General features: G+C 44.8%; 4 protein-coding genes across 4 annotated transcripts in view; 3 read left to right on the top strand and 1 right to left on the bottom strand.

The window, feature by feature from the left end:
- Nucleotides 1-3,942: 3,942 nt before the first annotated feature.
- mtmr6 (myotubularin related protein 6) lies at nt 3,943-18,962 on the bottom strand. The gene is made up of 15 exons (XM_080020176.1): nt 18,807-18,962; nt 14,561-14,692; nt 11,908-12,070; nt 11,665-11,822; nt 11,439-11,567; nt 10,895-11,029; nt 10,573-10,705; nt 9,832-9,941; nt 9,411-9,536; nt 7,870-7,919; nt 7,382-7,475; nt 7,149-7,255; nt 5,813-5,947; nt 4,892-5,018; nt 3,943-4,760 (listed from the first exon to the last, which is right to left on the bottom strand). Exons 1-15 carry the CDS (start codon nt 18,828-18,830, stop codon nt 4,410-4,412), a joined length of 1,974 nt encoding a protein of 657 aa, XP_079876302.1. The 5' UTR covers nt 18,831-18,962; the 3' UTR covers nt 3,943-4,409.
- Nucleotides 18,963-21,681: 2,719 nt separating this feature from the next.
- On the top strand, nt 21,682-39,450 carry nup58 (nucleoporin 58; the record flags this gene model as incomplete). Its single annotated transcript, XM_080020538.1, has 12 exons — nt 21,682-21,761; nt 22,579-22,742; nt 22,916-22,948; nt 24,935-25,189; nt 25,753-25,915; nt 26,462-26,527; nt 26,611-26,785; nt 26,881-26,960; nt 28,058-28,176; nt 28,665-28,747; nt 29,050-29,251; nt 38,444-39,450. 12 exons carry the CDS (start codon nt 21,682-21,684, stop codon nt 38,605-38,607), a joined length of 1,584 nt encoding a protein of 527 aa, XP_079876664.1. The 3' UTR covers nt 38,608-39,450.
- Nucleotides 39,451-41,537: 2,087 nt separating this feature from the next.
- Nucleotides 41,538-47,582, top strand: ropn1l (rhophilin associated tail protein 1-like; the record flags this gene model as incomplete). The annotated part of the gene is made up of 5 exons (XM_080020377.1): nt 41,538-41,668; nt 43,281-43,404; nt 45,082-45,243; nt 46,460-46,635; nt 47,522-47,582. 5 exons carry the CDS (start codon nt 41,538-41,540, stop codon nt 47,580-47,582), a joined length of 654 nt encoding a protein of 217 aa, XP_079876503.1.
- A 10,734-nt stretch (nt 47,583-58,316) lies between these two features.
- ankrd33ba (ankyrin repeat domain 33ba) overlaps nt 58,317-70,000 on the top strand; it is a gene marked incomplete at its 5' end in the record, with an annotated part of 21,490 nt that continues 9,806 nt past the window's right edge. The window contains one exon of the mRNA XM_080020376.1: nt 58,317-58,787. Coding sequence (XP_079876502.1) covers nt 58,317-58,787 — 471 coding nt within the window. The remainder of the gene's footprint in view (nt 58,788-70,000) is intronic.

Below are 70,000 nucleotides of genomic sequence, written 5' to 3'. Positions count from 1 at the left end.
TCGTTGGCTCCCTCCACAGCTCTTTTGGTAATGAACCAGTTCAAGTTCATTGCCTCCAAATGCCTTCCAAATGTTCTGAGAACTTGTTTATACTTAAGTTTAGAGCTATCCCATTCGGAGTTAACGTGACACAAAAGGGTTATAGAGGAAGCCACAGTGCCCGTCTGTCCGTCGGGTTGTGCTTGGTAAATAATAGTGTATTTGTGTGTCATCGCAGACACTGATTCATCTGTGTCCTTTTCGACACCATCGGCCTTTGTGTGTTTGCGTGTGAAACCCCACATGGTCAGGGACGGACTGGGACTAACAAATGACCCGGGACTTTTTTTCTCTTACCCCGACCAGCCCACGGATACTCCACCACCCCCACCCCATCGATGCGCATACAAACACACCAAGCCTTGAGACCACCACCAGTATAACCATAATGGATGGATACTGTAGGCCAGCGGTTCCCAACCTTTTCGGACTCGTGGCCCGCTTGAAAATCGCAAAAGTGTTCGCGACATGCGTCTGGCCAGAAGTAACACAGGAGCCAAACAGTGCGTTCTCAGAGGACGTCTATTTTAAAAATCATACGCATTCTCATACATACAGTGCAGTAGTGGTAAAACAAAAAAAAGAGGTTGGTTAAAAATAACCTTATATCCATGGAACCTTTGCGTAACGTTGGTAACCGTATCGTATCTAGTAAGTGCTGTCTGAAGGGCACAGTGTTTTGAATGTAGCCTACCTATTAATGCCTGGTTATGGTAACATGACTGATGTTGCATGGCAGACACAAAATGCTTGATGTCTGGTTTAAGGGATGACAGTCTCAGTCGAAAGTCTGGCTCAACATTCATTTTATTCCTGTATTTCATCTCCAATGCCACAAGCGCCTAAAAGCCAGTCTCACAGAGATACGTCGCCGGGAAAGGCATCAGAAATTGCACAGCTCTGTTGGACAGATCGGGATGCTGAGATGCAATATGAAGCCAGAAGTTTGTCAGGTGCTTTTCTGTGTGGAAGCCAGTTTCAATGCGCTGTCGCAGGAGAGATCCACAAGACCGTCCTTCTCTTTTGCGCTCAGGCCGGCGAGGGTCTCGACACTGTGGCTGGCGAAGTGGGTTTTCCATCCAGCTGCACCGCACATCTGGGATGGGGAAGTATTCACGCGGCTTGGACCTCAAACCATGCTGGTGCTCTTTGACACGATTGATCACGGTGACTTGCCCACATATCCATTTTTCTTATGGTCGCTTCTATTTTATTCTGGACATTCAACATGGTGAGACTGAGGTTGAGTCCATTTAAGTGGCTGAAAATGACGGCCAAAGTATCCTAATTTAGCCAGCCGCTCAAAATCACTGAAGCCATGTGCGCGTTCAAACTTTGTGTCGAGAAGAAACACCCTCACCTCATCACGCAATTCAAAAAGTCACATCAGTACCTTCCCCCTTGAGAGACACCGGACTTCGGGGTGTAACAGTAGCTGCTCATGGTCACTGCCCATCTCGTCACATAAAACAGAAAATAAACGTGAATGCAGTGGGCGGCTGTTTGATGAAGTTGACTGCTCTGACTGCCTCTTCTAGAACAGTCTTTAGATCTGCAGCATTTTCTTTACAGCCGGTGCTGCTCTGTGTATACTGCAGTGGACAGGTGCTACGAGTGGAGCCACAGCTTTCAACCGGGCGGTGACTCCACTGTGCTGGCCCCAGCATCGCACGGGCCCCATCAGTGCCCCGTTTGAAACTATGGACGCGTTCAGAATGTCAAAAATGGCCTCGGTGGTTGAGCGCGTCGGTAAAGACCCGCAAAACAGGAACTCTTCTTTCATCTCTCCGTTGTTTTCATACCTTACCTAGGCAAGCAGGTTTGTGATAGGGGTAGGGATAGAGGCCTGTGGATACATCCAGTTGGAGGGCATAAAAACGACTCTCTGGTACGCTCGTTATCAGCTGTTCTGACACATTCTCTGCCGCCTCGTCAATCCCGCGTCTGACTTGAGTCATCAGACAATGGGATGCGGTTGATTGGCTTGCACGCCTTTCCCTCCCGACATCGCCCCCGCGACCTCTTTTGTGGCGGGAAGAATTCAATTCTCCCCGATTGTACGTATGGGCCGGTCCGACCACACCCACGTTCTATGTGAGGGAAGTTGTCTCGGAGGAGGGAATAGATCACTGCCCGTTCACGGTCCACAAGAAAATGCTTGTTTTTCTCTACTGATAGCCAGTAATTTATTGGTCAATTATTGATTTATTGGTCAAATTAAAAAGTGACTAAGCCCTAACTCAGGCCAGTGGACAACCCAAGGTCGCAAATACGTTTTAACTAATGTTGGTTCTAACACGGCCACATTACATTTCGTTCAAGGTCTCCTAACTGAAGCTCTTACCCACTTTCAAAAAAAATTAGTAGCAGGACTTAAATAAATAAGTCAGCATTTTTTTGTCGTCTCGTGTCAATTTCATTCCCCACGCATCAAAAAGTGCCAACTGGACGTAGAGGAAATGTTTTTGGTGCTGCTGAGAGGAGCTTTGTGCAGGCCCATTCACCAGAAATCAAATGACAATGCCATCAGACATGACTGAATGTTTTCACTTAATTTCATGCTTTGAAGGTTTGCTTTTGGGGATCCAACCTTTTTTCGTTTTTCCACGTCCCAAAATTCCAAGGGCGGGTTTGAGAACCCATTCTCACACTCGTGGCAATTTTATAATGGATGACCATAGACGATAAATCACAAGTGTTGTTATCAACTTCTTCAAAACCCTTTAGAAGGACTGATGAATGATCTGAATTTGCAAAGTGCTTTTCCAGCCACTCAAAGCACTTTGCAGCTAATAAATCGAAAATCCTGCTGTGCAGATCCAAGAGACAAGGCCAGGCTGGAAGGACGAGGTTCTCCAACGTTAAAAATTTTTAACATAAAAGATTTATGAAGACACAACGTTTCGTCGGCCTTCAGCTCATGCGTCGTTTGTAGTGACGGTTGAAGTTTTCCTTAAAAAAATAAAATAAAAAAATATTGGAATTTAAAAAGTATCCCATTGTGGATCCATCCATCTTCCGGTTGCTTTTTCTTTTGTCGTTTTGAAGGATTTACAGGTTGACTAAGAAAACTAATCTGAAAGAATCTCTTTTCTTGAAAACCCATTGATAAATGACAGGATATCCTTTACTTAAACCGTAAATTGCCTGTATTGGATCACATTTTCCAAGAGCTTTATAAAGTCACTAGAATGAAATAGAATTGCTAATGAATATAATAAAATATAAGAGATTCTGTTTAAAACAATGCTGCTGCAGAAATACAAAATACCCACAAAAGGTACATTTCGTCTGATTTCAGCATAACCATGGCAACAGCCTCAGAAAGGTGTCAGTCTGCATTAGCGTCAGGCATTGATCCGTCAACAGGATTGGCGGATCAATGAGAGTTGACAATCAGATCATCCAATCAATCTGAGATCGGGAATAGGATTAAACAATTAATGAAGTATGAGTGTTGACAGTTAAAAAAATAAAATAAAATCCTTCACACCATTAAGCTCCCGCCCCGAATGCTCCTGCATTTAGGTCGACTCCATTTTTACCAAGGCGTTTAAAAAAAAATGCAGATTTTAATGTTAGTTGCTTTCAAATTTTTCCAAGTTTCACCGCCGCAAAATGCGGTCGCAGGACTCCATAAACACTCTGGATTTAGATGGATTTGCTATGGATTTGGACGTCGACAGATGAGACGAGATGAAACATTTTTCTGGTGCCAAAACCCTTAGTTTCCGGTGGGATTTCAGACGTAAATCTAAGAGATGGGCCCGTCTGGTTTTCATGTCTCCGCGGACGACCGCCATGCAAATATAAAATCGGAAAAGTTTACACTCGTTTTTTAAATTCATTTATTCTCTTATTCGGTTCATTTATTCTCTATAGTGATTTATTTTCTTCTTTAACATTCATAAAAAACAAGCATTTGGACTAAGTGCAGTAAAAGCCATAGTAATGCAGCTTTCCCATAGAGATTTGTACAATACGGACACACACACACACACACACACACACACACACACACACACACACACACACACACACACACACACACACACACACACACACACACACACACACACACACACACACACTCACACACGCCTTCACCCGCTCAGCCTATGTAGAATCAGGCATCACATCCGGACATTACTGGCAACACATACGCACACACTCACACACTATGCACGCGTATACACAATGCGTGCTAGCAAACACGAACACACACACACACACACACACACACACACACACACACACACACACACACACACACAATCATGAGTAAACTGTCGTTCTTCTATGTCCATCCGTTCATCTTCCCTGGTTTCCATGACGACCTCACCTCGTACGCCCCGCCCCAGCCCTCCCCCTCAGCAGGTCATGCGTGCCACGCCAAACTCCAGGCTGACCACGGCCGGCTTGCCCTTGGCCAGGTCGTCGTATGTCCCTTCTAGCTCGCCGTAGCTCTGCTTGCGGCTCTCTGTGCCGCTGCTGCCCTCTACTGTCCGCTCGGTGTCCGTGCACTCTGTGGCCTCCTCCCCCACCTCCTGCCCCTCCTCCTCCCGCCGCTGGGCTTCCTTGCGGCTCAGCGGCGCCCCCAGGATGAGGGAGTCGGGGCGTGGCGGCGGGAGGTTGCCGTGGGAGAGGGGGCGGCGGTCCCTGGGGGGAGGGGGCGGGGCGGCGGAGGTCACCGCGGGGGTCACGCCGAGCTGCTCGAGACGCTGGGGGGGATCGATAGGGGGAGGAGGGGAAAAGTAGAGCGGGCGAGAGACGGAAAGATTCCAGCATTTTATATTTATTTAACATATAACCGGAGCTGAGACCTCCCTCCGGCATCTGCGCGTGAACTCACGTTCTCCAGGGCGTGCAGCGCGCTCTCTGCCTTCCTGCTGCTCTCCCTCAGGTTCAGGATCGCCTTCAGGACGGACTGCCGCGGGTGCATGGACCTGTCGAACTGGTGGTACATGTTCCTCCAGAACCTTCAACACACACACACACACACACACACACACACACACACACACACACACACACACACAGTTTAATGAGGCTGGAATTAGACTGTGCTTGAATGCTAAAATGAACATGCAGGTACACGCTCTAAATAAACCCTGGGTTCTCTAGGTCACATTTATTTTTAAATATATGAGGAAAAAGGGAAAGGAGGTCCAACCCACACTTACACACGTGCATTTACTGAACGGGACGGTGAAGCGACGGCCATTAAAAAACAAGCAAAAAAAAAAACAAAAAACAAAACAAAACGGATCGTCACCGTGACACGCCCACTCCCACTTACTCCGCCCACTTTGTGTTTTGCAGACTTGTGCAGTCGACTTTGTTTTGGGGATTTTTCCATTTTTATTTTATTATTATCAGGATTATTAGTATAAGTAGTTAGGCTTGGGCGATTGTGCAAATTTCCAATCGCCGATCGCTGGGGGGCAGCGATCGGCGATATACAATAATATTGTATATTAGGGGTGCGTGCATGCGTGTAGTAGTAATGCAGTAGTAATAGTAGTAGTAATAGTAGTTGTAGTAGCGGCAGTAGTATTAACCTCCAAACATTAGTAATATTAACTAAAGCTTGTTTTCTATATATTTTTTAATCACAGAAAGGGATATTTTACACAGAAGTCAATAATTATGTGGTCTGGTGAATAATGAATTCCAAATGTAATAAAGAACAACAACAAAACACCATTGTAAAGTCAGTAAAATGCAGAAAAATGACACGTTGCAGTTTCTTTTTCAATTAGCTGCTACTGACTTGAAGTGGTAGGGCAGGGTGGAGGGCTCCAGCACGGGGTGCGACTCGGCGTGGGCCGGGCTGTAGGCGGGGTTGATGTAGTTCTGCTGCTCGCCCAGCAGGAAGGCCCACAGTGAGTGGGTCTTCTCCTTTAGCCTGGAGCGGGGAAGGGAGCGAGAGGGGGGGGGGGGGGGGGGGGAAGAGAGAGAGAGAGAGAGAGAGAGAGAGAGAGAGAGACAGACATTTGGTGACAACCAAATTCATGTGCCATTCCAATGAAAAAACTAAAAGGTGATCCAACACTTTTTGGAATGCTTATAGAAGGTACGTAATGTACAGAACTCATTTATAGATGGAGGTGTCATTATGGAGGTGTCTCCATTAGTAATGTACCTGAGTATGTCTGTGTCTGTGTGTGTGTGTGTGTGTGTGTGTGTGTGTGTGTGTGCGTCAGGTTTGCTGACTAGTGAAAGACCTTTTTTGAGGTGGTGGAAAACACACTCCTAAAACCTGATTACCTCAGACAACAAATCCTCTGGGGGCTGTCAAATGATTTAAATATTTTATCGTGATCAGAGATGCACCGATCCCGATACATATGTGCCAATAAGGATACTGATTCTGATACCAGAGCTCTTTTTCTCTACGTGGAGTAGAAGTAGATATATTTATTTATTTATTTATTTATTTGTTTGTTTTTCCAAACTTTCTTTCTCCTCCAGGTAGATCATAAACCCGTGAATATAAAAATCGGTTGAGAAATGTCAACGTTTAAGTGCTTTTATCTAATAGGGGGAGCCGCAGCTCCCCTGTTGACTTGTGTTTATTGACAGGCCAGTCTTGACCGTTCCAATACGGCGGCGACGTCGGCCACATATCCAATGAGTGAATGACGTCAGTACCGGCACCTGATATCCGAATTTGACCCGTCTCTAATCGCCATTAATCGACACCTTTGAATTGACCCAAATCTGCCGCTGAAGACTTTGCTGTTTCAAAGGCAGCGTTTTGAGTTCCTGTCAGACTAGGATTTGATTATTGAGCACAGAAATGCAAAATAATCTTTTTTCAAAATGTATTTAATCACCTTTTCATCGTAAGCAAGCTGCCTCCTTTGCACTGAGCTGGTTGCTAAGACAAAGTGCTTCCATGACGCGCTTTATTAAAGTATGGTAAATAATAAAGTGAAAAAAACAGAGTTTGATATTAATATATATTAGATAATTAAAAATGAGTGTGGGTGGGAGCGGTGATGGTATTTAACAGTTTGTCATTCTCAAACCCTGAACGCTGCGTGGGCAGGGAAACAGGGTGTGTGTCTCTGTGGACCACAGCACATATTTTGGGATGGACTCACTGCAGGTCCTCTCTCTGCCTCTGGTTGTTGCCCAGGAAGTTCCCGTACTGGCACGAGTGCACGTGCTCGTGGATCTGCAGCAAGAACCACTCGCTGAACTCAAACGCCTGCAGGGGGAACACGTGAGGAGTTTTGGTGGGCCGATGTGAACTGGTGGATGACACACACACAACACACACACACATACACGCACACACACGCAAACGCACACAAGCACATGCACACGCACACACCTTTGGGAACTGCTCAGTGAGCTGCCAGACACACTCCAGGAACTGTGTGAAGACAGGAGACACCTCTTTGGGATCTCCATCCAACTGGTCACACCTGAAGGCCGAAGAAACGGTTACAACACAATCCACGATAAAACGAACCAATCAATAATGTCATCATCAAAATCCGCAATAAATCGCACCAGTTGTTTTTTTTTTTTGCCTACAAGACAATTTTAATAGCAAAGGAGCTCGACCGAAAGCAAAAATTTGCACAACTTTACTGCAAGAGGTTCAATAGCAACAGTAAACATCACCAGTATTTAATTTAGAGAACGTACAACAATGACTATTTTGATACCGTCTGTAGTAGACAGGTATGGAAGTTTGGATTAAATCATATCCAAAAATTAAAATCCCAGGTTGGGGGGTCCCTGAGACACACTATCTAAACAACGGCGCCCCCATCAGGCCACAAGAAAAACAACAACATCCAGTCAACGTCTCACCTGTCGGCAAACTTGTGTCCGAAGGAGATCCAGTCTTTCTCGATCAGTACCTGGAATAGATGAGGGACATCTGTCGGTACATATCAGCTCTTTTTGGGGGCTATGCTGCCTAAAACTAGCGTCAAAAACCCTGATTCTGTTCCCACGTGAATGTTTTTGCGTGTGTGTTTTAATGTGGTTTATTTTTGGGACTGGTAGCATGAAGTGGGGATGTTAAAATGTGTCGACTGATCGTTGACCAATTATATACATATCTATTTGTCATATCTATTTATATACATATATATATAAATATCACATACATAAGACTATTCCCTTCTATTTTGTACCCCGACTTTGTACTATCTTCACTATATTCACTAACTCCATTACGCTTTAGGAATCAGTTAGTTTCAGTTAGTTAGCTAGGTAGGAATTGGATTAGCTATTATGTTTGGTTTAGTAACTATTGTGCATAATCTCCAGGTGCGTTGCAAAGACATTTCACTGCATATATGTATGAACGTATGTATATGTATGTGACTAATAAACCTCTTGAACCTTGATCGACTGGTTCTCCGACAGTCAAAAGTGAAATCCAAAATGTTTTTTTGGGGGTTTTTTTTTTTTTGAGTTTGGCTTTCCCTGGCAGGCGTAGGCCCTATCGTAGAGATTTATTTTGTGACCGCAATGTCAACTGCCTCCTTTCCTGTCCCGTAACGCACGTACATCTCACCCATGTGCCGCGTGGCGAGACGAGGTTTCGTCCGTCATCATCTCGCTATGTCAGACCGCCGGCACGTGTGGGTCAAACCACAAAGTTCTCCAGCGTCTTTAAAGCTCAATATCTAATTCATCATGATTTATAAAGGTTTTAATTGTAGCCCACATTCAGAAACGCCTCCGAAGAAGTGCACTGTTGATTCGGCAAAATGGTTTCATTTTCAGACATCGCGTTAAAACAACTCGTTCGATTATTTCAATAATAACAGGTGACTGCTTTGACAAAATTACAAAATTGTTGAATAAACGTTTGTGTAGGCTATAGGCCTCGCCCGAAATATGGTAAAGCAAGAATTTCGAACATCCATCCGGAAGCCTGGAAAAAGAAAATCCATATTTGATGGCATGGTTCGAATGACGGGGGGGCTTGGGGTGGTCTAAGACTCCTAATTAAGACTTGGACCCCAAAAGAGGGAAAAACAACAGGTGGGGTTGAAACATTTATATATCCTTACCTGTAATCGTAAATAGTAACAATATATTTCCCATATTTATGCCTGGAAGAATCTTGTAATATGATTTCAGGTGGACCCCGGCAAGCTGCAGCGGAGGGCACGATCCGCAGCTCAGACCAACCAAATTTTAAAAGTGTGTTTTTATTGTAGATTTATTCCTTTTACTCCGTTTTCTAATTGAATTAAAAAAAAATAATAATAAAAGCCTTTGCGTAACCCACCCCACACACACACACACACACACACACACACACACACACACAACAACTAATCAGTAAATGCCTCCGACACGAGGACTAGCAAATGTGTTGTTAGCATCCCTACCATGAAGCCCTTGATGGTGCGGTAGTAGGGGTCCATGAGCAAGGCACCCAGGGAGCAGACTTGGGCCGTCCTGTCCCACCCGTCTGAACAGTGCACCAGCACGCTGGCGCCCTCTACTGTCACAGCCTAGGGGAATTAAAAGATTCCGCCGCAGCGAGACGTTTACAATATGAGCTCTTTTCTATAACTACATGGAAATCACATAAAATCCGAAAAGTAACAATCAGTGATAATAACCAGCGTTGGAAAAGCCAGTGGATCGTTGTAAACTGTATCTTACTGCACATGGTACAAGATCGGTCCGTAAACGTACATGGTAAACGCTCAGCATGCAACAACAGCTATAATGGCAATGTGCTGGAACCATTCCTTCTTTTATATGTGGAATTAAACGTATGTTCATGATACTTATGGCTCTGACCCTGGTAAGAAAAATGGCTGCGTCCATGACAGCCTTGATGTGTCGCAGCCACCCGCTGCTCTCCAGCCCCATCAGGTAGTCGCTCATGGAGAGGGAGCGGGTCCCGATCACTGAGGCAACACAGACGGAAACGTTTTATTTGAGAGCAAAATAGCCACGGAAAAATACTTTGGGGCCTTAAAATATCGTGTGAAGAAAATTTATCTTGGTGATTCTTGTGTCATGAAAAGGTTTGTTTGCGTTTATAGAGCACATTTGTTTTCTTGGGAGTGCCAGAGGGGAGGAGTTCATCACATCAGTACTATTTCTCATGTTTTTATGAGAAAAAAAAAAAAAAAAGAAGAACTTTAAAAAGAAATTGCAGATTAGAATTATGTTTAGGAGGCATTAAGATTATAACAGATTATTACTTTTGCCCATATTAAACAACTGGTTCTGGGTGGCCCCATTATTGAAAAAATAATTACATTTATTCCATATTGCAATTTTGTTTCTATTACTTTATCATTATTGCGTATTGTTTTCTATTAGAGCTGCTGTAACACCACAATTTCCCGATAGGGATGAATTAAATATCACTCCATCAAAATCAAAGGATTGGTGTGTCTCTTAATGTGTGTGTGTGTGTGTGCGTGTGTGTGTGTGTGTGTGTGTGTGTGTGTGTGTGTGTGTGTGTGTGCGTGTGCGTGTGCGTGTGTGCGTGTGTGTGAGTGCTGCACGTGTGTGCGCGTGTAATCGAACCTTCCAGCAGCTTCTGCAGACTGGCTCTCATGACGTGGATGTTCTCGATGCCCACGAACTGGAAGCGAATGTTGGAATAGTTGTCCTCATTTTCGTAGCCTTTCCCTGCCGCGCGGTTGGCCAGTGCGTTCAGCTATCGGGGACGACGACGACAACAATGAACAAAGACATCAGCATTTTGTTTCGAACACTCAATAATAATATAATACTGTAAGTATCCGTCCCCGTCGGCTCATGTTTGATTTGATTCGATTCCGCTCCTCATTTTCCAGGCTGCGTTGGCACTGACGTCCTACCAGCGGAAGACGGGTTCAGTCTCTACCTTGGGCCTGGTGTCCATGACGTAGACGAAGCGGCTGTTGTGGTTGGCCTTGCTGATGGCCTGCAGCAGGCTCTCGTCCTCCAGGCAGCGGGCGCTGAAGCCTGAGAGCGGCTGGCTGCACCGGCAAACCGCCGCCTGGGGGGAGAGAGGAAGAATGTGATGGTGTCAAAACGGCCACGCCCTGCTGCGTTTAAACGCGGCCCGCCGCATGTTTAAAACGTATTGGTAAATCCGGTCCGTAAATTAAGTATGAAATCAAAGTGCTTAAATAATCCAGGCAATTTTACTCAATGTTTTTTGAATATATACAGTATATATATAATATACCTGGCCAACCTGATCAGTGGCTCCTAGGTAATTTGACTTTGAGACCACTATGATAAACACGGACACCTTTTCCTACCTTTTCTGCTGGAATGCATATAAACCAAATAAGCGTTGTTGCAGATGGTCATTTTTCTAGTACATAATCGTACACGGTTAAAATCCCACCAAAGTCATCGTGAGTCGTACATATTGCCGGACGTGCAAGCTAACGAAGTACCTTCTTCTCCTGGTAGAAGTATGTGAGCACCGGGAACCGTCCTTTGCTCCTGAACTTGGAGCTCCCCACGATGATGGGTTTGCTGGCCGTGATGGGGACGTACAGGTCCCGCGGATACGTCTCGCACACCTGCAAACGGGATTGTACGGCGTATGGTGAGCAGCAGAGATGAATCGCGTCCAGCCAGTCCTGAGAGCGGACTACGTTTCCAGCTGGAGCGTCCTACCTTGTAGTCTCTGTTGACGTCGGTAAGCTGCCATTGGTCACAGGGGACGCCCATCCTCTCAAACTCCGCCCCCATGTCGATGAGCTGCCAGCCCTCCCCCCTCTGCTGGTCATTCTGTTTGGGGTTGTACGAGAACGCATAGAGCTCCTCGTAGGACACTGGGGCGGGAAGGGACAGGATAATTTTAGATCGTGAAATTTGTTCGTCTTTTAGCCCCCCACCCCCACCCCCACCCCCACTCACCTGGTCGAAGAAGGCGGAGCAGGGAGCTGTAGATATCGTGGCAGTCCCGCTCTCTGGGCACCACAAAGTGGACCACTCTGAAGTTCCGGCACTGGATGACCAGGGGGCAGCCGGTGGTCGTCAGGGACAACTTCTCCACGGAGGCTATGTGGTGATGTAGGATCTACATACAGATGGGGAAGCGGACGTTATGGACTGGCGCGAGCTGCACATTAAGTTTACAGTAATTATGGTTCTTTCTCATTTTAACCAGGACGACGGCACTTCCAGAAGATGGGAAAATTATATGGTGCAAGCAATGAATGACTTAATGAATGACTTCCTGGTGTTCTCATTCAAGAAGCTTGGCGTTATTTTGCTTTATTCCCCGCCCCGCGCATCATGGCTGTGTTAACCATCATGCGATCCTGAGGCGTGTATGATCTTGACGAGATAGAGAGCGAATCATAATATTCAGTGGAAGCAGTTTGAGTTCCGGAGGGACGCCCGCCAGCGAGAAATCACACACAAACACGCGCATTCATCAGCATATGTAATGAGCAGGAAAGTATCCGACTGTCTGACACGCACGCAAAACATTTAAAATGCTGATCTCACCAGCTGTTGAGTCAGATGGCATCTCAGTCGCTGTTCAATATTTCATAAACTGGAGAAACATTCAGACAAACTCTTTCTGGCAGACCAACATACTGATGCATGCACACACACTCCCAGAGGCATTCACGCACGCACGCACGCACACGCACACGCACACGCACACACACACACACACACACACACACACACACACACACACACACACACACACACAGAGACGGATGTCATGCATGCTACACTAGAATACATTCACCAGAGGAGAAAAGGAAGAGCTTCCCTGAGCTCAGCATATGAAGCCGGAAAGAGGTTTCGCTGACTTAGGCTTTTTGAAACCACTCTGCCCATTCTTTGACCTTCCAAGCCAGACAGGTGCTCAAAAGACTGATATTTCTATACGGTTCCTGTTATTGCATCCACGGCTCTTTTGCAGTCGAGTTCTTAAGCTTGCCATAGCAGCGTTGATCCTTTATTGGAGATCCTTTGGCGATGAAGTTGCCCCACTGACTGTGGCTTCCATATGTAGCAATAACCTTGTTCCCATGCTGTTAAAAAAGTAATGTAATGCTCCTTCATGTCCAAACAAACAAAGGGTTGGGATGGATCCTGACCGGATGCTTGAGACCTTGCTGCTTGGCGCCGCCCCCTGTGGCCGCCTGCGCGAACTCTCCGTGTAGATTACGCCTGATCACCGACGACGACGAGAAGGCCTACCGTGAGGCTGACCTATCACTATGGTGCCAGGACAACCGCCTCCTCCTGAACGTCAGCAAAACAAAGGAGCTGAGTGTGGACTTTAGGATATGATTACAACTGAGGACGCACGCTGCTGTTGATAAATGGGACTTCTGTTGACAGGGTGAGCAGCTTCAAGTACCTGAGAGTCAACATCACGGAGGACTTAACATGGACTATACAAACAGACACTCTGGGGAGAAAGGCGAGGCAGCGTCTTTACCACCTCAGGCAGCTGAAGAAATTCAGGTCTCGGTGAGGATCCTCAAGTCCTTCTACTGTGGAGCGGTGGAGAGCATCCTGACAGGCAACATCACTGCTTGGTTTGGGAACTGTACTGCTCAGGACTGGCGGGCCCTGCAGAGGGTGCTGCGTTCGGCCGAACGTACCACTGGAACTACCCTCCCCTCCCTGCAGGACAGCAGAGCCCGCAGGATCATGAAGGATCCTCACCACCCCAACAATGGACTGTTCCAGCTGCTGCGGTCGGGTAAGTGCCTCCGCAGTCACACGGTGAAAACTGAGAGACTGAGACGGAGTTTCTTCCCGCAAGCCATAAGGACTGTCGATGCTGCCCCCACTGAGACACTCACACAGGCCCCACTGCCTTACTGTACTGTATGTAGCATACTGGGTTATAGCACACTATGCTGTATTGCTGTTCTGGTCGGTGTTACTGTCCCGTACTGTTGTATACTGTACTGCATATCTCCATACTCACTACCTCTCTTTATTCAAATGCCACTTTATGGCACATATCTGTATATACTGTACATAATAAGTCGATTCCTCTTATTTCTATTTTTTATTCCCACTTAGTATATTACCTTTTTACTCTTATTTTATTCTATTTTCTAACTGAATCACGCTTTAGGAAACAGTTTGTTTAGTTTGTTAGTTAATTAGTTAACTATTGTGCCAGTTACTGTGCATAATCTCTGGCTGCGTTGCAATGTCATTTCACTGCACATATATATGCTCGTATGTATACGTATGTGTTGAATAAACATCTTGAATGTTGAATCTACTGACTCACTGTGTACAAGTGCTCACCTAATCTCTGGCCTCAGAAACACACCACTTCAGGAAGTACACACCTGTGTGTAGTTTCTACAGCCCGGGATTCAGGCAGGCAGGCCGGATTCTAACCAAAGGTGCCCTTGGTATCAAAATAAAGCTGAACTGTGAGAGCCTGTCTGACAACCAATCCTAAAGGCCTTTTTTTAGGCTTGTGTATTTTATGGTACTGTACCATGTATTGCATGTGCTTTTAGGTATCAGGTATCTTTGCGTGTTTTAGGCATCTCGTGTTATTTCTACTGACCCAGATCTCCTGTGCCACAGCCACAGAGTTGTTGCCGTTGCTCTCCACGAAGATGAGGTGCGTGGCCGTCAGGTACAGCGTGCCACTGGTGGACTTGCTGCTGAAACGGTCCAACAAGCGAACTTGCTCCACCTGGAAACACATACAAAGTGTTATCATCAGCAGCTAGTAACACATATGTAAAGTGACACAAAAAAAGAGAAATCAGAAAGTATCTATTTCAAATTATTACACAGCTCTGTGGAAAACTCAACTCTGGTCAATAGCGGTAATCAGTGGTCAGTTATTTCTAAATAATGATCGTTGCCAGGGGCAACCACTTCTCCGCCTGGATTCACGTCCCCCGTTTCACGCAGTGATAGCTACATATTGAAGCTCTTAACTAGGCACACTAGTAATAAAAAATAATTTCAAAACAATAGTCATTGTTTTGCTCCAAAAATCTCAATTTATTGTTTTTATTTAGGAAATAGCCATGTCATACGCGTGACAATGTGCACCCAGCCGGTCATTATCGCAAAACAACCCCCCTCAGAGTGATACAAGACCCTGTCAGGGTTATCCTGCGATAATGACCGGCTGGGTGCATGTTATCTATTGCTTATTCTTACTACTGGTACTTGAGTTCATTTTCAGCTAACGGTTCTTGGAGTATACCAATGACTTGGCCTTTATATTTTACTCAAATTTTTCTATAATAAAATATTGTGGTCTGCCATTTTCCATGTTGATGACCATTATGGAGTAAATATCCTTTCCCTCAATGCGTATAGACTGTAAACCCAAGTGGGAAACGTACTTATGTACAAATGTGTTTGAGATTTTGTCAGCCTATATAATTGCTTTACTAATTATTTGCGCTTGCGTATGTGTTCAGCAAAAGGGTTACGCCATCTGTCAATTTGAAAAAGACTGTGTTGCCCCAAACATGCAGGGTGAAAGCCAGAACTCACTCAAAAATGATGATACAACTATTTTATAGTCTTACTTGAGTTAATTTCCCCATCACTACTTTTACTTGTACTCAATTAAATCATCTCTGCAGTCGCAGTACTCTTACTGAAGTCGTCTTTCCATGTCTGAAGTTTTCATCATAATAATTGTGGAAGCAGAAACTCACAGGAAGTTGCATCATGACCTGTGTGGCACTTCTTACCAGTGTACAATCTATTAACAAAGAAAGCTTAGTAGAGCCCCTTTCCCACTTGCACTGAAAGCCGTAAATCTACTGGCAATGTTCCGTATTGCCGTCAAGTGGGAGCGGGAGCCGGTTCATAAGTTCTGGAAAAGCCGTTAGGTAAATTTCCCCACTCTCGACCAGGGATGAATATGAGTACCGTAATCAATCAATCGGCGTGATTGAGAACAAAATGAGCAGTGGTTCAAAAAGCCTGTGCTTGTTTTCCTAAATTAGAACGCATGGCAAATAGCAATTGGTAGGCCATTTCATTAGGTGCGTTTTTAATATTTTGTTCTTTCATGTATCAGGCTACTACTTCAGTGTTCTATGTCGTTTAGGCCGGGCCAGCTATTTAAGATTTAGGGCCACCACCGTATACAAATAAGTTACACCTAATGCTACTCTCTGTCTTAATTCCAAACAATAGCATATGTTTTTTTTAATGTGCTATAAATTCAAATGTTATGTTCTAATGCTCGTTACTGTTCAGAGCCACAATTCCTGCATTGATGCACATTTTTTTCGCGCGGTGAGACTATAACATATAACATTTTCTCATGGTGAATCGTTTGTGACTGAATAAATTATTTGTCTCACACCTGACTGTTTTTATTGACAATTGGAAACCGAAGCGCCGGGGGGAAAAAAATGAAACCAATTAAGATTATCCTTCCGTTGCCGACGGATTGTCCAAACTTTGCATCTACACTGGACATAACGTACTAACCCATCACGTACTGTAACCCGAGCAGTCATCGAATGCGGGAAGACTTCATACGGACCTTCTCCATTAAGGAGGCCAACGTGTGAATGACTACCTACTGCCTTTTCCGGATGTTTTTCATCCAGCTATGTTATGGATTCCATGTTGGAAAAGGGGCTTATTAGATAGTATTACGAGTACATGGACACTCAGAATCTGAAAATCCAAAGGGTCACTGTCTTGTCAAGTTCAGAGTTTGGTCCGTTTCAATAGTTCAGTTTTAACACTAATTAAAAGATATTTCTGCAATTTTTATAACTTTTTTTTTTTTTAATAATTCACCTGGAACTTTAACTAAGCTTGACACAAGCCACAAAGTAATGTTTGATTTGGGAACTCGCTGCTTCCCACCTGCTTGGTGCCACCTGGACCTCGCTGTGAGCTGCCAAATGCTATTACAAGATAAGAGCCTGCCAACAGCTAGTCAGACTTCACATACCACACTGTGTATTCTGTAGAGATGCAAGATGCAACACTATGTAGAATATAATAATATAGAGTATACTTTACATCTATTTGAGCATTTGGAATGTTGAAAGTATTGTATGAAGTATGAAGTATGAAACAGTTCGGATGAGCAATATTTATGTTTCTGTTCAACTGAAACAGCTCCACTGCCGCACGTTCGAAATCAAGTCATCGTTATGTTTTTTCTCCCCCCAAAGAATTCAAAAATGTTTGTAGCAGCGCATTTAAAAAAAATAACTTTGCGATCTTATTGCTGGGATTTTGAGTCAAATAACGTGCATTTTAAGCCTTCCACCTGTATAACTATACTGCTATTACCAACATCCAAAATAGACACGTGACGTTCAGACACACAAATAAACACATACACACACACACGTTCCTTTACTGGTGGCAAAGTGAGGACCTAGTAAACACACCTGCTTAGTCAGGACCCATGTTTCTGTAGCATTTCTAAACCAAAAGAAATTGTCAATTCTGAGACCGGTCTTCACAAGTAGCAGTAGCACGCGCACGCACGCGCACGCACGCACACGCACACACACACACACACACACACACACACACACACACACACACACACACACACACACACACACACACACACACACCTACCTATGCCTCAGTCAGCAGGAGGACGTTTCTGGTTGACTGCCCGTAATAAACAGATCATTTCCAACCTTTGGTGTCAACTTCAAAAACTGAGTTAGGATCTAGTGAAGGATATACTGAATACACACCCATGAAACCAGTAACGTCGTACAAAAAAAGACAACAAATAGGCCCTGTACCTAGTAACCTGTGAGAAACATACCTTTACTTTTTTGCTCTCTCTCTCTCTCTCTCTACCGTTTGTAATAACTCAATGACTAGGAGCAAAGGCAATAAATACCATGTAAATATATTGTAAATAAAGGGAGAAGAGACATGCCTAAACTGACAGAGGAAAAAAAAAAAAAAAAAAGAAGAAAAACCACCCCTACAAGCAGAGACCGCAGATTACCATCCATCTACAAGATCAATCACAATCTCTATCCTCTGGTTGAGTCACTTCCACTCCCTCTATTTGATTTTCCCGTCCGACGTGACGAAACCTCCGTCTCCCGGCAACCCGCTGGTGAGAGCGAGAGACGACAAACAGGAAGCGAGTGGTGCAAAGGAGGGAGAGGGCGGAAGAAGACGAGGGCGGTGGGGAGAGAAATACACCGGGGGAAAGAGAGGCCGAAACAGAGAGTGGTGCGCCGTGTGAGGACAGCGATGGATCGGTGGGTTTTGGCAACCGCGCCAAGACAAATGAGTCGACAACGGGGATGCCGGACTCCTCCTCGTGGTCCAATTATGTGATCTGTGGCGGAGCGACGCAGGACGACAATGGGCGCAGTATTCACCGCCGGGACCACTCAGAAAGCAGGGCGATGGTGACAATAAAAAACACTTAATCAAGCCGACAAAACTTCTAATTACACAGTGATGCGTATGAAGATAAATGCACACGTTGCGTCTGAAATGAAATTGTCCCACAATATTTTAATGAGACACATTTGCATTGATTGGTTGACTTTTTTTTTTTCGAAAGAAAAAAAAAAAAATCTTTTTACAGCGGTGGCGGACCCCGCCACCATCGATGGCAAGTGCACCCAAAGGAGCACAGGCGTAACGCAAATGCGTCGAATAGCTGTTTCTTTAGAAAGTGCGCGCTTAAAAAGAGTGCAAGACATGGACATTTTCAAATGAGCATGAACTAAATAATCTTTCGGATTACCACTTTAATCACTACGTACAAGGCCGATCCGCTGGCCGCTGCCGCCCAGTGCCGCTCGACATCAGAACGTTACCTTCGGCGTACGGATATGCTCCATTTCTTCCGCTCGGGATGACTGTCAACGCATGTAAATATTTAAACGACGCCGTCTGGATATAACGGTATCATTGAGAGGAACGTTCCCTAAAAACACGGCGACGGCGGCGGCATAAGATGTGTTTATGGTCGAGGATCTTCTCTCCATCCGCGTAAAGTCAACCAGGCGACCGAAGCCTTTCCTGCGCGGAACTTTCAAAGTAAAAGCACGTGTACTTCAACGTTTCGAGGGGGCATGTTGTCTTAAAAAAAAAATCAAGTAAAAATAGGTATTTTGGGTCAGTAACTTTTGAAATCCCTTGTCATTTTATTATTATTATTATTATTATTATTATTATTATTGTTGTTGTTGTTGTTGTTGTTATTATTATTTTATTATACATTTTTTAAACGATGACCCAGTTATCCAGCAATTTTCCATCGACAGAACTGTTGCGCCGTGCTGCGTGCCCGGGGAGAGTGAGCGCCACGAGCAGACGAAACGCTGGTCGCGGCTAGTGTTTGACGGAGATGAGAGGGCGTATGGACCGTGGGAGACCACATTCTGTGGGGGGGGGGCGTCATTTTTGGTCGCATGGGCTAAAGGACGCTATTCTAAACGAGGCCGCCGCCGACGAGGAAGAAGGACCCGGTTAATCCAGTTTCTGGACGGCAAAAGTTTGTCTCCGGTGATGCGAAAAGCGGCGGGACAATGGGCGGAAAGCGCTGGAGGTTCTGAGAGGCCGATAGGCCCTGTACCTACTAACCTGTGAGAAACATAGGCACTGAATACGTTAGAGACATCCGTCACAGAGACAGCGGTTGCTTTTGTGCAGAGATCCCGCGACACTGCCGAGAAAGAAAGGCCTGTCAATATCGCGGCTTTGCTTTTTTTTTTGCTTTTTTTTTCACCGGACCAAACTCGATTTTAGATCGATGGCGGCTTGTCAGATCCGAGGCGTGGTCACAGGGCGTGGCGTGTAACACAACAGCACCGGCCTCGGGTGCACATATGTATATGTATATGTTGTTATATGTATAACACATATAACGACATAACATCAATACCTGATCACCTGGTTTCCACTGGCAATAGAAGCCCTTATTTTGTTATTCATATTTTATTATATAATACAAGTGATAACCTGGAGCCGCAACTTAATGACCGGACCATCCGCGCCCAAATCCTCCACCTACTTCCTCACTTCAAGCACCAAACAGTCTCCATGCAGTTCACATGTTGAAAAAACAACTTTCATATCAATCCACGGTTTTCATATCAATCCACGCATCCGACGACGATGTCATGGAGGCGCGAGTGCAGCCGAGCGCCAGGCCCGTTTTGGCCGGTGCAAGTGACCGGGGGGGCCGAGAGCGCGCCGGTGCATAGTGTGCCCGGGAGGCGGCCTGAGAGGACACAACGCCAGCGCCAGAGCAGGTCAACGCCAGCGGCGGCGTAGTCGGTGCGAAAGCACGTCGGGACTCAACCTGCGGACGGAGACAGCGGCGGCGGGGGGGCAAGCGGCAAGGGGGTATGCATTCCGGACGAGCTGACGGGGAGGCGGAGATCCAGCCGGGGCCTGCCGTCGAAGGTGAAAGGTCTGACGGCGGATACGGGGGCAACTCCGCATGCCATCACGGAGGGAGTTTCACGACGTCAACAAAGAATCCTGTGAGAAGACAGAGGCGTGAGCGTGCTGACATCACGTATCATTTGGCAATAAAAACGGTGAACGACGGAAAAACAAGTTTGGGTCGTTGCCCAACGGACCAGATGGGAGCAGGTGCGAAGACGAAACCCCCCCAACACAATTTAAGTCGATTAAGTTTGCAAAAGTTGATGTATGGGGATTACCCACGCGTGTGAAATTGACATGATGCAAGGTAGAAAACCATTACACCAATATGACCACGATATTAAATTCCCTGATAATTGATCATACATTTACACCTTACAGGCAACCCGGTTGTTTGCATTGCGTTTAACTCATAGATGCATTTCAAAGATATTAAGATTCAAGATTCAAGATGTTTATTAGTCACATACATATACATACTTTCATACATGTATGCAGTGAAATGTCTTTGCAACGCACCCGGTGATATACGCACAATAAACTCTAAACCGAACATCATAGCTCACCTAATTCCTACCCAGCAACTAACTGAAACGACCTGGTTCCCAAAACGTAATGCAGTTAGAAAACATAAAACAAAGATCAAATAAAATAAGACTCAAAGGGGGAAAAGTAAAAGCGAAGCACGCATGTATACATATCGGAGATTGGACCGTTACATTACGTTACACAACGGAAATGATCAAATATTGAAGTCCCGTCTCAAAGCGCCGGCCGTGGCAATTTACTTTGAAAACACGTTTTCTGGTCGCGAGAAGCGGAAGTTATATTGTGACGTAGCGGGACGCACGGCTCGAGGGAACCGGGCCGGCCTCGCGGAGCTTCCGGCTCCGGTCGTCGAACCGCACGGACTACAAAAAAAAAAAACAAAACAAAAAAAAAAACGGGCACGACGGGAAATGTAGTCAACGCGAGAAAACAGGTGTCCCAGAATGCACCGCGACCCGGGAAGTCGATCGCGAGCGCGGAACGGTCAAACGCGGGCCATGTGGGGCTCAAACCGGCGACATCTCGCAGCGTTTGCCCGGCGGAGGTAGAACGCGGTGGCTGGTGCCGGGCGCGCGTCTGCCGACGGAGAACGGCGCATAACCGTGTTTTGTTGCGCGTCCTTGAAAGCGGCGAGCGACGGCCGGGGCCCTCGAGCGGGCGTCTTGGGCTGCTACCCGGCCAGCTAGCGCGGCTAGCTAGCGGAGCGAATTTTCCAGTCGTCTCGTCTCCGAATTCTCGACCAGGGAGATGTCCGGGTTTAACTTCGCATCCGGAGCGCTGGGCTCCACCAACACGGGTGGGGGGTTCTCCTTTGGGGCCGCCACCAGGTAACGGATTAGAGTTTTTTTTTTTTTGTAGCGTTGGATCCCGCCAGAGTGCTTGACATGTCGAGGTCTATAATGTGGCGTTACACCTGATTGGCCAACTTAACTCCTACCGTCTCTAACGCGTCTAAACAAACGCAAAGCAATGTATTCATCTGCGGGAGGGAAATTCAGGTGTTGTAAGAGAACGCTGCAGAAAACATGATACATAAATACGCTTCTATCAACAAAGTATCACTCCCAAGAAAGGACAGTGCTATTGGCGATAGCACATTTTTTTTTTAATTATTATTAAAAATGGTATTCTAGATGTCTAGAATCCAATCTCTTAACTATACTTGTGCTGCTGCTTCTTAGAGCAGTTAGATGTGACTGGTGTCCAGTGGTTTGACACTGTTTCATACATACGATGACAAAATGTACTTTGGATAAAAGCGTCTGCTAAATGATGTGATGTAATAATCCAGATTTATATTCCAAGGAGTTAAGGTATAAAATGTATTATAAATGTCATTGTGCACACTGTAATCGAGACTTAGTTTCAATTACTTTTTTGACCCTAGTGTCACTTGTATCTCCCTAACTATAGCATAGACAGGTATGCAAGTTTGGACATAATATCTGGCCTAATGCGTATCAAACTGTCCTTGATATGAAAACGGTTGAGAATCCCTGACCTAGACTATTCATACTGAACGATTTGAATTATGGTGTAATGTTAAACACGTACATGACCAAACTCCTTTTTTGTAATCGTTTGGCAAGATAATTTCCCACAATTGATAATTTATCATAAATTAAGCGCTGTTTATTCTCACAGCGTTCCTGCTGCCAGCACGGGGGGCTTCAGCTTTGGGACGGCTCTGGGCGCAGTTGCTGCCACGCCGGCCCCCACCGTCGCTGCGACCCCTGCACTCAGCCTCGGAGGGACGATGTTCGGACAGAAACCCACTGGAGGCTTCTCCTTCAACGCGCCTACCGCAAGTAAGACGACAATTCGATTCGGTTGAAGTACCAGCCTTAATGATGTAATTTCAGACTACTAATGTGAATGACCTTCACGCTGATGAACGTAGTGTTGGAAAAAATATATAATGTTTTATTCAAACATGCAATGTGTCTTGCAGACCCTTTAACGTTTCATTTTTGTATTTTAGATGCTGTTGCACCCACTGCAGGGCTCACGTTGGGTACGTTCGTGCTTGTAGAAGATTTCTGGACTCCAGTTGTGCACAACATATATTTCTGTGAAAAAACACTCAGACAATTGTTGATATTGTGGTTGGGTGAGATAGAAGAATTGTTTACAACAATGTCAGCATGCCCCTGGAAGCTGCTCACATGAAACTGCATCTACAGTAAATCTTAAACTGCTTTCACACATGCACTCCGGACAATGTCCGGACCTGATTAGCTGGACTTTGTCTGGATTTAACCTTTCACACATGTAGCAAAAAATGCGAGATTGTCCCTGTTAGATGCGTTTACACTACCTGGAAATAATCCATTTGGTTTAGATGATGGGCGGAGCTTTAGTAGAGTGTGCAGGAGGCATGACGTGACGCCGCCGTGGAGGTTTACACCACACCCAAGATGGCGGACAAGGCTACGACTTATCAGTAGTTGGGCTTTGTTTGCGATGATACTCCATGTTTTTGGACGTATCCGCAATATAAACAAGAGAGTGGAAAGGAATAATAAAGAAAGGAGTATGCAGCAGTGGGCTTGGGTGATCATGCTAAATATTAATCGCACTCCTGGAACAGGGAGACCGCGTTTGTAACATTAAACATGTGTGCAGGGGGTTAACTCAGTTGTTTAAAAAATGTTTCATACATGTAGGAAACAAAAGAAAATAAATAGATCTAAAGTAAAAAAGACAGGCATGTGAGCTGGCGTGCACCGTACTCCAATTCTCGTCTCCTCCCATTGATCCGCCCTCCGCTGTGCTGCTCCGTTTGCCCAGAGAAGCAAAATGCCTAGAGCTGGGGGTCCACGTGCATTTTTTAAAATGTATTTATTTTTATTTTCTTTTTGAGCACCTGCCCCTTCTAAAGTTTCTGTACAGGACTTTAGAGGGGGAAGTCAGATCTGGAGTATTTTCTCAACAGCGCTGAGTGGAGAGGTGCGAAACCCTCTCTCCGCTCCAGTTTCAGAATACGGTAAACTGCAGTTACACCATTTCAATGGTCAGATTTTTACTGGCGGATAAAAAAATAATTGTCATCAGTGCCTATCACGATCGATGGCGTTGATAACCGACGGACGATTTAATCATAAATCTGCCCAAGCCCACGCAGCAGCTACGCTCCGTGCACGAAGGTAAATAACTGGCACATGATAGACGGCATCAATATGCGATACACCCACTCGCTCCCTGTGAATGATCCGGATAATCACCTGCTCCATTCACACATATCGCTCAATCGGACAGTACCTGGACTTTGTACTATTGTGCTGGCTGGGTAAAATGGTTCGGACATTTGCATTTACACATACAGCTCATCCGGGTAAAGTCCAGGAAATGTCGGGTTTATAGTGCATTTGTGAAAGCAGCTTTAGTAAAAGTATAGTTTGCAACAAAACATACTTTAATATTTCAGACCACCAGCCCCTTCCCATCATAGCATAGATTTGATACTGTATTAATGTTATAATTCATTACAGAGTGTTAAACTAAATGAGCAGGTATTAGGGCTGCACAAAATGCAATGTGCTATCATTGTGTTGCATAATCTATATCGCATGCATTATCAGGGCATGACAGTGAAGCTATCTTGCCAGGAACATATTTTTAAGTGGTCATTACAAATTTTGATGTTAATAGGAGTTTTTAAAGCCAGATGAAAATTCATGGGACTTTGGTTTTTAACCTGAGGGTTCCCTGTGTATGTGTATGTGGATGTAGGATTTATAGTAGTGGTTCTAAAACTTTTCAGCTGCGTACCCCCTTCACTGGTATTGGGGGGAAAACAAAGAAAATTAACAATATATGTACGTGCATCATATGTGTTTGTTTAACATTACAGTATACATAACCAAGTACCCCTATTTGAACATTTTCAGTCTGCATTGTATCAGTTCCTTCATTTAAAAAAAAACCCAACAAAAAAAACAACTACTACTAAAAGCAGAATGAACCCAGGCCACAATTGTCTTTCTTTCCCCACCTTCAGGTGTTCCAGCCGCTACGGCTGCCAACACAGGGTTCAGCTTGGCCTTCAACAAGCCTGCCGCCTCGGCCATGCCCTTCTCCCTCAACTCCGCGGCCGCTACGCCGGCCGCTGGCCTCATGTTGGGCTCCGTCCTGACCAACCCCCAGCAGCAGCAGCAGCCTGTGACCACGGGCTTCGGCCTGGGCCTCGGGGGTGCAGCGGCCCCCATGGGGCTCTCACTGGGAGGGAGCCTCTTCGCCAACACTACAGCCACTAGTGAGAAGCATCAAACTTAAACCCCACATACAGTAGAAGGGTTATTTCAACAGTAATCATGAGGAATGTTACACCATGACGGTGCATCTATCATGATGGGTGCTAATATTCTAATAAAAACAAAATCCCCTTGTTAAACAATCCAATTGTGCTTTATTGTATTTAACTATTAAACTTGTCTAATATTTCAATGTATATATGGGTCATATGTTTGGCCTACAAAATTGTGTATCACAATGTTTATTTTCTTTATTTAATACAAATAAGTGGAATTTTGTTCCACATTCAGATTTTGTTATTGATTTGCACCATAAGTTTTCATAGAACTTAAAAAAAACATACAAATAATTTCCCATTTTGGTTGCATGTGTTAACTTGATCACATATCCACCTTCGGCTAATGTGTAGAATCTACATAATATAGAATATTTTATGTTGTCAAATATTGAATAATTTCCATACTGTGATGTTTAAATCCTTAACAGACTGTATATATTTATTTTATGTATAATTGTGTGCATTAACCTCAAACTTTAACATAACTGTTGACTTGTGTGTTGCAGGTTTGGGGCAGCCTACTTTGGGAGGCGGGGGTTTGACCTTGGGTTCTCTGGTAGCGACCGCCGCAGCGCCGACGGTCCCCAATCCCAGCATCGGCCTGGGAGGCGTCGACTTCAGCACGTCCTCCGAGAAGAAGAGCGACAAATCGTCTGGAGCCAATCCTCAGTGAGTCCTTTTTATCCTGATACTAGAAAAAAATTGTATAATAGATTATATCATTATGTTTCATTTATGGGGGGGGGTTACCTTGTATAGCTAACCCGTAGGGGTGTTACAATCCACTCAATGTTTGGTACGATATACGGTTTTAAGAGGCAAATGGCTAAGATTGGTGATTCTGCCCTCTGGTATTTAAAGTATACACATCTAAAACTGCACATTGTAATATGTGATGTATACTGTGTGTGTGTGTGTGTGTGTGTGTGTGTGTGTGTGTGTGTGTGTGTGTGTGTGTGTGTGTGTGTGTGTGTGTGTGTGTGTGTGTGTATATATATATATATATATATATATATATATATATATATTATACTTTTTTAATATAATTTTTGCTACTGTATTATTACTTATATTTCGTGCTGCGATATATTGTTTTATATATTATATTATATATTCTCTACCACCTACTTCACATGGACACACAAAGTAAACATGGCCGGATTATTAATATTATTTTTTTTTTATGACAATCTTCCACTCTCCTACTTCATTCAGGGACAGTAAAGCTTTGAAAGATGAGAACCTGCCTCCGCTCATCTGTCAGGACGTGGAGAATTTCCAGTATGTTATGCAAATACAAAAAAAAACATTGCACCATATATGCTGTCCTCGCCCTCACCAAACCATGGGTTGTCCATCTATAGGAAGTTTGTGAAGGAACAGAAGCAGGTTCAGGAGGACATTAGTAGGATGTCCTCTAAGTCCATGGCCAAAGTCCAGGACGACATCAAAAGCCTGAAACAGCTGCTGTCGGTCAGTGCTAGCGGCCTGCAGCGCCAAGCGCTGGCCATAGATAAGCTGAAGCTGGAGACGGCACAGGTAGAGTCAAACAATCCCAAACTGGTTGAACTTCTGAAAAACATTGATGTGAGAGAGAGTAGAGAGTTGATGTTCTCCCCCTGTTCATGTCTCAGGAGCTGAGGAACGCCGACATTTCACTGCGGACACAGAAGACGCCCCCCGGGCTCCAACACGAGAACACCGCCCCAGCAGAGTAAGTCTACTTGCAGGTTTTAGTACAGGAGCAGCAAAAAGAGGGAGTTCGCAATTGCTGGAGTTTTATCCGAGCAACAAACGTCCTTCAAGAGGTTCCAGGGGTTCCCCAGCAAAATGATAGTGAAACTGATGTCATTTATAAGATGTGGCCACCATTAGTGCAAAAAAAAAATTATTTTTATTTTTCTTTACCTTAAGTTTCACTGTAGTATACATAATTATAGTACAAACTGGTATGGAATTTAAATGAAATCATATATAGCTACATAAATCTTCTCAGTTCAGCGTTCCAGAGACAAACATATCAAATGGAAATGGGGTACATGGCCTCAACGCCGATTTATGGTCGCACGTCAAAACACCGCGGGAGCTACGCCTGAGGCATTTCCGGTCCTTGTGTAGGACATAGAGACCAGCGCCGGAGCTAACGCGCCTCTCCAAAAACCAAACTAAACATAGGGCAAAACAGCATCACAAGCACTATGATTGGCCTACTTCTTTTGAGCCCCGTAGTTATCGGGGACGATAGCTCAGGAGGTAGAGCTGGTCGTCTAGTAATCTAAAGGTTGCTGGTTGATCCCAGGCTCCTCCTGCTAGCATGCTGTAGTGTCCTTGAGCAAGACACTTAACCCCTCATTGCTCCTGATGGCTGCGTCCGTCGGTGTTTGAATAATTGTAAGTCGCTTTGGATAAAAGCGTCTGCTAAATGACGAAATGTAATGTTATTTCCACCACGTAATGTCCTCCGCATTCGACTTGGTAGTGACGCGATTAGTATTTTACAAATTAGGAGTTATTTTTATTTTTTTTATTTTTTTTAAACATTGCTGATACGCAAAAATTATACACAAAAATTAACTAAATGGGTTTTATTGCTCTTAAAAAAAAATGCAAAACTACGGCGTGAAAATTAAGTAATCAGTGTACACACGAACACTGTACAACACCGGTAACACCAGTAACCGCGGCAACTCTAGTGCTTAGCCAAATTAGCGTGCCAAAACAAAATACCTTTTCAGGCCTAGGCACCTATGTCTAATGGACAGTCGTTCTGTTCATTCAAAATATCCTCCCTCTATTCTTCTTTCCGTGAAGTTACTTCCGCAGCCTGGTGGAGCAGTTTGAGGTGCAGCTGCAGCAGTACAGGCGGCAGATCGAGGAGCTGGAGAACCACCTGACCACGCAAGGCAGCGGCTCCCACATCACCCCTCAGGGTAATCCAAACGCCATACTTTTTCTGCATTGCTGATGATACTATATTTGGAATTTTCAATGCCAAATTTAGATACTTAAGAAGTTTATCGCTTCAGTGTCGGTGAGCTAAAAACACAACTAAATGATGGTACAGTAAGGGTAAATATTCTTTATTTAAGCGGTATTTGACCTTTACCTCACTATTTCCAGAGTAAAAGGAAACAAAGGCTGTCAAATTATCTTTTAGGAAATGGTATCAAAGTTAAGATATCAAGTTCAAGAGATTATTTGTCACATACATATCAGTGCTGGTATTGGATATTCTTAAATGGTTCCAAGCCCTAGTTCCAGCACATCTCTGCAAAAGGTTATGCAAGTGAGGGGGCAGGTTTTTGCTCGGCGATGCTAGTAATGAAGATTTGAATTTCCAGATGGCAAACAGTCTATTGGAATCACAGGGCCTTGTATCTGTGTTTGGCTCAAACTCTCCTTTTTGTACCCTCAACAGACCTGTCTCTGGCTATGCAGAAGTTGTACCAAACCTTTGTGGCTCTGGCTGCCCAGCTCCAGTCCGTCCACGAGAATGTCAAGGTATTTTGAGGCAATCCCTTTTCTCAAGGTCTTACCTAGAACCTAGAATTTACCTTTTTATAACAGCACAAATAATTAATTATACGACTAGTAAAAGATTTGCGCCTGTTAAATCCTCTTCTAAAAAAAGAATAGGAAAAACATGCTTACAAATATTAAAACACTCATTCATGATATATATTAAGTTAGATTAAGATTAAGTTATAATATATTATATATATATTATTATGTTAAGTTATATGAAGTTTTTTTTTTGTTTTGTTTTTTTAATATCTTTCCTAATGTGTCTCTCTGTGCGGCAGATCCTGAAGCACCAGTACCTCTCCTACCGCCGGGCCTTCCTGGAGGACTCCACCGACGTCTTTGAGTCCAAGCGGGCGTCCAACAGGAAGTGGCAGAGTGCGCCGCGCGTCACCACAGGGCCGGCGCCCTTCTCCAGCGCGCCCAACGCTGCGGCAGTTGCCATGGCGGCCACGCTCACGCAGCAGCAGCAGCCCACCGCAGGTCTGACCACCTTCAAGTTCTAGAACCTTCAGACACTTCTGACCCTTCCAGCTACACTTTCCTTCCTGATAAAGTGAATGGAGTTGGCGTTTTGGGTGGGAGGGCCTGACGTGAGATCGAATGAGGGAGGACAGAATGAGGGCAAGTACTAAAACAAAAAGAAAAAATCTATGTATGTGGAAATATGAGAGGGATGGAGGAATATGTGGTAAAGTGACAAGAACCAACAAGAACATCTTTCTGCTGCTGTCACTTAATCTTATGGTACTACTTGGTAGGGCACTTGATAGGCATTTTCATCCAATGCACCTTACAATACCGTGACTGCAGTCCCACCACCCCACTACCGCCAAAGGTTAAGGTTTCCAGAGCCCCACGCCTGCGATGGTGTTCATGCCAAGCTCTACCAAAACCTGCACATATAGTGATGCCAAGAATGTTTTCCTTCCCTCATTGTGTCTCTTTCTATCCATTTTTTCTCTCTGTGCCTGGTAGAACAGCCTCTGAAACCCTTTGACTCTCTTTGGTCTTTGACTCGCCACTAGAAAGCCCGTGTTGTGAGTCGAGGCTCGATGAATGGGTCCTGGAGATGAATGAAGCCGATTTAAGTATTCAAGAGTTTTGATGTTCAATTTATTAGCCCTTTGCTGTGTGTGTGTGTGTGTGTGTGTGTGTGTGTGTGTGTGTGTGTGTGTGTGTGTGTGTGTGTGTGTGTGTGTGTGTGTGTGTGTGTGTGTCGGGGGAGGGGGTTAACTGCTATTTCGGGTATAGATATTAAGTTGTAGATATTTCCAATGTAGCTCTTAGTGTCCCCTTCTCCCTGGGGAAAAGAGGACTTTCACATGTAGGGATGTTCCGATTGGCCAGACGCAGATCAACCTTGGCAGATTCCTTTTGAACGCATAATAATTTAAAAGTCGGGAACTTAAAAGTCTTGGCTATCCTGGAAAAATATCATGTTGGGCTTCACCGGTAGCTGAGCGGTGGCTTGGCTAATGTCAAGGCTGTCTTTTAGAAACGTTTGAAAAAAAATGTTGAGGTGAATTTTAGGTTTATGAATCTTGGAAGAAACGTAACAAAAATAATTCTGGTGAATGTGGAATTTGTGTATCACATCCCGGACCTGCCAACCTGCACGCATTTTGTGTACCAACTACGTAATTCTTAGTCAAAATACGCACGTACAAAACGCCAGCGGTGCTTTATTATGCACCAACGCTGCATTGCTGAAGTAAAATGTGAAGTGGGAGATTTATAATAAAGCACAAACATGCGACAGTGGTGTTAACATAGAAAACGTGAGCTGCACCGATCGATGGGCCATGACCGGAGCTGTCATATAATTTCAGATTCTGTGCTCATGTACTGTACTGGTAAAAATGGCCAAATACTCAAAACCGATACCAACATAACGAAGTTGCATAGTTGACGCTCAAAAAAGAGAGCGAAAGAAAGAATGTCGGCTGTTTGGAGCTATTTCAAGGTAAACAAAGAAGATGAAATAAAATATCTATCGCCTGATAATATTCTAACATTGTGCAGACTGCGTTTCTACCGCTGTCACAGTGGAGCTCCACTCGTTCAAGTTCAAGAGGTTATTTGTCACATACATATACATACGGTCATACATATATGCAGTGAAATGTCATGACACCCGGTGATTACGCACAATAAGCTCTATAAGCTGTAAAAATACCAGAATGTGCGTAATCGACACAAGGTGCTCGCGCAGTGATGAAAGGTTCGACTCTTAGCTTTGAGACTCGGTTCTTGACGAGTCAGTCACTCGTTTGATTTTATTCCGTTGGTTTAATGCACGGTGAGTGGAGGAGGACTTCCAAAAATTTCATTCATTGGAAGTGAAAAGAGTCGACCATTTATTTAATTTGTTAATTTTTTTTGTACTGATTACAATCGATTTCAAAGTACCATATAAATGTATATTTGCACGAAAAGCGGAAGAGAGTTTAATTTTAAGTTTGAACTGGACATATCCATGTTAGTTATATGTTGTGTCCGATTAAAACTCAGTGAGTTAAAAGTTGCATTATACTGAAACTTGGTGACAGTCCCATATTCTATTTTATTGGAACTCAGTGACCATTCCATATTAAATTATTGTTCCATAGTGAATAGTGAACAATAGTAAACTCAAAATCATCAATCTCACTATTGTGGTAGCTGAAAATTGCTGCAGTAGTCCCTATGTGCAGCTGTCCTATCATGTGAGCCTGATCAGATGATCAGGATGTATTTGTCTGGACTGACAGCAGATCGGTAATCGGAATCTGCAGGTCAGATTTATTAAAAAAAAAAAAAAAAAAAAATCAGAAATAGGAATCGGCCCAGAAAATTACAATCGGTGCTTCTCTAGTTGGTAAACATGTTTGGTGACTTTACGAGATGATGCATTTCAGGGGGTATATCCTAATGAGATAAATTTGTATACTGTATATGTAGTTAGCCGTAGTAGCTCGCATACGATGTGATTAGCCTCGTTATGAGACGGCTACGGTGTGAATTACTGATGGAGTCATTTAGCTGCAGTCACTCAGACGCCACGGAGACTCCCTGTGACACTATTGTGGTACTCAAAATGTTTTCCCACGGTTGGCAGGTCTGCATATCCTAATTTGTGGAACTTGCAAAAGTAGGGTTATGTAGCTAGTCCCGCTGTTTCGGTCGTCCTAAACAGCGAGGACGAATACTGGCCTTCCCATCCCAATGTATTTAACAGTTGTAGTTTTCTGTCAATTTAATGAATGCTAAAGACATTTTGTTTTATTGACTTTCTGATGGTATATAACTCAAATCTGTCGGAACAGCCCTACCCCTCTGCACCAACGCTGTAATAATAGCACTAGCTGTAAATAGGAGTCATTGACAATTGTATACAGTACTAGTTTAGTGTTTTTAAACTACAAAAGTCCTAGTTTTGAGAGGCTTTCATGATGGTTTTGTTCCTTGTTTGAGGTGTTCAGCAAGTTCTCGGCCTCTTTATGTACACTTTTGTTGTTAGGCCTAACGGCGTATCAGGGCACCCACTTCAAATGAACAAGCTAAGCTGTGTATATTGTTGTTTTTGTAGTTGAGTGAAATCCAATGCAGGAAGTGTCCAATTCCTTTCTCTCTGTGGCAAATTATCCTCAGTGTCCATGGACTATTTAAAGCAATATTTACATCTGTTATAGCTACTTCGGCAGCAGGGTTCAAAGTATTCCAATTGCAGAAAAGACAGAAAAAACATGAATCTACATTATCGAAGTATTTTATTTTTATCCATCTGCTGCACATACCACTGTACATGTTCTGCGGAAATGCAGCAATTTGAATTTCAATAATGTTTTCACCTTTGAGTAGACAGCAATCGTCTACGTATAATAAACGTCATCACACACTTTGGACTGTTACCATGTCTGTCAAAACGATCGTGGAGTCAGCTGATTGTTATCGATATATAGGGCTTACGTTTATTTTGTAAAAGGTTTTGTAAAACACTCACTCTAACTTTTTTGTGTACATCATGCAGGAGACATTGTAAAACGGATGGGCCTGTAGCCTATCTGCTGTGTGCCGAGTAGTGTTTGTTCTCTGGGCTTCGGGCTTTGCAGCGCAAATACACGGCTTGAAGTTGGGCTGGTGTGGCTTAACCTGGTGAGGTTGTTTTCTTTTGTTGGTGAATGTGGTTTCTTGTGGGGAAGAGGTGAGGGGAAATTTGTGCCTTAAGGAATTAAGGTGGAAGATGCCAAGGATTATCAGGTTGATGCCAATTCTGACCAAGGACACTATGTCAGACCATTAGTTTTCGACTGATTTTTAACAGCTAGACCTAAACGTCAGAGGCTTACTTGTCCACATGGAGGTAGAGGGTAAATGCCGGTGCTCGTTCGGAACCATAATATGCGTCACTTGAACTAATATGAAACAAAGGCGTCGTCTTACACCTCCAAACGTCACAGAAATTGTGAGCCGTTACTACCCTCGTTGCAACCGAAAGTATTGTAGTTTACAGGCACCGCTGTTAGCCAGTTCTGTATTATTATTATTATTATTATTATTATTACTACAGTGTTCATATACGCAGGAAATTCAGATGGTAAGTATTTGGATTGTGGACTTGTTGTTCTTAATCTGTAAAAACGAGGGCACTGAAGTCATGCTTTAGTCCCTCTGTTTAACACTTTGGTGGTTAGAAGGTTTGCCTTCCACCATTTCACTTCAAAGTGGAAATCTCGAACGATTTCCGTTGTGTTGTTTTTGGCGGCACATATGGCGATTAGCTGTAATTGCAGGTGTGTTTTTTGGACATCACTTTGTTGTTTGTCTGTTGCGTTAGCGCCTCCTACCCTTGCAAGGGCTTTAATCAGTGGGCCATAGGCTCAGTCACCTTTCTGTTGCCTCATTTGGTGATAGTGACTTAACAGACATATATTTCAATTAAAACCTTCGAGATTGGCACTTTAAGGCTTGCGGCAAAGTGTTCACCATAGTTGGGTTCCGTTCAGTTTTCAAATTCATAAGTTACAATACTGTGAAATTAATGTTTTTTTTTTTTTTCCATCCATAAAACAACATATACCACCGCCTTTTCAATTTTACTGGGACTCCCCTCTGTATTGATTGAAAAGTGAATAGAGCCCAAACCCGTGTGTGTTACCTGTTTAGTAGTGATTCACGGCTTATGATCCCTTAAAGCCATTTGTGCCAAAAAAGACAAGTATTAGTAGAATAATATGGCTACGTGTCCACTGGGAGATTATAAATAACACAACTGGTTTTTACCTCGTCACTTTCAATGAAAAGAATGGTGTTCCTAATCCTAGACGCTACAGGGATGCAAACGTGTTTTAGTCCCCGAGCACCAAATCCTTTGCCATGTTAATCATGCAAACTTGTATAACTTTAAGCAGAGAATCAGGTTCTGTACAGTCAGCGAAACCTTTTGCCGTGTCATAGTTTCATAGTAAGGTGAGATGATTGTGCTAGTCTTTAAGTATTCATAATTGGTCACATTTTCACGAGAGAAATTTGAGAGGGAAGTGTTTTAATCACACAGGTAATTATGAGCAAGGTCTCCTTTAACGGCTAAAGCACCCACACCATTGGCAATAACCCTTAAATCTCGATCATAACTTTGTTGACAACATGGAATTCACATAGCCCACAATATGATATACTCAATGCTTCAATCTCACCATGCATTTCAAATGGCTTACCCACCGTACTGTTTGGTTTTTGGGATTATTTAAACATGTTGGCGGGATCCTTGATCTCTCGAAGGAATTTATTTTTCTTTTTTTTTTTTGGCCTAAAAGATTTCATTAAAAGGTTATTCCTGTAGGTTTAGACAGGTTTTGAATCATTCTAGAAACTTCTACTCTTGTGTGTGTGTGTGTGTGTGTGTGTGTGTGTGTGTGCGTGCGCGTGTTACAAATGCATATACTGCTTGGCAACTCATCACTACTGACGACCCTTGATTTTAATAATCAAAAAATGTATCCTTTTATTTTACTAACACCATCACATCAGTACTTGTGATCCAGTTTACCTCGTAAACAAGGCGATGACAGATGTGATTTAGCAATAGACTGGTCTTTGTCGCCTGGTGGATGTTCCAAAAAGTGTGCTCTCTTCAGAAACACTGCAGCCCAAAAAAAGTGTGTGTGTGTGTGTGTCTGTGTGTCTGTGTGTCTGTGTGTCTGTGTGTGCGTGTGTGCGTGTGTGCGTGTGTGCGTGTGTGCGTGTGTGTGTGTCTGTGTGTGTGATTTTCTGATTGTTTCTATATATATTTTCTTTTTGCTGATTATTTATCGTGTGTTTAGGAAAATCCATAACCTTGTACGTTGAAGTTTCTATATCGTAGACTCAAAAGAAATCCATTCCTGATTCCATTGTTTCAGAGCTGGTTCTGAGTACGGCTCTTGGCCGCTGAGTGCGGCATTTGTGCCATTTTGAAGGACCTAATCAGATTGATTTCAATGACTCCAGCTATTGCTTTTCACCTTTTTTTTTTTTTTTTTGTTTATTTGCCTTTTCAGACTGTTCTGGTGTTTCATGTTGTTGGTAAGTTCACAGGCTCTCTGAGAAAGCAATGCGTTCAAAACCCTCCTGTGAAGGGGAGGCTAATTTTTCACATAAAATGAGTCGACTGGTTACCTCTTCCGTGTGCATTTTGATACAACAAAGCACAGCTTGTGACGCTCGTAGCTGGTGCGAGTAACCCAAAAGTTAACCACAAGGAGTATTTATTTTAATTTAAGTTTATTTAAGGACTCACTGGAGGAAAGGAAATGTGGGTTTCGCAAAGAAAAGCCCACATTAGGGCGGCTTAAAACTTGATCTCCATTTGTAACATATCACGTAGTCACTGGTGCATTTGTATTTTTTTTTTTTTTTTTTGGGATGGTTTTACACTGACACAAATGCCACCTTCCAGTCTCTGATCTCAAACTTGAGTGCTTTCTGTTGTAGATGAGTGTGGTTTAATCCTATATAACCAATGCCTGTTGATACGATATATTTAATATATGATTATGGTGTGCCTTTTTTTTAAGCTTTATTCAATAACTATGGTTTGTGTGATGCAATTTTTGGCATATGCTAGTTAATTCACTCTCAAATCTTAGAGCTATTGAAAACTTGTCAAATGCAATAGCTGCTAGAAATTAACAATCAGTTCTGTTACAAAAACTGTCTGTGTTTTATGTAAGTGAAATTGCATTTTAAAATTGACAATAAATCCGTTTTTAAATGAAGAAACCTTTTTGTCCTTGTTTATTTTTGACTGGAGTTATTTTTTTTTTTAACACGTATACTGATTGGGAACCTTGTCTAAATTTGATATGGGGGGGAAAAATGGCAAAAAGTAAACAAGACGGGTTTCTGAGTGAAAGAACTAGCAACAAAAATGTCAGCACCGATAATCAAACTGATAACTGAACTATTGATGCAATATTTGCAAAAGGTTGTATGTAAACAAAATAGTCCTTTTATATCATCTGTTTGTTAATGTGTTGAAAATAGTTACAATAGGTTTGTGTTGCAAATTGTTGGTGGACTACTTTCCGAACATGGTGGTTCCCCAAAGAATGATGGCAGGGTCGTACCGCCGCCATTATCTTTAATCTTCCATACTCGAGGCAGAATAATGAATGCAGCCACACGCACACAAAGACGATAAGTGGCTTTTTTGCAGTCTTTGTTTTTTTTTTTTCCTGTGATATTTCAGAATGACACACAAGCTCACAGCTCTAGCGAAGTAAAGCCTTTGCTATGTTTCTCTCTCTCTGCCTCAGGGACCCAGGCACCTTTGGGGGCAGGTTTTGGAAACCCCTTTGCCTCGGGAGTGGGTACTAGCTTGGGCTCTTCCAGCCTTGGAGGTAGTGCCTCTGTTATATTTGTTTTTCATGAACGTTTACTTTTTCCCTGAGCCATTTCTGCCCAGCCTTCTGTAGATTATCTTCAGATGTTTATCGGCTTGATTGCCCCTCATTCAGTGGTTCTCCATAGTATAGTTTACGGATAGCATTAGGTGGATGTATGATGATACGAGGGCCTACGTCCGCCTGGCAGCTATACACATCAGGCGCATCCAAACCGTAAGGGCACCTCCAACTTCACATTTTGATCAAACAGGGGCTAACCCCCTTAAAAATCCTGCCGATGGTCATTGCAAGTGGCCTGAGAAAACCCCTTTTTGGGTCTGGGAACGCCAGGGCGTTTGCCCTCTAAGGTTTCTGACTCTGGCTCCCAGCTTCCTGACTTTAATGATCAATTACAACTGTAATTGTCTCCAAGTGTGACGCAAACCAGAGCTAACGAGAGCTAACCTCTTATGTTTTTTCCACCACAGGCTTCGGTGGTGGCCCAGGGTTCGCTGGGGTGGGGACGGGGGGTTCGTCTTTCGGCTTCGCCTCTACCAGTAAGCCCACGGGAGGCAGTCTGAGTGCAGGTACATAGCGCACGCACAACTCGAGTGGGGAAGTCTGATTTTAACCTGGAGAAATGCCACATGGGTGTTCAATCCAAATAGCATATACACTCACAGAACACTTTATCAGGAACACCTGTACACTTACTTGTTGATGCAGTTATCTAATCAGCCAATCGTGTGGCGGTAGTGCGATGCATAAAATCATGCAGATGCGGGTCAGCAGCTTCAGTTAATGTTCACATCAACCATCAGAATGGAGGGGGGGGGGGGAAATGCGATCGCAGTGTTTTCGACTGTGACATGACTTTTGGCGCCAGGCGGGCTGGTTTGAGTATTTCTCTAACCGCTGATCTCCTGGGATTTTCCACGCACAACAGTCTCTGGAGTTTACTCAGAATGGTGCAAAAAAAAAAAAACATCCAGTGGGCGGCAGTTGTGCGGACAGAACCCCCCCCCCCCCCTCCCTCCCGATGAGAGAGGTCAATGGAGACTGGCCAGACTGGTTCGAGCCCACAGAAAGGCTGCGGTCACTCAGATAACCACTCTGTACAACTGTGGCGAGCAGAAAAAACCATCTCCGGATGCACGGCACGTCGAACCTTGAGGCGGACGGGCTGCGACAGCACAAGACCACGTCGGGTTCCACTTCTGCCAGCCAAGGGCGGAAAACTTGAGGCTGCAACTGGGCACGGGCTCACCAACACTGGACAGTTGGAGACCGGAAAACACGTACGGTGTGTGTGTGCGCAGCCGAAACTAATCTGCGGGAATTGCGCGAGGCGGTCACGTCGACACGGAGCGGGAACCGCAAAGGGGACGTTCCCGACACGTTGTGGAATCGGTGCCGAAAAAGAACCGGAGCCCGGTATTACTATCGTGTTCCCAATAAAGTTCTCAGTGAGTGCCTTTCCCATTGTGTGGAAAAGGTTTGTGAAACGGACCGGAGCGTCCAAGCTCGTCACGCCGACGTTTTCATACTCAAAGAACGAAGAAGAATTCACTCCTTTCAGATGAGCGTGATGTGCAAGAGAACCGCCGGTCACCACAACAGCCGACCCGTGTTAGGGGTCACGGAGTTTGTTGGCGTTTCCCCTTGCTAAGGCATGTTGCTAAAAGCCCACTTGGCTCCTCCACAGATTCCGCCCCAAGCCTTTAGGAAACATCTCGCCCTTAATATCAGTGGCTTTCTCAGAGTCTTTTGCCTGTTTCTTTCGCTAACTCCTCCCCCCTCCCGTCTTTCCTCCCTTCTTCCCCTCCAGGCTTCGGGAGCAGCAACACGTCGGGCTTCAACTTCAGCAACCCCGGCATCAACGCCTCGGCCGGCCTCACCTTCGGGGTCTCCAACCCCCCGGCCACGGGCTTCGGCACGGGGGCCCTCCAGCTCAAGAAGCCCCCCGTCGGCAACAAGAGGGGCAAGAGATAGAAGCCGGGCAAGCGGCGGCGGCGGGAGGAAACAAACTCAAGACTCTTAATTGTTTTCGAGGCTATTAAAGTCTCCTAAAAGCAATTTGGCGCTAAAGCTATTTTGAATCCGCTAACTATAGGACAAAGCCTCCTACTGCGGACGAAGTGTTATTTTGACTAAATGTAAAGAGGCTTTTCTTTTTCTTTTTTCTTTAAATGACAAATGTTTTCCACTTCCATTGATTGGATCTTATGTTGTTACACGTTTGTGCAGCGGTTCGCCGTCCCGTTTGTCATCCTGGCCGTGGACGACCTTGTACGATCTGCTCGTGCGGCTTTGGAGGGCCCTGTCGTCTTGTTCGTCGCTCGACGCACTTTTTGAAATGCTTAGAAGCAAATCGATATCGGGGACGCGCCGGGTTGCCAGTTCTGGTCTCACAACTGCCTGTGGGGGATATAATCGGCCTACAGGACAACTTGAATGCTTGACCCACTTCTCATGCGGGTGTGCCAATGTAGGAGACGAAGGAAGGTCTGTCAGTGTAACGTTGTATTACCTGTTAATATACGTTAATGTAAACACAAATCTGCCCCTCTGCATTGCCTCAAAATATCACTCGCCTGATTTGCTTTGAGCGCTACACTGCTTTTAGGTAACTGCCACGGATGTTCTGTCGATTATAAACGGGAACCGTTTTGGTGACCTGTTTGACCTGTTTTGCGATCGGACTGTTCAACCGGTCGGATTTTGTCCGAGATGGCTCCTCAACTCTGTGAAATAATTTCTATCTTTTTCAAGTCTAAATGTCATGTACGGTAAAGGGTGGGGGGGGGGGGGGGCAACATGGCGGAGAAGCCGCCGGTGCATTTCCAAAGTGAATTTGTTAAGCGCGTGATCGGATTCAAGGCCATTTTTCTAGGGAGAGGAGTGGGTACCCAGGACGGGGTTTTTGAGGGGAAGCACAGTTATATTTTTGTATCCAGCGGGGGAGTAAATGAATTGTAGTGGTCAAAAGGGGGTATTAGCACGTTGGGATAGTCCCACAAGTCCACACCACCTTTTTTTTTTTTTTTTTTTTTTCTTTGCGTCCAACTCCATCATTTTTTCTATCATTGCTTCCTCAACACATTTCCGTCGCCTTGTTGACATGTGTACCAAAGTAGTGATGAAGGAGAGATGGCCAAGTGGTTAAATCTGAAAGGGATTGGAGACGTATCTCTTTGTCTTTTCCAGGTATCTCATTGTGTCTGTATGATAGGTTATGAACGGGCAGCGGCGCTGTAGGTCTGCGTGGCTGCGTACTTCAGTGGTAAGAGTCATTTTCCTGTGTCCATCCTAGTGATCTGCAGATTTATTTCAGCCCATCGGGAGAAATCGAAAACACCTGATCTGCTTCCCCCCCCCCCCCTCGGTCGTCCACGCCATCTTAATCCGTTCTCAAGCGGAGCCGTGCTGTTTTCCATGAGTCGTTCTGTGTGCACTTGTGTTTTCAAGAAACCTGTTTGTTAATAAAAAAAACAAAAAAAAACAAAAAAAAAACTTTTCCTGCTTTTGTTGATACGCTCATTTCGCTGGCCGCACCAGGTTGCGAAGCAAATCTTCACCCCGACCTGCACTTTGATCACATCTGTTTGCTTAACGTGTCTCTTTAGTGGACATATCATAACACCATCATCCCCGCTTATGGAAATGTGATTATAATCCCAAACTATAATGTGAAAAATCACAATGTCAAGTGGAAAGATTTGTTGTGAAATGAACCCATTAGAACTCAAATTTCTAGTGAAGTTTCAGTGATGTGAGATTAGGGAGGTTATAATGGAAATCTACCATCAAATCTTATGCGAGAACATGGAAAAAAGGAAGGACGAGCCACCGCTGCCCCCTCGGCGTTGCCGGGCGACGGCGCCGCGTTGACAAACATGCGGTGGCTACGGAAACCGCCTCCCCGCACCCTCGTGCCGAGCGGCGTCCGCGGCGTGCGTGTTTAGACTCGGGGCGTTTCACCGCTGACGACCCCCCCCCCCCCAGCGTTGAAATATCAGGTAACGCGAATGTGCGCGTACGGGCGTTTTTTTTTAGTTTTTTTTTTTTTTTAGGGTTGATCCACAGTCGTGGTCAGAAGAAGCTTTTTCCGCGCGAACCGGAGCTGAGCGGTTGCCGTCGTGTTCCTGCGGCGTTAGCAGCCAACCTCGTGTTTACGCGTTGGGTGACGGTGGTGTCGCTATGGTCGCCCCCCTTTCCTGGCGCTGACTACTCAATGATATTTTGATCGTTTCGTAGTCATGGCAAATGGTGTATCTGAAACCACAATGTGTATTTATTTTACATTATAAGCGGGCCTGCGTGTTGTTATTATCGTCACCATTATTATTATTATTGTAATTAGTAGTATTGCAATTGTTATAATGATAATTGTTTTTGGTGTTATTAATATAACAAGTATCATTATTAATATAATTATTTTTATCCATGCCTAGACTATAATTATTATAGACGAGGGTATAATTGGCTGTAATAATAATAATAATAATTATGTAATTATTATTGGAACCAAATTCCGTCCACGAGGTTTCCAGTCGTCATGGAAACACAGGTAAATACATAAACAGGGCAATTCCCATACAGCCCCGCCCCGGGATGCCGGGATAGGCGGGCGTCGTCAAGCGCTGTCGTTGTGATGTCACAACTCTCCCCCTAAAAAAAAAAAAAAAAAATCAAAACAAAAACAAAAGCAGGGAACTCCCGCCCACTTGAATGGTTTAAAACGAAAGAGGGCAACCACATACGCGCGGACGTTCACGCGGGGCCGGCACAATTTAGTCTTTTCACCCAGGAGTCGTCCATTCCAATTCCAATTTAGGGTTAGCTTTTTATTCATATCCTCTTTGAGCTGATTTGTTTGTTTCTTCATTCATCCATCCATCCATCCATCCATCCTTGCAGCCATGCCTCCCCCGGACACCATGTACTGCTCTCAGCAGATACACGTCCCCCCTGAGCTGGCTGACATCCTGAAGCAGTACACCAAGGCGGCCATCAGGACGCAGCCAAAGGACCTCCTGCTGTGGTCCGCAGCGTGAGTAGCACGACGGCGCCCCCCGTGTCTCTGGAGAGGCAGTACGACGCAGTCCGTCGAGGGCAGCCCCCCCCCCCCCCCCCCCCCGCCCCCGGAAAAATTCCACACCTGTCTCTGCACCCAGGCCGTTGCTGCACCTAAAAAATGCATAGATCCGGTGCCGTGAAAAAGTATTTGCCCCCTTCCTGATTACCTCTGTTGTCGCATGGTTATCGTCACATTGAATGGTTTCATAGATCTTCAAAGATCTGAAACCATTCATTGTGGCAATTCTAGAATATAATTGAGGTAATCAGGAAAGGGGAAAATACTTTTTTTCATGACCCCATAGGTAGATAATAACAATAATAAAAAAGAAACAAATAAAGCAAGGGAGACCGGGATACTCGCTACCTTGCACCTACTTCCCTCCGGAGCTTGCATGTGGAGGTTTGTGGCTGTGAAAGCAAAATTTTGGATTCTACAGCAAAAAAAAAAAAAACCCCAAAAAACACATTCGATGTCAGAAAGTAATTTTAGATTAGGTTAAAGTGATAACGCGCTGAGCTGTTGCCTTTCAACGGAAATATGATGCATCCCATTCACGTCCAGCTCATACCACTAATCTGGACATGAAACACATAGAAATGAAATGGCTCAGAAGCGCGGGGAACATTCAAAAGCGTTATACCATACCCCTCATGAAGGCCCACTGGATGTTTTTACTTAACATTCATTTTCTTTTTTTTTTTACATGTTAATATAGGTCACTGAGGTCCCCAAAACATGTTTTTGAAGTTTCTTTTCCGAAAATACCACTCAGATTATGCATTCGAGCCATTGTGCCATGCCTCTAAACCCTGGATTGTTCCAAAACGGGCTGTTTATGTGTGTGTAGCTTATTTTGAGAATGGGCAGCAAAGCCCCTAGTTCTGATCCAATGGGGTTTGAGCTTTACTCCAGGCTCCGTTTTGTTTACTCTGTAAACAAGCTTATCAGTCCACAAAAATCTTATTTCTGAACAAATTTGAGTCGAGAAATAAGAAATCCAGTTGGTAAATCTTCACTCCTATTAGATCTACAAGACCTCATTTAAAAGTTTGTTCTGACTTTTCGTTCTTACGTTTTCTAATTGGCTGGAGTATTCATAGTCAAAGACACACACATACGCACAGGACCACGTCTGATTGACAATGTCTCATTTTAAATGTTCAATAAAGCTCTTCTAATGTGCATTTGTTTGAGTGTACGCTTATTTTTTACTTTTCTCCTCATTATCACACCTTTTTGAAGAGCCGTCGTGTTAATCACTTTAACCAATTTCATTCGTGTATCGGAGCTGTTGGCGCGTGTTTAGGCATTGGACCTTTTCACAAGTATGAGGGTAGATGGGCACAGTATTGGACTCGATAACAGTGTCAGTTTCTGTACATCCCTACATTTGACCATAATCATCATATATTGTTCACCGCAAGTATGGTTATAGTTTTATTGTGTTAATGTACCTGGTTATTTCTTACAATATAGGCAACAGCGTCAACCACAGGCTCAATTCTGCTACAATATAGTGAACCATATGAGCAATGAATTTGATTTGAGCGATGTTTAATTACAGGGCAATGTTTGTGTTTAGGTATTTCTCTGCGCTGTCCCAGGGAGAGGCCCTCCCCGTCAAGGAGAGGCTGGAATTGAACGTGGCCACCCAGAAGACGGACAGTGGGCTGACCCCCGGCCTGCTCAAGGTCCTCCACAAACAGGTACTTTGACGAGGAAGTATTTCAAAAAAATTGATTTGTCATTTCCAGGTGAAATGCTCTGGCTCGACCATTAAAGTTGAGATCTGCAGAAGTGTTGTGGAATTGTCTTGATACAAATATTCGGGCAAACACAGGACGGAAATGAAAGGTCTATTTACGACATTTGCACGGACCAAGAAGGTGGCGCTCTCTTTCTTGCTTGCGTCTTCCAAGCATCGGACTTGGCGATTCTCGTCCACGCTTGATTTTACGAGTCTGTTGACACAAAATGCAGCTGGATGTGAACACTTCACAACAGGCGACCACCATTCAGGACAGAACTGTACATCACTGATGATGGGATTTGGTTTATTAGCCTTTCCAAAAATATGTAACTATCAACGCAGTCTGGCATCACGTGTTTTCGTGCTCATAGTCACGAAAATGAATCTATTGAATCGTGTCCCATAGCACGATTGTCCGACTTTTTTCGTGTTACACGGAACTAGTTTTTAACCAATTCATTTTAATTGGGAGATTTGTCTGACAAAATTTCAACCAATGCAGTTTTCACCCTCTAGTAGTTATTTTTACATCAAAACAACAAATGCAACAAAGGGTAAATGTGGTGTATTATGGATACTCAGATATTTCAGATTTTTGCCCCAAATATATATACAGAGTATATCTCCAGATTTCAATTTGTTACATTTTACATACCGCACTGGCTGCTGGGTACATTGAAATTACCGCATGCGCGCAGGGCAAATAAACCAATGAGGACGAAGCTAGAGGGCGAATCTGAAGCAAACTATCGTTATGGTTAGAGGTCAAGGTATCATTCATAATGGTTTATTGGATGAGTAGTTCATTTTTATGTACAGTCTTGTCTTTTCTTCCGTTTTACAATTTTCTTTTTGCCCCAAATCAAATGTTTTCTTGTCACGATTCATCTCTTAGTTGCTTGGATTGGTTCCGGACTTAAAACTCTTAATAGAAGGGTTTTCTGAAACATCAATGGAGTGAATGAACGGGAAATTCACTTCCGGAAACGGAGCGGCGTGAGTGGTCACTGTTGAGCTCTATAGCCAGACAATATTATATTTATAATACAAAAACGATGCTATACGTACAATATATCATAAATAAATGCTGACATTTACATACAATTAAACTGTATCTATGAATAACATTCACTCGCCGCGAGACTCGCGAACGATTCGTCCGTAGCGAACAACTCTTTTAAATTTCATTAAATGCGAATGAATCATTAAACAATTCTTGTGAGAATTCCATTCACAACTCAGAGCCCAAACAACTCTTCTGATTCTCGTTCATCACTCACCAGAAGTCCTTTGCCGTCGGTTACACCAACTGGGACAAAACAAAAGAAGAATCTGAAAAACGAAAGACCTTTATTTTTACTGAGCGGTTCGTCCCATCCCGACCAAATCCGAAAAAATCTGTCGAACCTTTCAGCTCTAATTGCAGCAATTTACAGCGTCACTCCACCATCCAATTTCCCGTTCATCATAGTTTCTGTTATCTGTTTCTCGACAATTCAAAAGTAGGTGATGTAAATTTCAAAATGCTTATTAAATAGCCTTAAACCTACGGGTGAGGTCGTGTCAGTCTGTCACTCTTTGCGCCGTTCTCTTTCCCTCCCTCCCTTCTCATCCATACCCTTGCCCCTTTTAGCTCTCCCCTGGGCGGACGTGCAGCAAGGAGGAGCTGGAGAAGCGGTGGGGCGGCCTCTGTCTGCCGATGGAGCAGCTGGAGAAGCTGCTGGCGCTGGGCAACTTCAGCTCGGACGTCGACTGGATGCAGTTCCTGGCTCTGGGCTGCAGCTCGCTGGGAGGGGTACGACGAGGTCGCGCTCGGACGGACGCGGCGATAACCCCCTTTTTCATTGACAATTCTAGTTCCAGATAAATTGGTTAAAAGGGCTTCATGGACGGAAATGACCGAGTTGGCGATGGTGCCTCTGTCCGGGTTGTCTTTTACTCATTTTAGGAATAAATTTGGCAGGAAATTATTTTGTGGGACAAGGTTTTTTTTTTAATCACCATCTAATGATTCCCCAACCCAGGGTGCTAGACCCCCACAAGGGGTCACTAGAGATCGCAGGAGAAGGTCACAGGGCCTTGGACAATTTGGGGCTTTTGTTTCGTAATAGTGAAATGGTTCAACCATGGTTGAACCAATTGGTTAAAATATCCATGTATATGTTGGTTCAATATAATTTATAACTTAATCCATGACTATATGTTCTAATGTATTGTATGCCCTGGCTCTGGCTCTCTATATCATGAAAATAGAGCCAATTCAGACAAAAATGACGCCCACCACTAATGAATATGCGAGGGAAGAGGAATATAAATTTCTTTAAATAGGGCATCTCGAGTTGAATCAGATTTGATTGATGGGGTTTCCTTGAGAGGGACATTTTCTTGGGGAACCCCCGATCCAACTAACACAAATGATCTTTTTCGGTGTATCATCAGCCAGATATTGGTTGCCAGAATTGAAATCCCACCAAATACAAACTGACTGCAAAGTATTTAAATGAGGAGTTAGCAATGCGAGCACCGCGTGTCGATTACGCACATTTGGGTATTTTTCGAGCTTATAGAGCTTGTGCGTAATCACCGGGTGTCATGACATTTCACTGCATATATGTACGGCCGTTATGTGTATGTATGTCACGAATAATCTCTTGAACCTGAACTTGAACTTGAACTTGAACTCACTGACACTTGCAGTTACTTTGACTCCGGTTCAAAGCTTGAATCTGTGATTAGTTTTACCCATTGAATCAAACTATGTATCTGAAGGGAGTGCTTCTTTCAACCACATGGGGGCATTGATGCTCTGTTTTACGATTGGGTTTGAGCCTTTTCTTCAGCGACCATTAATGCCACTCAGTGTGTGAGAATGCAGGCATGTGTGCAAATAAACACACTGATTATTTAGTTTTTCCCATATTTGAGCGCTCCCCATATGTTTCTTGTTGATGTTGGCATGTGTCTTCCTTACCCAATCCCCGACTCATTCATTCACCCATGTTCTCATCCAGACCATAGTGAGCGCCATGAAGTTCGCCTGCGAGATCCTGACGGAGGACGATCAGGGCGGCCCGGCACGCATCCCCTTCGACACCTTCACCAGCCTCTACACCTTCCTGGCCTCGTTGGACGGGGAGATCCCGCAGGACCACGTCGCCGGCTTCCTCCAGGGTCTGCAGGAAGAGGCGTAGGTGTTAAGTGTGAAGTGGATGGAGGTGTGACGTGACGTGTGTTTTTTTTGGAGGGGGTCAGCGCCGGCGGTCCACCCGCCCACCTGCCTCCCCTTGCACTCGGCGCTCCACGTAGACTCTCGATCACGCCAAATACAAAACCAACCACCGCTCTTTTCTAATCAATTCGTTGGACGGACTTCTAAAAACATTTATTTTTCCTTAAAAAAAAAAAAAAAAATATATATATATATATATTGCCTTCTTCAGGTTGAGTTGCCAAGTCAACAACGGCCAGCTACTGAGTGCAGGGAGTTCAGAGAGGGGCTCGAACCCAGCTGCCTTGAACCTCTGAGATTGGGATTGGTCTCCTTGTAACTAGCGGGGAAATGTTTGGCTCCATTTGGAAATTCGGCTCTTGGCGAGTGACTCGGTAAAAATAGAGTCACTTCATTTTCTGACCCTTCGTTCCTTAGATTCAGTTGGTATAATGTGCGGCCGGGCACGGGAGGACTTCTGACGACCGACCAGTGGGAGCCAGAAGAGGAGCGGGTCGGCTCCCATGATTCTCGCAAGCATCATTTATTTCTGTCTAAATTATTAATTTTGGTGAAATGCACTGAGAGGCGAGACTCGGAAACGGGACGGAAAACAAGCGCCCCCCCCCCCCCCCCCCCCACCCCACCCCCACCCCCGTTTCGCCCGGAGGGCCTCCCGGCGGCTCCCGCGTCGCTCAAAAGACCGGTTCGCTACATGCGAGTCGTTTGCGCAGTCTCGCATAGCCCCGCTCGTGACGGCGGGGAGCCACAACCCCAATCTCAGAAGGTTTCCCCGCGGGCGGGAGCTTCTCTCCTCCCGCCGTCCACGGCAGAGACTCACACCGTGGTTTCCTCTCACCAACAGCAACAAGCAGGGCGGCATGATTCAGGTCTCCAACTTCTACTTTGTCGGGAACGAAGTGTAGGAGAGCCGGACGGCCGTGGACGGACGAAACCAAAGAAGGAAGGAAGGAAGGAAGGAATCAAGGAAGGAGGGAACCCATCAATTCCAAGGAGAGATAACTATAGTGCTGAATAAATACGAGAGCCTCTGCTGATGTTCTCTCTGCTGTGTTGCCTCGCGTTTGGTCTCATTAATTGTCGTCGACTGACGACAATAAATCACCGCCCCGGCCCGAGCGAGGCGGCTATTTGGAGTGGCGGCGCAAAATCTTTGGACGGGGCGCGGGCGGGGAGAGGGAGGCACAAGGAAAAGGTCTTATCAGCGAGTCGTCAGGTGAAGTGTGCGTGGCGCGGCGCTCTGAGGGGTTTGTTCCGCCCCGAAGTCTGAGCGAGCCCGGAGTTCATTTATCAGGCGCACGCAGACGGTTTCGGCCGGGATTCTCGTGGCGTTTAAGCTTTTTTTTTTTCTTCTTCTTCTTCTTCTCCTTCTTTTGACCGGCAATTTCATTTTGTCTCGTTAGAAAAGGTGACGAGCTGGGGGTGAAGTCTTTCAGAGCGGGGGGGGGGGGGGGGGGTATGTGAAAAGATGAAGCCGTCTCTGTCTCTTCTGAGCCCTCAAGCAATTTGGAGTAAATGGGTGGGAGCACACTCGGCCTCGCCGGCAAAGCGGACGCACGCTGCCCGGCTTTCATGGGCTTTTTTATTTTACCCGAATGTACCCTCTGGTACGAAAATGAGCGCGTGTTTGTGCACATGGGTCAAGGCCTCTGTTTAGAATTTCTTCATTGATGAGAAATCGCTGACTGTAGGAGCCTCGCGCCTCGCACGAACGACCGAACGTGTCCGTGGGCTGCGTTTGCAGACCTGTTAAGGGGCAGATTACGTTGACAAAGCTTTTATTTTCTTTTTTTGGTAACAAAGCAGTGATTATTGCTCATATATAAGGACCGCTGTTAAACCCCGACGGCGAGGGCATAATAGCTTTAATAGAGCACTCGGCTTAATGTGCCAAGTCTGCACACCTTTTTATGGCGTTGCCGGGGCGTCTACGTGCAGCATGCAAATCGACATTTACTGGCACACACATCCAGTTTCCAGGCGGTTCGTCTGGGTTTCCATGAACCCCGCGGCGATGAGAAGATTTTAAGGGGGAAGGAGGGGGAATTAGGGGGATAGGGGGGAAAAAAACGCACGCTCGGGAACCCACAAGACACATCCAGCCACACGCGCGCGTCACGTCAACCCATTTGGATTCAGCTTTCTGATTCCTGAACGCCGCCGAGGCCGAACGGGCCTCGGGTCGCACGTGCACTGTTCGTTACGCTCCAAAGTCATTTGGGATGCAGTTCAGACATTACCGCAGAGTTGCTGCCGGGACCCCGGGAGAGGGGGGAGACGAAGGAGAGATAGAATGTCTGATGCCTGTGTGTGTGCGCTCCCCGCCCGTATGACCGAGTGGGGATGGAATTTTGTCAGGATTTAATCAAGGACTCACGTCGGGGGGGGGGGGGGGGGTTGGGTGTTTTGGCGAGGAGGACCTGCTCATTGTCGTTGATCACAGAACGCCTCCACAATCCTGCCGTTAATTCTTATCAAAATGGTCATTATTGAGTACAAGGTGAAAGGCTTTTTCCACATTGACTTTGATTGACCCACCGATACTAAATCAATGTTAGATTCTGTCGATGAGTGTCAAATTCGTCAGCTCTTAAAGAAGTTATGTGGCCGGTTGAACAAAAGGATAAAACATACCCACCCCATGTTAATACGTTTATTTCTATATATCACAGTACGGTCCCGAAGGACTTCACAAGCTCCACTTTTCACGGTATCCCTTAGTCTTCCATCCGGGGAACAAACTCAAAATTGCCCCCCGGGGGAAAAATGAAATGAAATCGTGATAAATAATGAAAAAAAAATGAAATGTAAATGTAATGTAAAAAGTCAAAACCTTGCTTCAATTCTTTTTTTTTTTTTTTTGTCAAATGTCTCAGTTGCTGTAACTCCCTTTCAAGGGGGAATATGTAACTGCATTCGTAAGATGGAGCGAAAATGAAGTCATTGCTAAAGCCTTCCGCCCCATCTGTGAGCCCGGCTCCGAAACACCACATCGCCAGGGACACGCTGAATGTGGCAGAGAAGTGTGAAGAGAGAGAGAGAGCGAGAGAGAGAAAGAGAGAGAGAAAGAAAGAAAGAAAGAAAGAAAGAAAGAAAGAAAGAAAGAAAGAAAGCGTGGCCCTTTCCCTGACTGCTGTGGAGCATATTTCAATCCTGAAATCAGCCCTCGCATAGCACTGCAAACTCCCTTCTGCTGTCAGCCTGTTTTTTCCTGTTCTTGTATAGGTTGTAAGACATCACTTGTATTGACAAAATTCTTCAACGGCTTTGTCACTGACCTTGTGCATCGTATAATATTGTGAAGAACAGTCAGGAAATCTGCACGGCAACATTAGGAACGCCGATGCGGTGGACCGCGTCAATCACGTCTCAAGTGTACGCAATACATCAGTGATTCACAACCTTCTTCACAAAAAGGGGGCCCCATTTTGATACGCATTAGTCCACCTATCCACGGAGATTTGGTCTCTGGGACTCCGATCTGAGAAGATTTGTTACTGTTAGATATGATTTAGTCCAAAATTCCATATTGAACTATATAGTGAACTATAGTGTGGGAGATAACAGTGAAACGTTCATCATTTTGCCGGGGACCACCTGGAGCCTCTTGAAGGATCCCCTGGGGGTCCCCGAACCCTACGGTGAGAAGCCGCCTCTCTTCCGTTGTCAAAAAATCAGACAGATTCTCGAATGAGCCAAATACTGACCGGGCGACTGGCCTGGCCCACATATCCATTTTCCATAAAAAACCACTCCCTGGTACGCTCGTTATCAGCTGTTCTGAACACATTCTCTGCCGTCTGGTCGATCCTGCGTCCGACTGACTTATCAGACAATGAGATGAGGTTGATTGGCTTTCTCTCCCGACATCACGCTCACCATCTCTTTTCTGGCGGGAAGAATTTAATTCCGGCTCGGCTATGAGTCGGGCGACCCGATAGGACGCTTCCGCCGCCTTTGTGCCCTGGCTTTCTTCTCGCCCCGATGCTTCCCTGAGGTTTATTATCGAAAAGTTCAAGCGGCTCGAACGTGTCCTGTCGGCGTTTTCTCTCGAGGTGACGGCGCAGTTGACGTGGCTTCAGAGCCGGAGCCCCTTTCCTCGTTTGATAAAGTCTCGGAACACACCACGCACAGCGGTAACGCTTCGTCTTCTGTGCCTGTCCAAAAAAATCCCAATGATAAATGTTCAGAGCTATACTTTCTCCAAACCTTTCTTTTTTTGGGACTGTCCCGCCTGTCCGATCCATTTTGGTTATCACCGCGAGTTCCAAAATGTACAGGTGCACGCCGATCGTGCTCCGGCTTGGACGTAGTACGCCCTAAAATAAGTTCCTATCTATCAGCGATGATGCACTTTTGAAGGTTTTAATGAAAAAATACCATGACATTTTTTTACATTTAATAACGTTTTTGTAACTAATAGTTATTACGTTTTTTTTTCGTATAAAATCGATGTGTTTTGCCCACGATTTGCCCCACTTGCCACACCCTCGCGGCCCATAGGTTGGGAATCGCTGCTGTAGAACATGTGTAGCTGCATTAGGTTGAGGTGGCCCTAGGAGGCACTATATTGCACTCCCCATGGGTTCACTACTCAGCTGTATTTTTATGGATGTATCACTTTCGGTATTTTCTTTGAAATGTGTCTTCCAGGGAACGCCAAGCTGGAATGGTAAAGCCGCTAGACTTTGCCCATCTGGACAACACGGACACGTCTCCCTTGCGGCTGTGAACCCAGCGGGAACGTCCCCCAGAGCTCGGAAAGAAACTCCTGCGGGGGGAAAAAAAGGGGCGAACGTCGAATCGCATCTCCAGAGATTGAGGATTGATCTGTTCCCGAGAGAGTGTCTGTGTCTATGTGGGAGCAATAGCAACTTCGGTACTTCTACTCAAGTCCTGTACCCGAGTACAACTTAGAACCATTAATACAACCAAAAATGGACGGTCAGCGCTCTTGGACTAAGGATGAAATGTGTCTTCTCACTGAGCAATAAGGCCATGATGTCAAGTTTTTTAAGTACTTTTCCTTTTGCTAGTTCACTACATTAAATATTAAGTACTTGCTGTTTTCCCCAGTCCTGATATCACAGGATGTGATTACTGCCACCACTGCGGTGTATCTGTCTATTTGTACATTGGTGTGTTTGTCCAGTTGTGCAGAGCGGATATAACGGAGACGTTGTATATCCCCACTCTGCTCGACCTGACAACGGTACGCTGGGAAATTATACCGTTCGGTCCAGAATCTACATTCGCATATGAGGTAGTGTATCACATATGAGGGAACCATGTGACCTGAAATGGTATTCTTGTTTTGTGGATGACCTGAAAGTGTTAGGGTCAGTAAATAAACGAATAAAAGTAAATCTCGCAAATGAATGCCGTATTTAAGACTTGTCTTCCGTATTGGCCACAATCACACGCACACGCACGCAAACACATCAAATCTTAATTAAACAGTTCAATCGCTGGGTGATTAAAATTGACTCTATCGCCACTTGTGCTCTGTTGAAATCCCAACTTCTTCTGCTCCTTCTGTCCCCAGATTTGAAAAGAAAAAAAGAAAAAGAAAAAGAAAAGCGTCGCCCCTTTCCTCCGAATTAGCCGGGATGTGTTGTATATTCCGACTAATTAACCAACTGATAATCAAGCAATAAAGCCAAGAGCAAATCAAGCTATTAATAGTCGTCACATTAAGTCCTTCGCTGGGGAGGCGGGAGAAAACAATTAGCGGGAGCAGAGGTGGATGCACAACAGCGTATAAAACCCTGACGCACAAATGGCGTCATCCTGTCCTCATCAATTCAGGATCTCACAAACACACACAACTTCTCTCTTCCAACCTCTCTCCCTTGGGTTTTCCCCTCCCTCCCTCCCTCCCTCCCTCCCTCTCTCTCTCTCTCCCTCTCTCTCTCTCTCTCTCTCTCTCACTCTCTCTCTCTCTCTCTCTCTCTCGTGCACAACCAGATCAGTGTGTGGAGGCATAGGAGATCTTTGTGAGGGACCCAAGGTGATGTGTTTTGGCTCTTTGTGGTTAAGGGGCGGAGGGGGAAATGAACGTACGGTTGAGGGAACGACGGAGGGAGGGAGCGGAGGGTCCCCGGGGGAAGGCAAGCAGCAACTTGTCCGACTCTCCGCCCGCGAGACTGTGTGCTTTATTTGGCGCTGTCTTCACACACTTCCGGGGGCCGACACGACAGGCAGCCACGTGTTTATTGTCGGCGGTTACACGCAGCCCCACTAAAGACGGTTGCAAAATAAAAGCAGGACGCGTTTCCATCGGACGGAAACGCCAAACAGCTCCTTCCATAATGGGAGGGAGCGCTTTCAAGGACTACGTTTTTTTTTTTATTGTGGCCCCGGGGTGTGTTGGTTACACACGGACACAGAAGAGAAGTAGCAGTTCGCCTCATGTTGTTAATTAAAGCCCGACAGAATGTGCGCGGCAGAGAATGCCCGCGTAGTGACCACACAGGACAAAACACCTGGCTCTCTGGAAACGAAAAAAGGAAGTTGTCATGTGAAGTTCTTCACGGCCCTCTTTATGCTTCCATCCGAGCTTGTCTCGCGAAAACCACCTCTCGTGTTGTGTGTGGAGAGAAACTGTTCATAAATACTCCTCCTCCTACGCCAGAGAGGCCGACCAAAAGCCCCTTTCCCACTTGCGCCGAAAGCCGCCAATCTACTGGCGATGTTCCGTGATGGCGTAATGTGTGAACAGGAGCCGATGTCCCGTAAAAGTCGTTTGGGAAATTTCCCCACTCTCGACCGAGTATCATTTCCGGGAAAATGCCGGTACGTCTGTGAATGGGAGTGTGTGTGTGTGTGAATGGAAGCAGTAACATTGGCGGCACAAGCACGTAAAAGTAGGGGTGGAGCTGAATCCTTTGTTTTTCCGAAGACAAGACAAACATTCGGGAAAAAAAGCGAGTCCGATCCGAACCGTGGCGCTCGCCCGCAAAGACGAGGGACTGAACCGCCTCCAGTCTCTAGGCGACAGGTCTTTCTATTCTTCAATGTTTTTCATTTTCTTCTTGGAAATGCCACTCAGACCCTCAGTCCCCATGTGCGGGGACAGTCGGGCACGAGCGCTTCACTTGCCCGCCGGCCGCGTGGGAACAAGCAGACGGGGAGAGGTGGAGCGGGTGGAGAACGTTCCTTCTCCGGAGGCAGAGAGTGTCGGACAGGTTGAAAATGATCACACTGATTTAATAACACTGGGTTTGGGTTATTGCGTCCGGGGACGGGGGCTCTGTCCCGGCTCCGTCAGCGGAGGGAACCGAGTCCGTCCGGGAGGGGGCGGGGAGGAGACGGGGAGGTGGAAACCGAAAGCGCCGGTCTCTGAGAGCCAGGAAAATAAAAAAGAAACCGACTCCGATTGTACGTTCGATCGCATCTACACTGGACATAGCGTACTAACCCATTACGTACTGTATCCGTAGCAGTCATCTAATGCGGGAACAGACTTCATACGGACCTTCTCCATAAAGGAGGCCAATGTGTGAATGACTACCTACTGCCTTTTCCGGACGTTTTTTATCCAGCTATGTTATGGATTCCATGTTGGAAAAGGGCCTTAAAGGCCATTGGTTTTGGTTTCTATGGTTTGTTTTTATGTTTAAATGCTGAACTTTGACTTTGTGAATTTGGCACAAAGCGAGCACACGGCTGTGTGACTTGAACAGCACATACTTCTCGTTCACCACTGAAAAAAAGTCATCGGCTCCCCGTTAAGAAATACCCAAATGAATTAGTTTCTTCCATTTAAAATTGAGAAATTAAGAATGTGTTATTTGCAGGATTTTATTTGATAAGAAGGCAATTGATTTTTGAGATCATTGATGCTTCCTTTTGTTCGTTATTGCGTGTTGAAATGCTGATCCTTAATTTGGTGTCTGCCATAAAGTGAGCCTGCGTGTGACTTTAACAGCACATCCTTCAGGTTCAGCTCTTATAGTCCCAAAACAGTTGTTGATTCCACTTGGAAAATGCCTTTAATTACAGTAGCAAAACCCAACATTTTTAGGATTCCTCAGCTTAACATTGAGAAATTAAACCTGCGTTTTAAAGTTGGAAAAAAAAACCCAAAAAGTGATCTTTTTTTTTCATGGAGGCGGCTTTGCATCACTGTCCCAAAATGGCAGCACACCTGCAGCGTTGTGGCACCATGGAGATGGAGATGCGGGGAGGCCGTCCGGGACCAGGGATGTTACGCGGGGTTAAAGAGGGCTCAATGATTGATGCACACAGGGACTGTTTGTGAACTTGAATTTTTCCAAAGCAGATATTGTCAGCCCGCAATGATATAATATTATTAATCAGTGGGGGATGGTGGTTATCGCCGATGGCATCTTGAAGAAGAATCCTATTGTCAGGAGCATCTTAGGGCGACTCTTTTTGGACAAGGAAGCACCTATCACTTCACATATTGTACTTGAACTGATTCTAAACAGTACTCCTTTAAAGACAATTAAATTGAGGGATGAAGCCAGGTGGCTCCCGCTCCTGGCTAAATACAATAATATATTGAGAAGGAATAGGCATTTGAAATGATTTTATAACGAGTGTATATAACTGTATAATATTACTGACACTGTGTGAAATAAGGGAAGTCTTTACCCGTGGCAATGGTTATTATTAACAGACGGCAGCCATTATTTAGAAATAATTGACCGCCGTATAATTGACCAATCAGGATAGAGTATTCCACAGAGCCTTGTAATAAGGCCATTTCATTGTTGGGAAGTCATATCTAAACCTTTGGCGCCCGCTGTGCAGGCCTTCTCACTTCAAATCGACTCTACATTTGAAGCCTTTACTCTTCAGCTTTGAATCCTTCATTAGACTGAAGCATTTCAAATCCGTTTTTTTTATTTCCCCGGGCTACTGCTTTTCACTTTCTTTATTTCACATTCTGTATATCTCTTATGAGCCTTATGAGGCTACAACATTAATCGCTGATCTCGAACCTCGACTTAAGGGCTTACGGACTCCAAATCTCAGATTTGCTCCGCTTTTTGCTCCGCAATTATTTTAGTCATTTGAGACCAGAAGTGATTTTGGTCTCGAAAGTCCCGATGTCCGACGTATTTGTGTATGTGAATAAATGGTTCATGTAATTGTTGATAGTGGGAAATGTGTAGATGTGCCCTGTAGGTGACCCGACGCAAGAAGAAGTATTATGAAGTGCCCTGTAGTATTGCCCTGTAAACAGAAATTGCTGTATTATTGCAGAAAAATGCAGCCATTTCCTGTCCCCCCTACGGACCAACCATAGGGGGGAAAGTGCCTTTTTCTGATTTTCGCCCCTGCCCTGAAACGGCTCTGTCCGCTGGGGTACGTTGATCCACAAACTTTACTGAACCCATCTATCGAACGAGGTGGTGAGTTTATCTCTAGCAGTAACCCTCGTGTCAAGAGAAGCCCGTGAAGATCATCTCAGAGACGATTGGATCCCGGGCGGTTACCCGCGCAGACACCGCCTGTTCCTTTTAATCAGATGCATGGAGGTGATGACCAAGCTTTGCCGGGCTCAGCGACTCAAAGAGATAGGTCATGGATGCAAACTTTGGTGCTTGAGGACTTGAGTGGTTCAGTCCCCAGAGAACTTTTGAAAGGCAGCCCCCCCAGGAGGCGTGTTTAAAAGCAGCCGAGGGACCGGGGTGGAGCGTGAGGGGGGGGACCCTTGGCGCCTTCAAAAGCGCACTTGGGACTGAGTGCCCAGGTTCTCCAAGACCGGCGTGTCTCGACAACGGTTTGGTTCTCCGAGCCTCTGATTTGAGGAACGGTGGGTGTGACTCGGATGGGAAAAGCGGGGCTCGAAACTGTGACAGCGGCACTGGAAGGCGGCGCCCCAACGATCGCACCAACAGGTCACCTTCGCGCTCCCGCCCTGGTCTCGGGGCGCCACCTTTCAAAAGCTCGCTCGGGGGGTCTGAACCTGTCGCACCACGGAGTCTTCTCTGAGATGAGTGCCCTCCGGAGTGCCCCGACGATAGAGGACGCAGATCTTACGCTGTTGTCCATCGAGAGGGGCATCTCCGATTGACCGTCATGAAGGTGATCGTTACAGTCAAGGTCATTGTCTCTCCTCTGGGAGCCCTAGATTGAAGGGAATTGTGTTGCGGAAATTCAACATGATCAAAAGTGTCTCCCGCTCTCCTCCGCTTCTCCCTTTGCCTTTGGCCTTGGGTGTGAAGTGTTTTACATAATGTGTGAAGTACTTTACATATTGACAAATATTAACGGAGGGGAAATCTCCCACCTCTTAATTGACACTAATCAAATCATTTCAAGCTCATTGGCTTTATTAAACTGGAAGTTTAGATGCCCCATAAGTGGCTGCTGGGAGACAATGGTCTATTAATATTCACAACCTGGGCACAGTGAGTATACAAGAAATGCAAGTGGAATAAATTGACACTGTTTGGGAGTTCTGTCAAAGGGTCAGCGCTTTGGTTATTTATATTTGTACTTTTACTTAAGTAAAAAGTCTGAGTACTTCTTATTCTTACCACTTATGTCTGTCTATCATTTCTGTCACCAAAAGCTACTAAATTTGAAGAGAGAGAGAATCTTGTGTTTAAGAATATATTTTATTACATTCGATTTTAGATAAATATTTTTAGATAGATTATGTAATATATATATATATATATATATATATATATATATATATATATATATATATACACATACACACACACACACAATTTTAGAGCAAGATAATAGAGGGAGAGAGAAGGACAATTTTATATTTACATATATATACTAATAGATATACTTATATATATATATATATATATATATATATATAATAGATATATACATTTTTCAGCGAACAAGAACATATACATCCAATAATAATCACAGAGAGAGGGAAGGACACAGACGGAGGGGGGGTAGACAGAAGGAGGAGAGCCAAAGACGGACAGGGAGAGAGGGAGGGAGAGAGGGAGGGAGAGAGGGAGGGAGAGAGGGAGGGAGGGAGAGAGAGAGGGAGAGAGTGAGGGAGAGAGGGAGGGAGGGAGAGGGAGAGAGAGAGAGCAATGAGGGAGGGAGAGAGAGAAAGAGGGAGAGAGAGAGAGAGAGAGGGAGGGAGAGAGAGCAATGAGGGAGGGAGAGAGAGAGAGAGAGAGAGAGAGAGAGGGAGAGAGAGAGAGCAATGAGGGAGGGAGAGAGAGAGAGAGAGGGAGAGGGAGGGAGGGGGTTCTAATCAGCTTAGTCGGCTCCAGTTGAAACAGTCTGTCTCTCCACCCTGTGCGGGACGCACGCCACCCTGTCTAACGGGTCGCTTTTCTACTTTTAGTTTCACTTTTATTTCGGCGACAGACCTCACGCCGTGCGACGTCAAACTCCTCCGTGGGATTCACTGCGCGTCACTCAATTATTTTCTGCGGACTTTTTTTATTTTTTTATTTTTTTTAATTCTAAGGTACTTTTATTTTTATTCTAGGGGAGGTTTCTTTTCCTTCAGTGGCAGCAGCCTGATATTCTGGACGAGTTTTGTTCCATACTGGGGAAGTTTAATTTCATTCTCGTGGGCGTTTTCCTCTGATTTCCATCGCGTGGTGCTGGATGGGGGTTGGAGTCCCATGCAGGCTCGAACCCCTCTCACTGACCCGGGCCTGAGGGCTTAGATGGTGCTGCTCAAGGACGACAGGGATGGAGGGAAGAACTCCTGGAAACCGCCCCAGAAAGCCGGCGGGGGCGCCGCTCAGGTCCACCCCGTGACGGCCCACCCGGTGGCGGACCACGCGTCGGCGGGGCATGCGGCCCGGGAGCGGCCGTACCTGAGTTCCTGCGAGGAGGAGGAGGAGGAGGAGGAGGGGGAGGAGGATGGAGCGGAGGAAGAGGACGAGGATGAGGGGGACAACGACGACTTCGAGGAGGTGGACTTCGAGGACCTGGACGACGGGCAGAGCATCGCGTCGGACGACTCGTTCTACCCGCCCGATGACGCGTTCGCGGACTCGGAGAGATCGCCCTCGCCGGAGAGCCCGCTGCGCTTCTTCCAGGCGTGCTGCACCAACAACGCGGCCATAGTCCGCATCATGATCCGCCAGGGGGTGGTCAAGGAGGAGGTCAAGGAGACGGACCGGAACAACAGGGTGAGAGGAGGAGGACTCCAAAAGTTGTGGTGGAGTGTGTGCTGTGCAAAACCCTTGATGCGGATCTCCTCAAAAAAGTCCATAAGATTTCTTTTCTCTCTTCAAACGTGGCTATTCAGATGAGATTAGAGTAGTTACTTTATTCGTGGGTGGAAATTACGTCACAGCATCTCACATCGGAACAAATAGGCGGTGAAGTAATAACTAGAGTAACATGTGGTCCTATACAACTTTTTTTTTTTTTTAAACACTGACAATAGTGAATAAACTTGAAAATAAACAACAGACATGTATCCACTAAACTTCTGAATCAGTTATTTGAATTGCAAAAGCAGTAATTGATATATGTTTATTTATGTGCATGAATATTTATTTATTTATCTACATGTGAGGCAGGGCGATATTGACAAGATGAAATATCTCGATATTTTCTTGATGATAGCCTCTCTCGATAATATATCAGTATATATTTTTGGCCATGACTGTCGGTGCTTTCATCAGATATTGACACACAAGAAACAATCACAAGGAAAATGGATATAATAACATTGATTAGCACAGCTAGAACAGTCTAAAGTTTGGAAAGTTCGTTCCGGTTGCCGAAAATAATCTATTTTACCGGACAAATTTGAACCTTATCGGTCACGTTTTAATAACAGTCCATGTTACCAAGGCAAATATAATGTACACCTAGGTTACAGCACCCCTTACACGGAACGTGCCGCTTCCCGGAGCAGGGGACTGAGCCCACGGAGCTGTGGGGAGAGAGGGCGCAGGGATCGCCCCCCTGCTACCGGTGTAGGTACCAGATGTGCTCGGCCTGGCAGATCGGCTCGTACGCGCGAGTCCGAGGGTGAAACAAATTCCATAGCGCAATGAAAGTGAGGGCTGGGCCGGCGTGCGCCGACTGAGGTGCGGGTGCCAGATGCACCACTGGCCCATCTCATCCGTGCCATCGAGGAGGTGGTGTTGGTGGACGTTTTGTATGAGAATTATTACTGGGTAATTTATCATTTTTACTTTATATAAATTTGACCAGGCAAAAAAATATAATTATGCACCTTTCCCGCGGTTTCGTACCCGAACACAGAAGTTACATAGTGCAAAAACAGCCGTCAGTGTACCACCAAAATGATTTTGAAGCTGTTATTTTAAGGTTTAAAAGTTACATGGTGTTGCTTTAAAGAAACACGCAACACACATGTTACTATTAGGATATTACGATAATTGTTAAATATTTATATATTTATTTATATATCATTGGTCAGCCACAACATTAACACCACCACTAATAACCTCTAGCATTGTGTAGCCTCCCCCTTGTGGCCCCAAAACAGCTCCGACCCGTGGAGGCATGGACTCCACAAGACCTCTGAAGGTGTCCTGTGGTATCTGGCACCAAGACGGTAGCGGCAGATGCTTTAAGTCCTGGAAGTTGCGAGGTGGGGCCCCCATGGATCGGGCTTTTTGTTCCAGCACATCCCACAGATGCTCAATTGGATCGGACCCTATCCGCATGATGGAGAAGAAAATGTGATTCATCATGGTTCAGTTCTGACTCTCACGTGCCCGTTGAAGAAGCTTTCAGCGATAAGCAGGGTCAGCATGGACACTCAGACCGGGCTGTGGCTACACAGCCCCATACACATCAAGCTGTGATGCACTGTGTGTTCTGACACCTTTCTATCATAGCAGCATTAACTTTTTCAGCAAGTTGTGCTACAGAAGCTCTTCTGTGGGATCGGACCAGACGGGCTTGACTAAGGTCCCCACAGTCAATCGATGAGCCCATGGGTGCCCATGACCCTGTCGCCAGTTCACAGGTTGTTCTTCCTTGGTAGGTCAGCAGTGTCTGGAGATGAACGATGTTACAACACTGTCATGAGTGCTGTCTGGTGAACCCAAATGCGGGACAAAACGGAGGCTCAGGAGTCGATGCAAAGGATCAAAGGTTAATTGCAAATAACAAGCTGAAGTCAAAACCAGGAGATCAGTCCGTACAGGCCTACTTGGAAGCAGTTGAACTGGGTCAAAGTAGCCATGACACAGATAACCAGGACCACGATTATGTCATTTCAGATATCACAGTTATATTATTTTTAAGACAAGTATACGCTACTGTCTCAATGTATATCCTGTATCCTGCACCTATGGCACCACAGACATGAGACCGGCCAAGAAAGGACACATCAGGGGGTTGCTACTTGCTCTAAGCAGTTTGGCATTAGAGCTGTTGTTGGACCCAGACGCTGAACCAATAGGTATTGGAATAATTGGCTCCAGACTGACTGCGGTGGCTTGATGCCTTCCAGACCTTAGAATAGTACCGGAGTCTGTTCTCTATTTGACACCTCTATGTCATGTGGCAGAGCAGATGTTGTAATTCAGCCTGTCACAGATTCGTTCCGCCCCACGCTGAACCCCGGTCAGAGCTCGGGGCCGAAGCCACGCATTTCTACAACATGGACTTAGTCACAGGCATGTGGAGCTCGGCTGTGGTTTGGAGTTACTGACAAGGTTTTGCTGGGCTTGAAAATCCCCTTATAACTGTTATCTCCTGCAAATAATACCTTATACTGTACTTCAACTACCACAAACTGCTCTACACACTAACTTGTCTGTGTGTGTGTGTGTGTGTGTGTGTGTGTGTGTGTGTGTCTGTGTGTGTGTGTGTGTGTGTGTGTGTGTGTGTGTGTGCAAGCGTGTGTGCATGTGCATGTGTGTGTGTGCATCCGTGTGTGTGCGTGTAGCCCAACTGCAGTTTACAAGCTGAGAGTATAACCTTGAGCTTTTAATTACATTGAAAATGCGGAGCTCTACCACAGTCAGCAGAACTGTGTGTGTTTGTGTGTGTGCGCGTGTGTGTGTGTGTGTGTGTGTGCGTGTGTGCGTGTGTGTGTGTGTCCACATGTTGTATATATTTAAGTATTTAGCTCGGGTGGTGAATGGAAAACCGAAAAAAACACCCAGAATGCTTAAGTAGCAGGCATCAGCACTGAGTCATATATTGTTTACCACTGTAGCCGCAAAAAAACAACAACAAACATGAACAACAAGATTATCTTCTCTTTTCAAAATTGAAGATGTTTCATTTCTCCCATTGAAGGAAATAATAATTAATAAATCAGTTTTTAATTCACATTTTTATATTTGTTTCATCAAAATTATTCCGTCCAGTCAGTCAATACTCAAATGTGTTTAAATCTAAAATTTGTTCCAGCACTCTATAGGGGAATTAGTCAATCCCAAATATTAATATTTCTGATATTTCTAGCAGTTGAGGGCAAAGACATCTGTAGTAATCGAGAGGACGTCCACATTTGACTGGACGTCGAACACATTATGAAATCATTTGGTAATGAACGTGGAGTTTGAACCGGTGCGCTGTCTCACTCTTTAGCTCTCCAACCCTCTCCATAATCTAAAACCTAAAACCCCCCTTCGCTGTTTCATTCCTCGACCCCCACCCCCCCATCGCCCCCCGCCCGATCCCAATTTGTCTCCGAGAATGGTGTCTGTGTCCTATATGATGAGGTCATCCCTCCGAGAAGGCAGATGTCAAATGACATAATGAGAATGGCATGAGTCTCATCGCAGATCCCTGGAGGTCTCCATGTGGATGTGATTCTATCTCTCCATAAATGCATTCGATAGAGAGAGAGAGAGAGAGAGAGACAGAGAGAGATGATTTACTGAGAAGATATCAAACAGCAGCGCACCATGAGGAATAAAGCCTGTTTCTTGTTGGCGTGTGCTTACGCGGGTGGAAAACGGCAACTAGTGAAGTGCTTCATCAGAGAGCGGGCTTAACCCTTCCGCATCTGCACTGTTAATACCTACCACCGTTAATGGAGACATGGACGCAAAGGTTCCGTCTAATTACTGTGCACAGTATACTGGACATATCCCGAGCGGACTGCTAATCCAAAATACTACTACTACTACTACTACTACTACTAATAATAATAATAATTATTATTATTCCACATGTACTACAATAAGCATTTTAGTCAATTCAAGAGTAAAGACATCCCGTCCTTGATGAAGCTCTTCCATGATACACAAAGACGAAGTGGTCACACACACACCCCTTCACCACTGCGGCAAAAAACCCGGTGACACCTGCTCACGTCCGGCATTCGTCATTAGTGGGAAAGGTTACACCCCGGTTTCAGTCCTGGGACAAATGACCCTGCAATAGACACAGGTTTTGATGAGGCTCTGATGACAACACGACAGTGAGTGAGTCTGCGTCGAGACAGCAGCTGGTCAAAAGCTGGTTTTAAAAAAATTCTACTTCGAATCTTTTCACATTTTATTATCTGATTTTAATCATGAGAAAAGAGCCAACCATGAAACGGGCAGAGTAGCTCGATTAGGGGTCCCAAACTGGAGTCTTCGGCCCCCTAAGAATTGCAGGGGGTTCGCAGCAAGTCAATCATAGATATATGAGCTCGCAGTATGTTTTTGAGACTTTTGAGCAATTTTTTGGAAGTCAGTGGATTGTGGGGGGAAAATAAAAAAGAAGCCCCCTCAGGGCATACAGCAGCATCGCAGAGAGTCCGCAGCGAGACTTAACGGAGAGTGTGAAAAAAACAAAATCTTCATCGGGTGGCAGCATATGGACTTACATAGATGGGAGAGACAAAAATAGTGAAATATTCCACAAAACTACAAAACATGCCTGTGAAAACAGGGATTTTAACCTGTTTAGATAAAATTGTCGCACTTGATTGTCATATATATATATATATATATATATATTCATAGCAAGTATGAACATGTTTGTTGGCAGTTTTGTTTTTCCTTTCCTCCTCCTTTTTGTTTTTTTTAATTTCCTCGAAGAAACAGATTTCTTAGAATCAGAGACACTTGTCTGAGGACAGTCCTGTTTTTTCCAGCCTTATCTTCCATCAGAATTTACACTCCTCAAGGCCCTTCACGGGTCAAATTATGTTTTGCCTGTGTGTTATTCTTTTTCATAAAAGCAGGAACTGCAGCTGTGTCTTGCAAACAAACCACAAGATCCTGTTTGATTCTTTATTCAACACCTCATCGCAGCCGGCCCCGGAAAAAAGGAATATTCAGTTATCAGTGCCTGACATCTGTGATCCCCCTCGTATGGAACCAACGTCTGACTGAAAGCTAAAGAGTCAAACTCAGAATAAAGCGGGATTTGCATACAGGGCATACACAGTATATATCCTGTGTGATACAGAACAGGAAAGACCTAAAGGACAAATGGGGGGAAAAATGGAAATAAAAGAGTTCCTTGACATTTAAGGGAGACAACTCTTCAACCTTACCAGATTTCATTGTACACCACGGCTTACTTATTACTTATACTGACTATTTATACTTTACCCCTCATTTCACTGTAATTTCAACTCATTTAGAAAGCTGTGCAGATAATAAATAAAGATAATCAGAATCAGTTTATTCAGCTCAGTACATTTTCATTTATGGGGATTTGTCGTGGTAAAGGTGGGAGCATTGATGCTCAGACAATTGGCATAAAAAATGTAAGTAATGAAAGAAAAAAAAATACAAATACTGTATTTTCTCGAATAAAATCGGTAGTCAAATAAATATCGGGTCTCTAATAAATGCCGGGGGCGTGGTCCACACAAACAAATAAAAGCCTACCTCAAATAAAGACTGGGAGATAAACTAATCGGAGCTGCAGTGCTGTTCCGGTGCGTAGCTCCGCTCCCAAACAAAGCAAATAAAAACATTGTGTTTTTATTGCAGATGTATTTCATTTACTCCACTTCCTACTGCTGCATGGCAGATCGCAGATCACTTCTTGGGGCAAATGCCTCTGAGTGCTGGAGCGCTCCAAGCACAAAGTGGTGTGTTCAAGGAGAACTCAGAAAACTATAGTTCCCCCGCCGGCTGCCACAACAAGTGTGAATTTTAGGATAGCTACTAGGGCTCTCTCTTTTCACCATACATGTATTTGCATGGCATGGCACACTGACGGAAGTTTTATTTAAAATGCATGCTATAATATTATCAAACAGAGGTAATGAGATATAAAAGCCTGCCTCTAATATAAGCCTGCTTCAATAAAAGCCTGGTACACACTGCAGTGTAAATTGCAAAGTGGCAGTATGGATACTAGTATCATATATGAATATAGATAGGATAACATACAATAATAAATCAGCAATGGAATAGTTATATGCAATAAGAAAGGCGTCTCAAATTTTAGCTGCTTCTAAGTTCATACTATTTGAAACTACGGTGCACTCCGAAAATACCTGTGTTAGGAAATGGACCTTGTGTTGACAATACAAAAGGGCCGAGGGGTATACACTGTATAATACAAAATAAACAGAACCGAGTCCCGACCTCTTGAGTTCAGGAAGAAACAATTAATTTTTCACCAGAGAACAGACAAAACGCTAAATCTAGCACAAAAAGATAACAAAGAAATCCATTAAATCCAGGCAAAATAATAATGTTTTCAACTAGTGTAATGGGGATCCAATTTTGCCATAGAGCCGTGACTGCCGGAGTGAAAATGTCAAAAATACGTCTTTAATGCAGCACTCAACAGAGAGCACTTACCTACTTATAACTATATTTTTCTATATATCACTCCATCAGAGTCAGAGAATGAGTATATAACCTTAGGTTAAAATCAAATCTCCATTCATTGCTTAACAGTATAGCATTGATGGTTGGACATGAAACATGATATCAGTCTAATGCAGCGGTTCCCAACCTTTTCGGACTCGCGGCCCACCCGAAAATCTCAAAAGTGTTCGCGGCCCACGTCCGACCAGAAGTAACACGGGAGCCAAGCGGTGCGTTCTCAGAGGACGTTTATTTAAACAATCGTATGCTTTCTCAGACAAACAGTGCGGTAGCGGTAAAACCAAACAAAGAGGTGGGTAAAAAGTCTAGACTCTGCACATTAATATGAGCTCACCTCATGAGGAGGCTGATGCTGCATGGCAGACACCAAATGCTTCATGTCAGGTTTAATGGATGACAGTCTCAGGCGAAGATCTGGCTCAACATTCAGTTTATTCCAGTATTTCGTCTTCGACGCCACAAGCGCCGAAAAAGCCAGTCTCGCGGTGATCCGTCGTCGGGAAAGGCGTCAGAAAATCGCAAAAGCTCCGTCGGACAGACCGGGATTTGCGTCCTCGGTGCCCGCGCGTGACGTGTGGTTGACTTTCTTCTCGCCCTGATGCTCCTCGAGTTTATTATCGAAAAATTCAAGCGGCTTGAACGTGTCCTGTTGGTGTTTTGCCTCCGGGTGACGGCGCAGTTGACATGGCTTCAGAGCTTCGTTTGATAAAATGTTGGAACACACCACGCACAGCGGTAAAAATCCCAATGATAAATATTCAGAATTTTTTTTTTACATTTAAAAACGTTTTTGTAATCAATAATTTTTTACGTAGTTTTCCAATAAAATATATGTGTTTTGCCCATGATTTGGCAGCCCACTTGCAATACCCTCACTGGTGGGTCGCGTCCCATAGGTTGGGAATCGCTGCCCTAATGGGTTACCAGTCAACGCCAACAATTACACTCGTTTCGTTCTTTAGGATTCATTTAATACTTTTTTTTTTGTATTATGAAAATTTTAAATGCTAATTTCATTACAATATTTCTTCACACCAGTATTTTCTATATTTTGATAGGTTTATGGACAATGGGAAAAACATGCCCATTTAATGTATCAAAATGTCCATAGCCAGACTAGTGTCGAGATCAATTTGAATATATATATTTTTTTACTAAAAAAGTACTCCAGTTTGTTTTGGGTACATACTTTTTGTCTATCTTACCCAGATTCAGACGAGAAACGGGCTGCACTGCGGACATACGTGACTCGGTTGCAGTGGCAGTGCATGCCCGTTCGAGATAAACAAAGGACAGACAGACGGACGGACGAACAGACGGACGGACGGACAGACAGATTTCTTCCTTTGTGAGTGCAGACTTAAGTGACTCAGTCACAGAGACCGCGCATGCCTTTTTGAGATGATTGAAGGACAGACAGACAGACAGACAGACAGACAGAGATTTCTTCCTTCATGACGTAAGTGACTCAGTTGCCCTGAAGCCCTGAAGCCCCGCCCCGCTGCTGCACAGAGCTGAGCGGCTCGCTGTCCGCTTGTTGTCTGTTAATATTACGCGTGTCGCGTGTCCAAATTGCACCAAAGACGTACAGACAGAGAGATAGTGAAGAGAAACATCTTGCGTATAATTTCCCCCCCAAAAGAGTGTCCCTTTACGTTGCGATGCCATTTCAGAGACACGGCGAGGACCTGACAACGTGAGGCTTGGTGGCCATCCGGCTGGAGCAAAGTGAGGCGCAGTGTTGTTTACATCTGTGTGGAAATACAGCTGTAAAAAAACACTTCCAATTCTGGTTGGAACCACGGGCTTTTTTTTTTTTTTTTTTTTTTTTTGGGATAAGCTGTGAACAGTTACATGCTTGTATGTAAACACATTCACACTTACAAATGTCAAGTTGTGAGCACATACAGTCCACGTTACATGAACCAAAATGAGGTCATCCGACTGCAAACTCTGTTGCCTCATCTCTCGCTCTCTCTCTCTCTCTCTCTCTCTCTCTCTCTCTCTCTCTCTCTCTCTCATTTCATTTCCAAGCGGGTTGTGAGCAGGTCAGGACAAATACAGCAAGAATGCATCCAAATGAGCAACAGGCAACAAACTCAAGGCTCTAAACACAGGGAGAAAGAGTGATGAATGCTGGACAGAGCCATGGGCAGAGAGAGGGAGCGAGAGGGAGAGGGAGAGAGAGAGAGAGAGAGAGAGAGAGAGAGATATAGAGAGGGAGGCAGGTTTTGGCAACAGGCGCGCTGGCAAAAAAAACAAAACGACACGACTGGCAACCACCGACGAGTGGAAAAATCAAAGGGACAGTGGCACAACGTCTGATTTGATACAGCAATACGCTTAGAGAGCTGCAGACTGATAGGCAGTTCATGGGCAGGCTATTGACACAAAAGGCGGCTTAGTGTGCGTGCGTGTTTGTGTGTGTGGTTGTGTGACACACACACACACACACACACACACAAACACACGCACACAACCCAGTGCTTGTTCTCTGACTGTAAAAATAAATGAATAAACAGATCAACACATTCCGCTGCCTGGTACGGGCGGAGGCTCCTGCAGGATCGGGAGCGTTTTGCAGCAGCGACTCCCTTTGAAAGTTGTGATCCCATCAATTGCTTGTACAGCTGCTGAGACAAAAAAGAAAGGAAAAATAATATTCTTGGCCAAAAAGTAAAACTGAAACCCTCCCTGGGATAAACATTGATTTGGAAGTAGGAAAGGGGGTTTTGTAACCCGTAGCGAAAGAAGAAGAAGAAAAAAAAAAAAGCACACGAGTTTGGAACGGGTTCCTGGGACTCCCCAGAGGGTGGAGAGATGATGTGAGGGGATTTTGCCCTCACGTAGTTGTGCTTCAAAACTTGGCATCCGAATTTTAACCCCATGTTATTTGTATTTAATTGTAAATATTTATTTGTTTATTTATCTATTTATATTATTCATTTATTTAAAATGGCATTGATAAAGTAATTATGTGCTTATTTCAGTATTGATTACTTTGATGACTTTGTCAGTTTGTCATGTTGGGTCGTAGCAGGAGAATCCCTGTAGTAGTTTTTAGCCGTGTTTAGTAAGGCTTGGTATTGAAATTCAATGCCTTTCTGGTAATTTGACGGAATCGCACAGATTGTACCATGAAATACCACATCTCAAAACCTGAATAGTAAATCAATTCAGTGTTGGAGAGCCAAAAATAAAACCCAAGGCTTGGCAATTTATGTCGTTTTCTTTTTGTTCAAATGCATTTAGGGATCGAGGTTGATTTTTCATTAATATTTCAAAGTCAAGCAGTATATGACTTGTGACTCGGTATAAATTTGAAAGTATTACAATTTGCATTCAAATATTCCTTTAGTAAGCGGTGTCAAAACCCGGCGCGGAGAATTATTAAAAGCCAGCCAGCCCCCTGGTGTTTACGCAGCTTTACCTAGAAGAAAGAGGAAGATGAGTCTTTGTAAGCAGCTCAGTGGAGCTCCATCAGAGGACAACCGGGACGGAGCTAATGAAATGACCCACATGAGTAGCTGACAATTATATGACCCTCCAGTTGAACATGTTAGCCAATCAATCGCCCGGGCGACCGCTTCTCGCCCCTGTCCCCGTCCTCTTTGGAAAATGGAAAGTGAAAATTGAACACTGATGTCGCAGGTTACTTGTGTTACAAAACGGTTGTGTTCCGTGCCCCGCTACAGCATTTTGTCTCCCGTCTTTGTCGGCGCTGTGGGGTCCCTTTCCGTTTTTTATGGATACGGTTGAGCTATGAGTGTAACCATGGAGAATCTGGGAATAGGTTGACTATTTTCCGACCCAGGCCTTGATAAAACCATAATTAATGACCGTCCCTAACCATGACTGAACAGTTACGTAACTGTTGAGAAACTTAGCGCTCTGCCGACACGTCTCACTGTGCTTGACGCAGCGTAACGGGGCAAACATATAATCCTTAAAAAAGTACTTTTAACCTCATTATAGTCACGCGTGTCTTTGTGAACATGTTTTGAATAACAGCGATATCACATTTCGTTGGCATTGGCTACAGCAGGTTAGCGGCGGGAAGCAATGCAGCTTCCTGTTTCTAGCCTCTTACATGATCGCGGCTGTAGACAAAGAGCTGATTTGCAGAGGGACAAAAGGGACAATAAAACCCCGATGAACCTGATCAAATGGGTGGTTTGCGAACATTTTTTCATACGTATTTGTTTTCTGGGACAACATTTCGATAGAATATATATGTTAAATACATATATTTCTGACTATATTGTGGGCTTTTCATTCTTGAAGGCTTAAACATTTGCCCCAATGGACCGCACCTAAGCACAGCCAGAAGCTGCAGCAGAGTGGTAAGTTTCTCACCAAAGAGTTTTGTGAGGTTGTGCTATAGTTAGAAATGATGGAAGCCACCGTTTTAAAGTTCTCTAATAAGGCCGGGCTTGAACGAACAGCCAGCCAACAGCCCTTTAAGGTGAGTTCGCCGCGTTCGAAAGCCCCTGGACGGCGGGCGGCCCTCAGATACGTGATATATGACACGGCCGTCATCCGTGGCAGCAGCCGTGAAAGAAAAACAGGAAATAATGACACGAAGATGGAAGTCGGCCCGCCGAACACAG

Source organism: Zeus faber (assembly GCF_960531495.2).
Source record: "Zeus faber genome assembly, chromosome: 19".
NCBI classification, from domain to species: Eukaryota; Metazoa; Chordata; class Actinopteri; order Zeiformes; family Zeidae; genus Zeus; species Zeus faber.
This window is presented reverse-complemented; position numbering and strand designations above follow the sequence as displayed.

Coding starts and splice junctions, on each gene's coding strand:
- mtmr6 (XM_080020176.1), bottom strand. CDS start 18,830: ATGGAGCATATCCGTACGCCGAAG. Junction 9,537..9,831: donor CAGCCATTTTTCTTACCAGG/GTCAGAGCCATA, acceptor TAATTCCCCTAG/GCTGTGACAGTAGAGGGCGC. Junction 5,019..5,812: donor ACCCTGCCCTACCACTTCAA/GTCAGTAGCAGC, acceptor TGTGTGTTGAAG/GTTCTGGAGGAACATGTACC.